The following is a 52,478-nucleotide window of genomic DNA, read 5'->3' on the forward strand; positions in this document are numbered from 1 at the left end:
TTCAACAGGCAAGGGGAAAGGGGTGGTTATCTATAGCAAGAGAGAGGTGTGCAGAAAAGATAGCTGATAGGAGCTGTGACAAAGGTACCACTGCAGGGAAGAAGCTGGGAAATAAATACCCCAAATCACTTTCCTCCCTCCCTCTGTTCTCTTATTGGTGCTTCCCATTGGCCATAACCCAAATGAAACTGGAAAGTAAAGAAACTCATTGATTCAGGTCAGCCTTCCTGAGCAGAAAGTAGAGCTAAAAGGTAGAGTGGATATCCAGCACACTAGCCTATCCAGAAGAGGTCTATAAATGCACTTAGGTGTCTACATGTTGAACATTGCACATAGGCTAATATGCATTAGAAATTATTCCAAGGATAAGGTATTCTCCATTTGGGTGGTTGGGGCAGTCAAACTCCTCAGGCAGTTTACATATCATTTGGACATGCTCCGATTCCCAAACTACTCCACTAGTGCGACTCAATAATCAACCGGCTCAACATGATGCTTTAAGTGTATAAATAAAGATGATTCACCACGGGAAGGGGCAACACATTTTGCACCGACCAAGAGTATAATAAGAACAAGTGCAAATGGATATAATAACAGCTGATTTCTGACATCAAGAAGAGTCCTTTTTTTGTACTTTTGTATTTTGGAGAGCATTGAGAGTGATCTTCCTATTGACAGAGGAGGTGTCTGGATCACCAAAGAAAAAGTATATTATGTTCTCTCTGATGTTAACATTTAGTAAAACGTCTACGGGCTTTACATTAGGATACATTATTAAATTTGAAAAAAAAAAAAATGACTGGCTGCAAAATATGTTATTTCCATATTAGAGGTGTTACTAAGATGAGTAAAGGCACAATCCCTGTCCCCCAAGATAAAAACAAATGGTTCTTTTCTGCTAACTAGGAAAGTAATACCCTAGACAGAGGTGGAGACATAACCACAGCCACACCCTTCCCCCTTTGCTGGCCCTGTCTGAATCCTTCTCCATTCAAACCTTCTTACTGCAGTTAAATAACATAATACATGTGTTTCATGCTTATTAGCATCCTGGCACAAAGTACATGCTCAATAAATGCCAGTAGTAAAAGTAGTAATAAAAATTTAAAAAAAATACCAAGAAAGTTCAGACAGCATTCAGAAGAAGAAAGCTCATTTGTAGTTAGAAAATCCAGAAAATGTATTAAGAAACTAACATTTGAGATGGCCTTAGAGAATGAGTAGATTCTAACAAGTGAAAAAGGGAATAAGATTGGCAAAGAGTATGGGGTCAACTGCATAGCATTTGCAAAGGTAGTAATGATGGTCATAAATGAGATTCAGTTACATTTGTCATAATCTTGGGCAACAGATTTTGCACTTACCATTGGAGAGCTAGTGAAAGAATTTGGGAGGGGATGGCAGTAATAATAATAAAAACAAGTAGCTAACACTTACTGAGCACTTCCTACGTATCAGGCACTGTTCTAAGTCCTATACATGTGTTCATTCACTCATTCATACAAACATTCTAAGAAATAGTTGATTTTACCCACTACACTGGGTTAGGTGCTATAGGTGATTTCAAGATTACAGATAATCTCTGAATTCATTTACACACTTGCTTAGCAGGGAGGGGAGAGGGAGTGTTTTCATTGAATTTTAGAATGTTAGAGTTGGGAATTGCCTTAAAGTTATTAATTCACTTACTCTTCACGATAATCCCATGAGATAGATCCTCTTCTTATATCAACTTACAGACAAGGAAACTGTAGCAGAGGGAGTTCAAGTAACTTGCCTGGATTCACACAACCAGCGAATACCAAAAGTATTTGATTTAAGATAGTTTAACTCCAGAGTCCTAACTCTTGACCACCACGATGCTACTCTCTCATACACAACAGATATCCCTTGTAAACCTGTTAGCGCTCCTTAACTGGGTTAAAACCAGGGGCTACAGAGATAGATGGGAAGTGGCTCCTATCTTCGAGGAAATCAGGGTTTCATGGAAAAGAGTCATAGCCATAGACAGTTTCAGTGATTATGTTAAAAGCTATGGTAGAGGCTCTCACCAGAGGACATGGGGACTCAGAAATGGGAGTTCACCCTCCAGAGGGTTCAAAGTAGGTTTCCCATGGGAGGTAGCCAATAACTAGGTCAGGAAGACTGTGTACTGGTTTGATAAGAGAAGAACTCATTTGGCAGGAAGCAACATTTACAAAGATAAACAGGCGTGAGAGGACATGGTGGGTCAGGAAATGGCTGGGGTTGGTTATGGAGATGAAGAACAGCTCAGAGGGTCTTAGAATTGGGTTGGTTAGAGGAGTATGTGAACAGGAGGATGGCAGGATTCTGGTCTGATGCTGTGGGGTGGAAAGCCGGGTAAGCCACAAGGGTAAGGTTGGAAGACATTAAGGTTTAGAAGAAGGAAGTGCAGAGGGAAGGCCAGTGAGGTGAGTTTCAGACATGCTTACTTGAGGGAGGTGTGGGACCTCCTGGTGGAGGTGTATGCAGTAGGCAATTGGAAGTAAGGGTCAAAAGGTAAGAAAGCTGACATCTACTGTGACTTCCAGTGTCTGGAATAGTTGCCTGGAATATATCATATCATTTAATCATCATGAAAGTTAGACAGTTCCACACCTAGAAGGTGTTTTGGGGATGTCCACGTAAAAAAGCCTTTGGAACTCCACCGTGGCATTTTCTCAGAAATACAACAAGAATTTTGGAATTTGGCCTTTTGAGGAGGGCTTTGCATTAGGGAACGATGAAGCAAATTACTCAGGATAAAATACTTTGGTTAAAAAAAAAGCAATTGTACCTCTAAAGGGAAGAAAACAGTATCTTTAATTATGGCCTGGTGCTGGCTCTGAAGGCAATTTAGAAAGACATCTCTTGTTTCCTTAAAAGGATATTTGCTAATAGGACTGCCAAATGTGGTAGATGACAGGTAGGCTTAGATGGAGAAGGGAGAAAATAAGTCGTGGTTTCATTTCCAAGCCAATCACATGCAAGATTCTGTGAAGAAAAACCAATCTGCAGTCCCAGGATGAGGGTGAGGCAAAAAGGTACTGAGAGACCCTGAGAGTGAGTGTCTCCTTAAATTCTGTGCCCCAGATGCCTCACTCCCACCTACGTGGCCCTGGCGATCTGATTGAGACTCATACAGAGGCTGATTAAGCAGCAGGTAGCATTGAGTCCAGGGGAGAAGAGAGCAGTGGGGCCAAGCCAACCTACCCACCGGTATTCCTGAAGCCCAGGGGTCACAAGATGAGGACCCAGCCAGTGGTTCTCAACCTTGCCTGAACATTGGAATCATCTGGTAACTTGTAAAGAAACCGGTGCCTGGATGCCCCCCTCCATAGGTTCTGATTTCACTGGTCTAGAGTGAGACTCAGACACCAGGTATTTTTCAACTTTCCCAGATAACTTTAATATTCAGAGAGGGTTGTGAAAGAAACCTAGAAATGAAGACAACTGTAGGCAGGGGGGATGAAGGAAAACATCAGATCCAGAAAAATGCCAAGTGTATGGCTGGAACCATCCAAATCTTTACTGGCAGTCATTGTAACCTATTAATAATATTATAATTCCCTTATAAGGCAATACCTGCTTCGTCCACCAACATAACCATCCAGGATGGGGGACTGGCACACTTAAAGAAAAAAAGGTATATCTATGAAAAACACAAAGCTACAAATTGTCCCTAGGAAGATAGGGAGTGCTGGATTAAATAAAATCAATTTCACAAAGCTGAGGAAGCTTCGTGAAGACTCTTGAATATGAATTGTCAGCAATGACTAGTACAGGGCAAAGGGGTTAACACGATGTAAGTGTAGATAAATGCAGATTGAAAAATGCTTATTAGAAACATGTGGGCAACCTTCAAAAGAATCCAGCTATTTCCATGAATCCAGCTCTTGGCTGTCAGTTATAGAATGAGGGAGAGAGTACTATTTTCAAGTAAGTACAGTTCAAAAGCAGAGAATTCCCACCCAAAATAAAAAGGAGAAACCCACCCTCCTTTACTTTCCATCTTCATGGAAAGTTTTATGCTTTTTTTTGCCCCCCTTCCTTCTCTCCTTGTCTCCTGACACCCTCTAATTAGCGCTCTCATCTCTGCCTCTGGCACCCATGCTTGTTGTAGGTGGCTGGCGTGACATCGGAAGCCTGCCCCTGCAGTGAGATTGGGCACCCTGCGGCGCACAAACAAAAAAACCAGAAAGCCTGACCCAACTATTTTCCTATGAATAGAACGTGCTTTCTTTAACAAGATAAAAGGTATTTGTGTGTGTCTATTTGTATAGAGATGCGCTATACATATAAGCATGAATATAGGGGATTTTGTGCATGTGTATTGCATGTGAGCTTCTAAGTCTATTTAAAAGTTTCAGGGTCAAATATTTTGGTCTGTCCTCAAATAGGATAGGAAACTCCTGAAACACTGAACATTTGTCCTTCATGACTGAAAGAATAAAAGAGCCTGAAAGTTTCTAAGAAGCAAGGCAGAGTTGAGTGAAACTTTGTTGATCTTGAGATTAAAGATCTCAAGAAATAGTTAACCCTCTCCTTCTTCCAACTTCTTTAATGACATCCTAAGGTGGAACGTTTTCCTGTACCTTGGAGACAGAAATCGGTGTCCCTGCACTTTCAGTCCCCTCCCACCTCCAGTGGAAGATGGAAAGAACTTATTTTCCACGGCCAGATATCCGATTAGTATTTATCAAGTGATTACCAAGGGCTGAACATTCTGCCTCTTTGACCAAAGGGCACTTCAGACCTCACTGAGGTTTATTTTCCAGAGAGCTATAACCACCCCACTGTGAGTACTGCGATGCTGAAAGATGATGATGGCAAATGATAATAATCAATGATGAGAAAATGGTGCTGCAGAGGAGGACTTGCAAGGGGACAGCCTTCATGGGGGTGGTGACATATTTTGGAAAGTCCCAGTACTAATACTAAAGGATTAGTGTCAAAACATGGTGACTAGCTAGACCCATAAAAGCCCACTCAACTCTCTAAGCGTTAATTACGAATGCGCTCTGCTACAGGCCTTACCCAATCCTGGAAGGTATGCTGTCCCCTTCTGCCCAATGTCTGTCAGATCCTACAGCTGGCCACTCTTTCATAGAGGCACTAACCCCAATCATGAGGGTTCCACCCTAACGGTCTAATCACCTCCCAAAGCCTCCACCTCCTAATACCACCACCTTTAGGGTTGGGATTTCAACAAATGAATTTTTGGGAACACAAATATTCAGGGCACAGCAGAAGATGTCAGCTCTAGTGCCTGGGGCAGAGCAGGCTAGCCGGTTAATAAATGTTCAGGAAGTAAATGAATGCATGTATCAACTATCCTAAGTGTGCTATGGGTTCAGAGAAGGGGAAATTGACAAGAGTTAACATAGAATGGATTTTTTTCTACTTTAGTAAAACAAATATTTATTCAAGCTGATTTTGAGTTTTCATTAAAAAAAAAAACAAGCAGATAAATAGTGCACAAGGCATTTGGTAGAATGGATTGTTTTCATGGATGAGATGGAAACCCTCATGGAAGAATGAGTTGGACTGAACAGATAGGGAGGATTTATGGGGGTGGGGACTGGGGAGCAGTATTCCATTTCAAAAGGACAGCGTGAGTGTAGGAGTTCAGACACAACAGGCTGACAGTTGACAGGAATGAGCGCTTCCTAAAAAAAATAGATGCAAGGGCTCATTTCCCCTGTAACCACCATATACAGTTTTGCCAACGGAAAAAAAAAATCAACTTTACTTTCCAATGTAAAGGAGTGACATAGTGAGTTTTAGGAACATCTCAGCTATGTAAGCTATTGCCTTTTTGAGCTCACAGTCTTTAGATGTGAGTACTCATGTGAGTTGATTCCCCACAAAGGGCCTGACATTTTAGATATAGCTCTGAACACATCTGAATTCTCTGAGGTGAGAGAAGAGAGTTTACTCTGACAATTCCAGATGAACATGAGGAACCAATGCCAAGCATGGACATGCTAACAAGCCAAGGGCCACAAACTAAATGCTTTCCGGGGCCAGGCAGGTAAGGTGTGAGTGAGGCTGACAAGGTCTAAAACAGTAAGAAAGGGTGTAGGCATGTGTCTTCTGGAGAGTGTGCAGCTCTTTTAAAGCATTCAAACTAACTTTTAAAATCCACTTAGCTAACCAAAGAAATTACCTCTGAGCTGAACTGAACCTCTGGTTTCCAGTTTGCAACTCACAGACCAACAAAATATCTATCTATATGCCATTGATATGTCCAAATAGACTAGAATACTTTAAAGTTTAACAGAATAAAAAGGTCTGTGAGGCAAGGGATCTCTGTTTATCCCCTGATGCATCCCAAGTGCCTGGACCAGATGCTGGTGCATGATAGGCACTCAACAAACGTTCATTGAATGAATGACTAGCCGACGTCCCAGAGACATTTCATATTCATCATCAGAAAAGACCTCAGTGGCCACGAGGTTAGGTGTCTGGGTAGATAAAAGGAAGACTGATCTGTTTTTCTCATGCTTCAAATTTAGCTGTGGCTTTATTGGTTGAGAACCTTTGAAACTTTGATAATTAAACAGATCCCAGTCCTCCCTTTCAGTGGGGAGAAACTGTCCGGGACTTGTACACTTTGACAGTCTCTCTTTGAGTTACATTCACAGCAGATGTACTCAAAACAAATCAGACTATGCAGGGAGATGTAAAGAGCCATTAAAACCATACAGACGAGGAACTTCCCTGGTGGTACAGTGGTTAAGAATCCTCCTGCCAATGCAAGGGGACATGGGTTCGACCCCTGATCGGGGAAGATCCCACATGCCGCAGGGCAATTAAGCCCGTGCGCCACAACTACTGAGCCTGCACTCTAGAGCCCATGAGCCACAACTACTGAGCCTGTGTGCCACAACTACTGAAGCCCATGCACCTAGAGCCCAATGAGAAGCCTGCACACGGAAGAGCAGCCCCACTCGCCACAACTAGAGGAAGCCCACGTGCAGCAACAAAGACCCAACGCAGCAAATAAATTTATTTAAAAAAAAAAAAAACAAACCACACAGACTCAAAAAATCCATGCTTTTATAACCCAAAAGGTGATGAGATCAAACCAAACCAAAGCTTGCTAAACCTTTTAAATATAATTTCTACATAGGGATTATTGCGCTTCACGAGGCGGGGAGGGGGCAGCTGGGGGCTGGCAATCATTTCCATCTATTTTCAGATGCTCTGACATCACAGTGGGGACAGGGGAGAGCAACTATACCCTAGACCCAAAAGTCACATTGTTTGCCTCAGTGTGGCTAGAAGAGTGAAGGATGGATTTCAGAATTCTAATTCTACGTCCACTACCAACCCATGTGACCTTGAGCAAACGGGTTAACCTCCAAAAAAGGTAAAGACCACACCCTGAAACTGGTCTCGGGAGCACAGCTTACACTTAAGAATTTGAAGCTTACTCAACTTTAGATATAAAAAATACTAAACTCTAACAAAAGAAATCACACAATTGCACGGTTTCGTTAATGAAATGAACAAAGAAAAACATGCATATGGAGGCATTTCCTGTGCATGCTATCAGCATCACAAAAGGAATCTATAGACTGTGCCTGAGAAGAGAGGCTGCTAGCTCACCTATCAAAACGGCACGCCACTCCACTCTTCTGTGTTTTAACAATGCACTTTATCATTTTCAGTGTTACTTCTCGGATACGTTTTGGAGTATTTTTTAGTCTACAACAACTCTACTTTGTGCACCTCACCAAAAGAAAGAAAACGAGGTAAAGAAAGTGAGGTAGAGTCTAATAAAGACCATTCATTTATCGCCTAAATTTTAAAGGAAACATTCTCCTAAAGTAAAAAATACGTTCTCAACAAATCTTTGTTTAATTCGAGATAATATAGGGAAATACCGAGCCCAGTGCCTGGAACATAAAAGTAACTTCGTGGTAGCCATGGTCACTATTATTTTAGAAAAACAAAGCACAGCGTATGGCTTTGCTTTTTTCAAGACAGGTCAAATACACTGCATCAGATAGTTCTCAAATGCATCTGTGCATAGAAAAGAATGTGATGAACATCTCTAAAACATGGATTCTCGGGCCCCACTAAGTCAGATTATCTGGGTATCTAAAACACCTGATTCTACATTTTAAGAAAGCTCCCCTGGTTATTCTGAGGCAGATGGTCCATGGACTCACATAAAGGAAGCACTGCCCTAGATTTTTCATTAAAGACTTGAAATTTTAAGAATCCATTAAAATTTATCAGAAAGAAAAAATATATATATAGTACTTTGTGTGTCTATATATGTATACATATACCTACATATACATTTTATGGGTATATAGACATATATATGCATATGTGTGTGTATATATTAACAAAGGTGCTTTGCTTGACCAAACTTTTGTCAGGCTCTTGAACCTCCTCCTAGGCCCATCTGTGCCCTTTCTTAGAAAAAACAGTTCTAGCTAAAACTAAGTCAGTTTAGTGACTTTTCCATCTTCCATATGTGATCACCCTTTATATCTGAGCAGGTTCCTCAGCCTCTATCATCCCCAAGTGATGTCTGATCCTCCTGGCCTGTCTTCAGCAAGAATCCTGTTAGGTCAGTTTAGCCAAAAATCCCCTTACCCCTATTTTCTCTTAGTAATTTCCATCCACTGACCCCCACCCTACCCCTTGGCTATAAATCCCCTTTGCCCACACTGTATTCGGAACTAAGCTTGGTTTTACACTGAGGTCTCTTTTTCTCTATTGCAATAGCCCTGAGTAAAATCTGTTTTTACCTCTTTAACTACTGTCCAGCTTTGTTTTTCTTTGACATGTACATGTGTATGTATGTGCTTATGTAAGTGTGTATACATAGAGCCACACTTTTAATTGCCAGTGTCTTCGTCTCAGGGAGAAAGACTTTTGCCTTATGAGCATTTAAAAATCACCACCTTGAACTAAAATGAGTGACTGAAGCCAATAAACCTCTTAAAAAATTTAGCAGGGAATCATCTACATAGGTGAAGTTTTAATGTCAATACTTAAGTGCATTCATTGACTTCTATAGTATGGAAAATATTAGATATAACATTTTTTAAAAACAGATCTGAAAACTTGCCTTCATGCTGAAAAAAAAGAGGGAAACTTTGAAAATATTATCAAAGAGTCAGAAAGTTTCTGAAATTTCCCAGGATGGGTTGCAATGTCTTTGTGTGCCTCCCACCTCCCTCCTTTACAGCCTTCCCTGCTGCAAACACGGTACTCAGAGCTTGACTGTATATAAATGTTTTGACCGTATCATTAAAGGGCTGGAGGGGAGGCCTGGGTACAAAGGAAAACTAGGATATCCCCCCTGTGACTGGGGAGGCCACTTGAGTTGGGGGAAATTAACTGACTTTTGACTGGGGCTGGGGATACTTGCTACATCCTAGGGAGAGACTTTTTTTTTTTTTTTTTACTGATGCTGCAGTCTGATCTGTACCTGTCTTCTTAAATTTCAATAATTTAGAGGAAAAATACTTCTCTTTCATTCTCTCCTTTGATTCACCATCTGCAGGGATGTTCTAACAGAAAAGCTGATCCCTCAAAACTTCAGAGACTTTAGGGGCTGAGGGGATGCTGGAACGATTCCCACCCTGCCCATGTGAGCAAGGATACAAATGGTGACATGCATTCTCTCTCTCTCTCCTGCTCCCCCCCTTTCAACCATAAGAAAAGAGGAACCAGCTGGGCCTGCTAACATTTTCCTGGACCCCATAGCTTTAAAGGACTAGCCCCAAGGTCTATGCCTAAGATTAGGATAGAATCACGAGATACTTGTTTCTTTTAAGAAATTGATAGGCCAAGGCAATGATAATTGTCAGAATTCATGAGTCTCATCCATCACTGACCAGCTAAATTAGGATGATGACAGTTTTAGTATAAGCAGCAAATGGACAGAGATTTCCATGTGACTTAGAGAAGAACATGATTGTCAGCAAACCACATGAGAAGAGAATTGAACACAATTTTACAGACACGACCCATGATATACTTGCAAACGGGTAAAGAAAACATCTCTGGCAGAAGCTTTGTGATAAGTGAAGAAAGCAGATACAAAATTGGATAAAACTATCCTGTTCACCAGTGTCTTCCGAGAAAGTATGTGCCCAGCATGGTGGCCTGGTACATAGATGCCACAAAAATTATTGACTAAACAAATAAACAAATGATTTGCTACAGAAAATGTATTGGGAAAAAAATACTGGAAGGAAAGGGCCCGTGTGTTAATAGTATTTTCCTGTCTCTTTTGACTTTTCTGTATTCTTTGTACAAATTTTCTACAGTAGGCATATATTACTTTCATAATTTGAAAAAATAAATACAAAAACAAGGTCTTTTTGTTTTCTAATTCTTCAGTTTTTCCCGTCTGAAAGCTTTGTGTCTGTTTTCCTATAGTTGGCAATTACTTTCGTATTTTACCCCATGAAGGAATATTTTTTTCCAATATTGAAAGCACAGCCCTAAGGGGGAAAAGATGCCCTTTTGCTAGGAAAGCTTAAGACCAACTAAGCAAGTTAAGGTAGAACATAACAGAAAACTACAACTGGGCTTGCTAACAATCTAATAGGAGCAAATCAGTAGACCAGGAAAATCTGTCCACAGAATAGGAAATGACAATATTTCATCAGGTTAGTGTGCTTCCCTGCCCATTCATTGCACTGTCTTTGTGGAGTAAAAGCAGGGAGAACTGATGAGAACTTTGCAGGCTGGCTGCGGTTTTCTGAGCATTAATTTGTATCCACTCTTTCCATCACTCCTGTTATTGCCACGTGCTTCTCAGTGACAGTGCCTTTCATGAGTCTGGTTGAGGTTCAGGTCAAACTTGTGGTAGATAAAAGACTCCTGAAGTTCTTCCAGTCTTAAAAGACTTTGCAAACTGGACTTTTACTTGAGAGAATTTCATCCATGACAAAACCGAAGGCTTTCAACAGCAGGGCTCTTGATCAGCTGAAATGCCCTTGGGGAGACCACAGGTAGCAACCTCAGCAGAGTCTGGAGATCAAGTCCATAATGAGAGGTGCTGGGGGAGAGAATCTTTCATTTGTATAACATGCTCTATTTACAACTGTATAGAAAATTTCAAAATCCTTTCACAGCCTTAATCACTTTAATCTCTGTAACTACCCTTTTGAGTAAATATGGCAAAGTGTATCACCCTCCTTTCACTGAGGAGTAGATTGAGGATCCCAGAGTTACAGTAACTTACAGACCTTTACACTGTTTGCTGAGAGGCAACTGAAGCAGGCCTGGAACTGGGTTCAATTCCCTTTCAACACGCCTCACTGCCTTTATATGCCCTGCAGGAATTGAAAGAGCGGAAATGCTCACACCTATGGCACTAAACATCATTGGCATTAGGTGAAGAGTTCCCGGTAACTGATCCAATTTGATGTGTACATGGGCAAGTAATTTTCTGTTAGACATCATCATCATTAGCATTCAACAATTAACATTCTCCTCCCTTTAGCCCAGAAAAGCTGATGGAGAAGCTGTTCAGGTAGTTCTGATCCAAATTTCACAGATCCAAGAGGCTTGGTTTTTCCAGCGAAGGTTCAGTAAAGCATATAAATAATTGGCCATGGAGTGGCACTGAATGGCTGGCCCTTTTGAGGTTTGCCGGCCACCACGGGTTGTTCTGTTCAGACGGCGGCCGCAGCTTTCAAGCAATTACCCGTGGCCACTTAGTGACAATATTAGGAAAGTTAACCTGGGATTGTTCCCAACTCCTGATTTACCTCTCCATAAAAATGGAAAGTTAAAAAGAAAACTAGCTTGGCTACAGCCTCTAAGTGTTTTTGAAAGACCCAGCTGGGGCAGAGGGGTATGAAGAAAGCCATCTGACCGAGAACTTGGATTAGCTGAAGATGCTGGGGGAGGACTTGGAGAGCCCCAGGAGCTCTTTTCAGGGGGCAAAGGAGCCAGGAGTTTTAAGAGGAGGAAGGGGACAATTTGTGCTTATCCAGAGGGTGCTTCTCTCTTACGGATGCTCAGACGAGACCCTGTGATCTCTACCCTTTTCAGGCATGTTTCCTTTCCTCTCCTTTGATAGTATATCCTAGATCCGGTGCCATCAGTGTAAATATTCAGGACTCTATTTTGTAGTGTCAGGGAATTCTTATTGCTACATGTGACCATTTCAGACACCCTAACTGAAAGTCAACTGTATCTTAATTTTGAATCCTGTCAGTTGTCTGAAAAATTATCTCTGATTCAAAGGACTTTATAAGAACTATAATCAAGGGACTTCCCTGGTGGCACAGTGGTTAAGAATCCACCTGCCAACGCAGGGAACATGGGTTCGAGCCCTGGTCTGGGAAGATCCCACATACCATGGAGCAACTAAGCCCCTGCACCACAACTACTGAGCCTAAGCTCTAGAGCCTGCGAACCACAACTGCTGAAGCCCATGCGCCTAGAGCCCGTGCTCCACAGCAAGAGAAGCCACTGCAATGAGAAGCCTGCACACTGCAACGAAGAGCAGCCCTCGTTCACTGCAACTAGAGAAACCCCCTCATGCAGCAAAGACCCAACGCAGCCAAAAACGAATAAATAATTTTTTAAAAAAAGAACTATAATCAAAAGAAAAAAAGGAAGTGAGGGGAGAAACCACCCACCATGGTACCACTCTAGTGTTCATTTTTCCTCCAATACATTCATTTCAGGGAATTTTTTAAAAGAAGTTTCCCACTAAAGATGCTGCATATTTCATGGGACTGGGCTTCAGCACGACAATCAGGATGAAGTGGCAGGCCTTGGGAGGGTGACTATTGTTTTAAACATGAGTGAATACGAGAAGGATCCCAGAAGTCCTCAGCTGGCAAATGTGCAGCCGCTTTCCCACCCTATAGCGCTGTATGTTCTCCCACCTCCCATGGCTCTGTTCCAAGAATTCTTGACATTGGAAATTAGCTCAGCTCCTTATAATTTAAGCAAGACTTAATTTAAACAAATGGTTCAGTTACCATCTGGGAAAGGCCTGGCAGAGAGCTAGGAAAAACCCTCTAAAATGTTTAGTCTGTTTTACTCTACATTTTCCTAATATTTTGCTTTATGTGTCTCTTTCTAGTTAGCAGCTATTACTGGGTCTTCATCTTTCTCCTTGCCCACTTTCACCTGTTCAGCTTGAATTTTTCTTTGTCTCCCTTCTCTCTCCAGTTTCCCCCTTTTGATTTGTTTCTTCCTTCCCTTTCTGATGGGCTCCTGACAAAGCACACAGCAGCACATCCTCACAGGCTTATTAAGAAAGGTTCCTACAGGAGGTGTTGCTTCTGTTTTTGTCCATCCTGGGCAGCAGCATCTTAACCGGCAGGCGGGGGAGGGACAAGAGTGATGACTTCGGTTGTGATTCCATTTCTCATCCTGTTCCTCATTTTTAAAAGCTAACAGGCACCAAAAGCAAAGGTAACAGAGCAAAAATAAACAAGTGGGACTACATCAAACTAAAAGGCTTCTGATAGCAAAGAAAATCATCAGCAAAATGAAAAGGCAACTTACCAAATAGGAGAAAATATTTAGCAAATCATATATCTAATAAGGGGTTAACAGCCATAATATATTAAGAACTCACACAACTCAACAGCAAAAAACCAAACAATGTGGCTAAAAAATGGGCAGAGGATTTGAATTGACATCTTTCCAAAGAAGACATGCAGATGGCCAATAGGCACATGGAAAGATACTCAGCACCACTCATCTTCAGGGGATACAAATCAAAACCATAATGAGATATCAGAATTGTTCTCATCAGAAAGACAAGAAATAATAAGTGTTGGAAGGAATATGCAGAAAGTGGAACGCTTGTGCTCTGTTGGTGGAAATGTAAATTGTTGCAGCCACTAAGGAAAAGAGTCTGAAGGTTCCTCAAAAAGTTAAAAATAGAACTATCATAGAATCCAGCAATTCCACTTCTGGGTATTTATCTAAAGAAAACAAAACCACTAACTGAAAAAGATACCTGCACCTACATGTTCATTGCAGCATTCTTGACAATAGCTAAGACACAGAGAAAACCTAAGTGTCCACTGATGGATGCATAAAGAAATACATACAATGGAATATTATTCAGCCATAAAAAAACAGAAATCTTGCCATCTGAAACAACACAGGTGGACCTTGAGGGCAGTATGCTAAGTGAAATAACTCAAAGATAATACCAGCTTCTCTGCCCGTGGACGCCGCCGAGTAAGCATCGTTGACGTCTCCCCTCTCCACTGACGTCATGTCTAAGTCAGAGTCTCCCAAAGAGCCCGAACAGCTGCGGAAGCTCTTCATCGGAGGTTTGAGCTTTGAAACAACCGATGAGAGTCTGAGGAGCCATTTTGAGCCATGGGGAACGCTCACAGACTGTGTGGTAATGAGGGATCCAAACACGAAGCGCTCCAGAGGCTTCGGGTGTGTCACCTGTGCCACTGTGGAGGAGGTGGATGCAGCCATGAATGCACGCCCACACGAGATGGATGGAAGAGTTGTGGAACCAAAGAGGGCCGTCTCAAGAGAAGATTCTCAAAGACCTGGTGCCCACTTACCTGTGAAAAAGATTTTTGTCGGTGGCATTAAAGAAGACACCGAGGAACATCACTTAAGAGATTATTTTGAACAGTATGGGAAAATTGAAGTGATTGAAATCATGACTGACCGAGGCAGTGGCAAAAAAAGAAGCTTTGCTTTCGTAACCTTTGATGACCATGACTCCGTAGACAAGACTGTCATTCAGAAATACCACACTGTGAATGGCCACAACCGTGAAGTAAGGAAAGCCCTATCTAAGCAAGAGATGGCTAGTGCTTCATCGAGTCAGAGAGGTCGAAGTGGTTCTGGAAACTTTGGTGGTGGTCGTGGAGGTGGTTTTGGTGGGAATGACAACTTTGGTCGTGGAGGAAACGTCAGTGGTCGAGGTGGCTTTGGTGGCAGCCGCGGTGGTGGTGGATATGGTGGCTGTGGGTATGGCTATAATGGACTTGGTAATGATGGTGGTTATGGAGGAGGCGGCCCTGGTTACTCTGGAGGAAGCAGAGGCTATGGAAGTGGTGGACAGGGTTACGGAAACCAGGGCAGTGGCTACGGCGGGAGTGGCAGCTATGACAGCTATAACAACGGAGGAGGCGGAGGCGGCCTTGGCGGTGGTAGTGGAAGCAATTTTGGAGGTGGTGGAAGCTACAATGATTTTGGCAATTACAACAATCAATCTTCAAATTTTGGACCCATGAAAGGAGGGAACTTTGGAGGCAGAAGTTCTGGCTCCTATGGCGGTGGAGGCTAATACTTTGCCAAACCACGAAACCAAGGTGGCTATGGTGGTTCCAGCAGCAGCAGTAGCTATGGCAGTGGCAGCAGGTTTTCATTACTGCCAGGAAACAAAGCTTAGCAGGAGAGGAGAGCCAGAGAAGTGACAGAGAAGCTACAGGTTACAACAGATTTCTGAACTCAGCCAAGCACAGTGGTGGCAGGGCCTAGCTGCTACAAAGAAGACATGTTTTAGACAATACTCATGTGTATGGGCAAAAAAAACTTGAGCACTGTATTTGTGACTAACTGTATAACACGTTATTTTAGTTTCTGTTCTGTGGAAAGTGTAAAGCATTCCAACAAAGGGTTTTAATGTAGATTTTTTTTTTTTTTGCACCCATGCTGTTGATTGCTAAATGTAATAGTCTGATCATGATGCTGAATAAATGTCTTTAAAAAAAAAAAAGATAATACCATATGATGTCAGAGCTGTAATCTTAAAAAAAAAAATGAACTCATAGATACAGAGAACAGATTGATGGTTGCCAGAGAAAGGGATTGGGGGCAGGTGGGTGAAATAGGTAAAGGGGATCAAAAGGTAAAAACTTCCAGTTAAAATATAAGTAAGTCCTGGGGATGTAATGTATAGGATGGGGACTATAGTTAATAATACTGTATTGTATACTTGAAAGTTGCTGAGAGAATACATCTTAAAGGTTCTCATCACAAGAAAAAGAAACATGTAATTAGGTGTGGTGATAACTGTTAACTAGGCTCGCTTGTGGTGATCATCTCACAATATATATAAATATCGAATCATTATGTTGTACACTTGAAACTAATATGTTATACGTCCACTGTATCTCAATAAAAAATTAAAAACTGACAAATATCACAAACACCACAAAATTCAGAGACACAGCATCACATAATTAGTAAAATAATAAATATACATAACGTATTAGTTGACTGACTAGTCCACCATTATTTTTTCCTACATTTTTGGTGGTGCACGTTTTACATAAAAATGATTTTTGTAATATCAAATAGAAGGAAGCAACTCACTCTTCTTAACGTCACATAAGTTTTTTGGATTGCTGTCAAATTTAGAAAAACTTCTGAGTTTTTGTTGGAAGAGTAAGTCAAGATTTTAAGGTAGTAGTAAGTGTATATACTATAAATGTAAGTCACTTATGAATCAGTTTGTCCTAGATGTCCTTGTTGTAGTGGCCCATTACAATTTTTTTCAAATGTTTGATCTCTGACAGGATAAAACCTCCACTTTGACCCAACAGCAATGAGAACTAAATCTTTTATTTACAATACTAAAGTTCTGATGATTGCACAAGCTTTATACAGACTAGCTTCTGACTTTGTGCATTTCAAACAAGTTTCTCCTTCGTTACAGGTATACCTTGGTGTTGGGCACCTATGTTTTACAATGCCAGGTAAGGAAGCATGGTAGACCATAAGGATATTCATAAAATCCCTTCCCACACGGGGACAATTAGCATAACTTATTTCTACAGGAAAAAATTTGGAACCAAATAAATATACCCCACGAAATCCAAACCAAATGTACGTGCAATTCGAGTTTCCTTTAGCTGGATCCCCAAAATCATGGTTGCTACCTCTGATGCCATCAGATGCAAAAAGTCATTAGAGGGCAAGTTGAAGCGGAAAAAGTGTTTTTAATGGATTACAGTTAAAATACCTTCTTTTTCCCAATTTTACAAGACATGTGAACACATTTCTGGTCATGCTCAGGGCCTTGGAAGAAGCCATACAAATGCATAACTCTGAACCTGCAGCTTTACTAGCTTCACTATGAATCTGCCTCTGTGATAGAAAAAGTTCAACTTGGGCTTTTTTAGAGATAGAAGAAAGCTTTAAGGACAACAGAAAACATTATGTAATGAGAACTAAATTCAGTTGCTTTTACATATTTCAGCAGATAAAAATCATAACTTGTACAGTGGCTGTCTGTACAGATGCAGCTATTGAGTAAAATTTCAGACCCATAGATTATGAGAGGCACACGGTGACAGTGAATGGAAGCGTGGCTTGCTGAACCAAAGAACTGGTGAAGCAGAACAATTGGGAATCACTTCAATTCAAACCCCAGGCAATCCTGGCCTTGCTTGGGGCCCCCAACGTTACCCAAGATATTGAGATAATCACCATCTCATCTTTGGCAAGCAACTTCTTTCAAAACTAAACCAACCAAACAACAATGAAAACATCAACATTTCTTCCTCTTCCATCTCACCCCAAAACCTCTTCTTTCCCTTGCCAAATCCTTAACCCAGCTGACAGGAGAAAGGAGAGTTCTTTTTGTTGTTGTTTGCTGGATGGGAAGCACCTTAACTCTGCTTTGGAGTCCACTTTTATTAGACACACCTCTCTATAATGAGCTCTGATGTCCATATTCTAGGTATCCACACTAAGAAACCAGTGAAAACCTCTTCCACAGCAGGTTAGGGAACATGCGCTGATCCAAGATGGATCTTCTTGATATGAAGAGTGGTGGGGAGGGATCTGCATTCCTTTGCTCAATGGGTGTATTCTTTCCATTTTGAAACTGTGCTCTTTGTATGTTTTGACCCTAGAGAGTACAAGGGAGAAGCTCAAAAAACTAGTGATGTGTAGAAGGGAAATGCAACATTGCTGAGCTGTTTTCCCCACAGCTATCTCCTACTCTAATTTCCCTAATGAAACAACATCCAAGAATCAAAAAACACAATTTACAAATTCATTCATAAAACTTCATTTACAAATATTTGTTAAACACCAGCACTGAATATTTCACAGTACACAGGGCAAAGTTCCTGTGCTCCTGGTCATGACATTCTAATGAGTGAGGCCCTAAGCTGGGAATGAGAGAAGAGAGCACGTAGTAGGCAGTGGAGGATGGTGGAAGATGAGGAGGGAGAAGTACCCTGGGTCACAGCCACTAGAGCTTCAAAGGCCACAGCGAGGGCTTCGGATTTTATTCTAATTCATTGGAAGGCTTGTGACATCATTTGGTTATTTTAAAAGGCCCCACTCTGGCTGTTGTACTGAGAATAGACTGTAGGGGTCGCGCAGAGGCAGGGAGCTCTATTTAGAGGCGGTTGGAATAAAAAGTGAAAGCTGAAGGTGGCTTGGTCTAGGAAGGTCACTGTGAATCTGCTTTTGTGTGTCAGTATAAAGAACTGAGAGCTCACTGGTACACAGCAATGACCAATGTTGGACCAAATCTGGACCCAAAGCCCCTGTGGAATTTGCAATGGCCTCTAAGTTAAATTTCCCACACATTTTCTGCATCTAACTGTGTTCTGAAGTCTGCAGAACTTTCATATCATATCAGGGGTTAGACTGACAGACCAAATACCCATGCTTCCCTTAGTCTTTTGCACAAACTGCACAGTGGATGACAAAGCTTTGGGGGCCAGACAGACCCGGGGTGGAGTCCATACTCTGATATGGACAGCAGAGCAACTCTGGGCAAATTCTTAACCTCAGAGTCCTCGTTTCCCAGGGTGGAAATGGAGAGACTGTTGTCATCAAGTTGTGGGGGGGGGATTAGAATTATGTAAGTAAGAGTTTAGCAGAGTGGAGGGCATTTGGTAGAAATCGGATCCAAAATACAGCCACATCAGTGTGAGAACGGTCACTTTCTGCCCTTTGGAGGTAAAATTACTTCTGCAATTTTCTAATTATCCTGTGAAACATCTTTTGAAATAGTACCCAGATTCCTGGCAAGTCTCCAGGAAACTGATTTATTCTGACTGACTCTCTTAATTAGCATATTTCCAAGTAGGGACTGCACCGATTGTGCCACTAGAGGGGCTTGTTAAAAATGCAGATTCCTGGGCAGCGTCGGGGGGGTGGGGTGGTGACGGCGCCTCCGCCTCCACCGTGGAGGCCGCAGGAGGCCCAGCCACTGACGGGAACAATTTTTCATCTTGGGGAATATTTCAGTCCTTTTGGGAATTTCCGTTCTTTACCTCCTGGTTTAGAGGCCCCGCCCGCAGCCCCCACCCCCACCCCACGTCAAGCAGGCAGCGCACAGCCTTCTTGCATCTTGCAGCCTCTCACTTTCCCGACCACAGCGCCACCTGCTGAGGCAACGAGGTATGTGCACGTGCGCCGCGGAGAAGCCGCCGCTGGAGCATCCCCGCAGCCGCGCAGGTCAGGGGGACCGCAAGCCTGTCGCCTGGCTAACGATCGCTGGGGCTGCTGCCCGAGAGGGCCCTGGGGCAGTTTCGGCGTGGGCCCCGCTGGCCCGTGAGATCTTGCTGGAGGGCCAACTGTCTTTTAGGAAATCGAAGGACCAGCGCCCTCCAGCCGATTAGTATTTCCTTCAGAGTTAAAAGAGCCTCACAGAAAGGGAAGGATGCGACCCTATGGTGCAAGAGGAAAAAAATGCTGCAGTCTGCTTGCCACTCCCTGCCAGCCGGACCCTGGAGCCACGGCTCCTACTACCACTCGGCCCTGTGTGTGTCTCTGCGCCCACCGCATCACCTTTCCCCAAGCGGTAACTCTGCAGGAGAACCTAAAAAATTAGGTAGAGTGCGGAGTTTTCCTGGGGAACAACTGCAGGGAGGCAGATAAAGAGGGGACAGACGGAGAGGAAAGGGAGAGAAATCAAGCAAGCTTTCTTAGAAAGGTTTCATCCGACAGGACGGCAGAAGTGATGAATGGGATCCTAGCCTATCACACTTCCCTCCCCACCTTCCACACCCACTCTTTCTCTCCTTTTTCCTGAGGGGTGCCCAGCGGGGCACTGCCTGGAGACACAGGACTTGACTTTGAAGTCTCCCTCACTTGGGTATCTTAGCTTGGGCTGCTGTAACAAATACAATAGTCACTAGGTGACTTAGAAATTTATCTCTCACAGTTCTGGAGGCTTGGGAGGTCAGAGATCAGGGTGACCAGCAGAGTCGGGTTCTGGTGAGACCGACTTCCTGGTTTGCAGACCGAGGTCTTCTTGCATGTCCTCACATAGTGGAGAGCAGAGGGAAGAATCTCTCTCTGTCTCTTCCTATGAGGGCACTAATCCCATTCACAAGGCTCCACCCTCATGACCTAATTGCTTTGCAAAGGCCAAATACTATCACTTTGAGGATTAGGGCTTCTGAAAATTTGGGGTGGGGGGAATGCAGTCCATAAAAAGGGTCCCTCAGGACATCTTGGGGATTCTGAAATGGAAATAACGTAGTCTGTCACATTAGATATTATCACCTTGTGTTCTTTCTGCTGTCAGCTCTATAAGGTATGAGACTTTGTACCCCTCTTGTACCCCAGTGCATATTGTAGCTGCTTAATATAGTTGTTCAATGAACAATTCTGAAACACACTGATTTGGAGTTTACTGTGTGCCAGGCAGGGTTATAAGATCCTCAGCTAAAATAACCCATTTATTCCTCACTACAACCATAGGAGGTGAGGTTTTCAGATAAGGAAAGCCAGTCATCCCATAAATAAGTACATGGGGTTACACTTTCAGTAAGTGCAGAAGCTGGGATCAGACCTGGGCCTCCTGGCTCCAGGGTCCTCACAGCTAACCAGGGCACTACACTGCCTCTTATGAGTGAATGCATGAACAAAAATGTCAGTTCTCTGGGAAAAAAATATAGGCTTTTGGGCTGCAAAAGGCCTTAGTAACGAGGAGAACCCCTCTGAATTAATGCTGGGGAAAGAACTAGAGCCCCGGGGTCTCTAGGCTCTTAGATGAATGTCTGGAACCTCATCCACAGCAACCAGCCACTGGGGCTCTTTCCCACGCCTGTGGCTGTGGCCATGGGTCTCAACTCTGTCTGTACAGTAGAGTCACCTGCAAGAGATTTTTTAAAAACCCAGTGGCTCAGGACACCGCCAAACACTAACTGAATCAGAATCTTTAAGGGTGAGCCCCAGCCATCAGTTCAGTATTTCTGAAAGTTTCCCAGGTGATCCCAATGTGCAGGTAAAGCTGAGAACCCTGGGAATCAGCCAGGAATAGGAAACTTGTTCTTCCTCAAAGTGTGGCCACTGATAACCGGTTCAGAATCACTGGGTTTGCTTGTCAACAGTACAGATTTCTGGGTCCCATCCAGGTTTATCAAATCAAAATCTCTTGGAGTGGGCCACAGGATCTGCTCAAAAGAAGAAACAAAAGTTCCCAGTGATTTTTATACACACTGGAGTCTTAGAACCACTAGGACAGTTGTTTTTAAAGTATAGCCCAGGACCAGCAGCTGCAGCATCACCTGGAACTTATCAGAAATACAAATGCATCAGCCCCACCCCTGACCTCCTGCACCAGAAACTGGAAATGGGCTCCAGCAGTCTGTGTTCAACGAGGTTCCAGGTGATCTTGGTGCCCATCACAGTTTGCAAACCACTTCTCTTAATAAAGTGCCTCTGGTTTGAATCAGGGACCAGCTTGGTCACTCACCAGCCATGTGACCCTGGGAAGCTTATTTAACTCCTCTATGCTCCAGTTTCTTCATCTGTTGGGTAGAGAGGTATTATTGGTTGAATTATGTCCCCCCAAATATATACGTTGAAGCCCTCATTCCGAATACCTCAAAATGTGACCTTATTTGGAAATAGGGTCACTGCAGATGTAACTAGTTAAGATGAAGTCCTAGTGGAGTGGTGTGGATTCCTAATCCGATATGACTGGTGTCCTTATTAAATGGGGAAATTTGGAGGCAGACAAGCCCACAGGGAGAATTTCCCATGGAGAATGGTATTCTATTTCCATAAGCCAAGGAGCTACCAGAAACTGAGAGAGACCAGGAATAAATCTTTCCCTAGTGCCATAGAGGGAACAGAGCTCTGCCTACACCTTGGCTTGGGACTCCTGGTCCCAAAGAACTGTGAGACAACAAATTTCTGTTTAAGCCACTCCATCTGTGGTACTTTGTGATAGCCGTGTTAGCAAACTAACTGGGGGGCATTTAGGATTTAGACACATAGCACAATACCTGCTACTAGTGGTTTCCCAACAAACGTTAGATTTTGTTATTAAAAAAGAAGGGGGAGGGCTTCCTAGGTGGCGCAGTGGTTAAGAATCTGCCTGCCAATGCAGGGGACACGGGTTCAATCCCTGCTCCAGAAAGATCCCACATGCCGCAGAGCAACTAAGCCCGTGTGCCACAACTATTGAGCCTGCGCTTTAGAGCCCGTGAGCCACAACTATTGAGCCCACGTGCTGCAACTACTGAAGCCCACATGCCTAGAGCCTGTGCTCCGCAACAAGAGAAGCCACAGCAATGAGGAGCCCGCACACCACAACAAAAAGTAGCCCCCACTCACCGTAACTAAAGCAAGCCCACACACAGCAAAAAGAGACCCAACACGGCCAATAAAATAAGTATATAAATTTATATAAAAAAAAGAAGCGGGAAAAGTGATTCTGTACACTGCCTCCTTAAGTAGGGGTTAAACTGGAGAAGCAGAAAAATAAAGCAGGACATTCCACCCAGTGGACAGAGGCTGGGGTGGGCGGCAGTGGTGGTGTGTGCCAAGCCTCCTCGGCCCTGGCTGGAGGCTAAGAAACAGTGGACAGATGGTCACCATTTCTGGTCACTCCTGATCTGGATAAGAACCAAATGAGGGATCCAGAGGCAATGGTGTGTTCAGCTGATGTAGCTGTCCTCATCTCTAAAGCTCTCTGTGGAGGCCTCAGTTGCCTTCCATAAATTGTCCCAGCCCTTCCCGGTCAAAAGCATCCCCATCCTGGGGACCAGAGTCCATTACCAGTCCCCTGATCTACTCAGACCCTCCAAAACTGCCTGTGTGTGTGTGTGTGTGTGTGTCAGAGAGAGAGAGGTTCATCGAATCACCTGAAACGCATATTAATGAAGCAGAATAAAATTCCCCTCATCACTCTCACAGCATAGTTATCTGGCTGCTGGTTAGACAGAGCCCAGCCTCTGTAAAAGAGTGACTTCTTTCACTTCTATTTGTCTGCCAGAGAGAAGGAAGGAGCCAGATTGCTTCCGACTTCCTTCTGTGGATGTTACCTGAGCAATAGGGTATCCACTTCTTTCCTGCCTGGCAATCCTACACCATGCCTGGCACTAGGGATTGGAGCCCATTTTGTTAAGAGTTTGTCCCAAGGCAGCTGGCAAGCCAGGTTTATCAAGGGAGTGGGGTCCTATGCAATCTCCAAGGCACTTTGCATTTTAAAGCCTGCACCACTTCTTCCAAATCAGCGAGGAGGTAGAGATCACCTGAGGGATACAGTGTTCTGCAGCAGCAGCTGCTCAGTGCCAGAGGGGATCATCCCAGCAGGCTGGGCTGACTTCCACTGCTGCCCAAGGACCTGTGCAATTTCATGGCAAGTTGGGGGAATTAATCAGGCTCCAATCACACCACAGCACCCTAAGTGTGACCCTCAGGCCCGCTGTTAGCTGACTTCAGTAGTTAACAGTGAGGGGCCTTCTGTTCCCAACTGCAGAGTTTAAATTAAAACTCCCTACCAACATCCCACTCCGTTCTTGAATATCCTCCTTTCCCTCCAGGCAGTAAGGGAAATAAGGGGCACTAGTCTTGAGTTAGTAAAAGACTCCGCTGTGTGAGCTTGTGCAATTATGCAACCTCTCTGAATTTCAGGGCTTTGGATTTTCTCTTTTAAAATGGATTTAATACCTCTTTGGCTTTTCTCATAAGGTTGTTAAATTCCAGGAGATTGTGTATGTAAACAATAAAGAGCGATACACGTGTGAACACTGGATGGTAGGGAAATTGATCATGGTGTTATAAACATATCCTGCCTGTAGTCAGGGTTCACTGACCTTTGCATATGTCTTTAAATAAGGCAGATGAAATTCAACAGGAAAGTAGCAGATTGAATAAGGGCAAAGTGAAGTGAACTAACATCTATGGGCATTATCTCATTTAATTCACTCAAAAATCAAGTGAAAGTTCCCTGGTTCGTTCCCGGGTTTTGGCACCAAAAAAAAAAAAAAAAAAAAAAAATCAAGTGAAAGAGAAGTTGTAACTGAGTAGAACCCTATGGGGCCTTTCAAGGACAGACCCTCCTCATGTCCTCCCCCTGCCTCTTGTTTGTAGAGAAACTTGAGCCTTCTAGGCATTCCCCAGGTTCTAAACAATACATTTAATCAGAGAAGCGAGAAAATGTAGAAAGCAAGGAAACCAGTCAAGCAAAAAAAGATCAGTTTAGCCATTAAACAAAGTCAAGGACCTTTAGTTCCTCCTCAAAGGCTATAGATAATATCCTGAGACATCCTTTGAGCTGTTTTGTAGCTACTGAGACCCCCACCAGGTGGAAGAAGTTAACTGAATGCTGCCCACAAGCACGTAGATCCCAGACCGGCCGGAACCAGAAGGTTGGTGATGCTGACTCCCGATTCCCTCACCACGAGCTGATCACGCACTCTCAACCCCTTCCCTCACCCTGTCTTTAAAAACCTTTCCCTGAAAGCCAACAAAGCTGGTTTTTAGGCACTAGCTGCCTGGACTCCTTGCTTGGTGCCCTACCATAAACCTGCACTTGCCTTCACCACAACCCAGTGTCAGCAGATTGGCTTTACCTTGCACAGGTGAGCAGACCTGTTGGGTTCGGTTACAAAGTAATTAACTAAATATTAAACCAGAGGTTCCCAAACTTTCTCAGTTCACGGTCCTCTCAGTGTGTCAGCATCCCTAGGAAAGGAAACACCTAACAGTTCTATTTATTATGAAGTCAGGTTCAAACAATTTAACCCAATATGATACTCTAACAACATAGCACCTGTTAGGCTCCGTATAGCTTCATAGATATTGGAATCAGAACTGCCACCTCATTTCTCATTCCACATTGCCTTTCACACAGTGCTAGTATTTTATCACAGCTGAAATGTTCACTTGTCATCAGTATGACATCAACAGAAGGAACATAGTGATTTAAGGTTGAAAATGAACTATCTTAAGCTAGTGGTTCACATAGCATCAGACCAATGTTGCTGTGTTTCCCAAGAAAATGTAAAAATATCCCAGAGATCCCCCTGCGAATTCACTGTGGTACCCTAGGGTGCCTCAGTGCGCAGTTTTGGAATTAACATAAAAAACTAAGGCTCAGAAGTGCAAAGTAACTTCCAGTCAGAGCTTTTCAAATGTGAACTTGCACAGGGATCCCCTGGGGGTCTTGTTACACCGTGGGTTCTGATCCAGCAGGTCTGGGATGGAGCCCGGGAGGCAGCTTTTCTAACAAGCTCCTGAGTTTGGAGGGCAGGGCCAGTTCACAGACCACGCTCTGAGCGGTGAGGCTTTAAGTGAAGCAGCCAGGGGAGGGGGGGCAGCTGGTGAAGAGTCCAGGTCTCCAAAGCCATGCCCTTTTCCACAACCATACTGCTTCCCATGTAGTTACAACTGCAGGAACACTCAATAGTATTACAGTTTTCGTTTCTAGCTCTGCCCATAAGGAAGCTTGGAAGTTCTCTCTCCCAGCCACACAATAACCAAAAGGGACCTACACAAAATCAGCGCCTCCTCCTAGATCCATCAGAGAATTGAGGTCACAGGACGCACCACTGCCCCCAAAACTGGAGAGACCAACAGGAAGACGCAGAGAATCACAACTTACCAGAGCAGACACGTCCGTGGAAACCAATGCCTGGGTAGGAAAGGCTGAAGTGTAATTGACGTGTTGCGGGAGGCCTGGTGGGGACAAGTTTGAGTTAAACCTCCAGGGAGGCGCCCACACTTCTGTGAGCGTTACCTGCAGGATCCCTGCTAGGTTCTCACAGTGAGGATCAGGGGAAAAGTCCCTCCTACTTCTGAGCGGGGGAGGGGGAAATAGCCTTTCTTAAATACACCCAGAGAATTCCATTCTTCTTAACAAGGCCTGCCCTCAAGAGAAACTAATTTACCAGAGCCTAACCTGCGGAGGCTTTACCAGATCCTAAACAACCTGAGGGAATGGAAATAGCCAACTCAGCCCTATCTAGCCTCCCTGTCTCACTAAATAAACAAAACTGAGAAGCTCAGTGACCTAATCCTGGGACCATAGATGCTTTTCCTCCATATCACCTTCCACATCACTAGGGCTCCAGTGTAACAGCAGGGGGCTACACCTGGGAGAACTGTGCCTCTCAGAAGAGTTAAGCCTCTGGGGAAATCCAAAGACAATAGGGGAGGCAAGAACAAGACACTGGAGGAAAGGTTAGCCTCTAACACCTACAGCTACAGCAAACAGAAAATACAGCCCAACCCCAAGCCAGATAAATACAAAACCCCACACTAATGACCTGTTCCCCTCAGTTCCCTGTACCCAGTGCTTCCTGTACGGCGCACGACAAAAAATTATAAGGCACACTAAAGACAAAAACCACAATTTGAAGAGCTTGCAAACCCTTGGCCCATGCTTCACTGTCCCAGCAGACTTCACTTACAAAACACAAATTCAAAACTAAAAGTATTCAGAATTTCAGGAAGGAAGCCACAGAGCACTACAGCCCAAGGAGGCCACACATCTGTGAAGCCAGCCTGCGTGCCCATCACAGCCTGGTCAGCATGTGTGACTCCGGTTATTCACAGCTGAACTCTGCCTGCTTCAGATCCTGTCCAGGAACTAAGTTCTGAAAAGGACAGAGTTTTAAGCCGTTGGTCTTACTCCATCAACTGTGTTTTCCTTCAAATCATAGTACAGGCAGACCTCAGAGATACAGTGGATTCGGTGTCAGGCCACCCCACAGAGTGAATGTCACAAGAAAGCAAGTCACAAATCTTTAGGTTTCCCAGTGCATATAAAAGTATGTTTACACTATAGTGTAGTCTATTAAGTGTGCAATAACATTATGTCTAAAAAATAATGTACATGCCTCAATTTTAAAACACCGTAATGCTAAAAAACGCTAACCATCATCTGAGCCTTCAGCAAGTCATAGTCGTAACATCAAAGATCACTGATCACAAATCATGACAACAAATACAACAGTAATGAAAAAGTCTGAAATATTTTGAGAATTCCCCAAATGTGACACAGAGACGCAAAGTTGTTGAAAAAGTGGCGCTGAGAGACTTGCTCCACGCAGGGTTGTCACAAACCTTCAATTCTGTAAGATATCTGCAAAGCACAGTAAAGCAACGTACAATAAAATGAGGTCTGCCTGTACTGTGCCTGGGACCACGTCTAGCTCAGCAGGCCTGCGGTAGCCCATGTCCTTTCTCACTAGACACATGCCCTGGCCCTGAGAGCAAACCCTCTGTCCTGCCTGCAGGAGACAGAGCCCCCACCTCTGTGTGTGTGTATGATGGAGTGTACACACTCCATCACACAAGGCAGGGATGTCTCCTCAAGGCAGGCACACTTAGCTGTTTTTGGATGGAACCCATATGTATGAAACTCTGCATATCATCTGCAAGAGCAATTCAACCGAACGACACTCTCATAAGATATTTACTTAAAGCAAATCAAAGCTATTCAGTAAGACAAGCAATAAGATATGGGCGAAATCACCTTACTGCAAAGAGGATTACCTCAGCATCGCTGACAGACACTCATGGCTCTCAGAACATAGTAAAAACTCAACAAAGCCCTAGTCCCAGCGGGTCTTCTGCTGCCCATCAGGATTTAGGCACCAAACCACAGATCATGCATCATGTGGGAAGCAGTGGAGGGTCAATTGAAAAGGAGTCATGCATGGTTTATGACGAATAATGCAACAGTGATTGTAACACAGAGAAATAAATTGCCATCTATAATCACAAGTGCCATTTTGAGGGTGGATCCTGGAAAAATGGAAGGCTCTTTCATTCTGCCCAGTTCCTAAATGGGTTTGGGTTTGCAGAGTTTGGCCTGGAGCTAAACTTTGGTGGTGGGGACAGAAAGGAGCTGAAATTGGAAGAATCTGGTTTTGCTGCTGAGAGTGAGGCAGTAGAGGAACTGGGTGGAAGCTGGAGCTTGCATTATGGAAAAATGGCCGAGGGATATTTTTTTCAAACAGAGATGTCTTGAATTCAATGTTAAATTGTGTGTGTTGCTATAGTAATGGGATGGTTTGAAATGCTGACTGAGATGCATTTCTGACTCCAGAGGTTACAAAGTGGTGCTGTGATAACAACAGATACAGGGCAGTGTAGAGAACCAAGTCCCCAGAGTCTCCAGGTCCACACGGCTGCCAGTATTTATACAGGATCTATGTAGACGATAAGTCAGACCTGCAAGGGGGACCAACTCCTGCTCTCAGCAGTCACATAGAGGTAGACCAGGGCGCAGTAAAGGGTTAACCTTGCCGAAAGAAAGGTTGGACCCAGGCTCAGCTCCTAGGAGGTAACCTCTGAGCAAAGGAACAAATGTTCCTTCTGCATAGGGCAGTCATTTTCAACCCAGACTGCACTTTAGAATCATCTAAGGCACCTGGGCGTTATCGCCAGTGACTAATTAGGCTGGTCTGGAGCCTTGACGTTAATAATTTTATTTAATTAGCTTTACTGAGAAATAATTTACAAATGATAAAATTACCAATTTCAAATGCACAATTTGTTGAGATTTGAGAAACATCTATACTAAAAACATCGTGGTGAAGCATATTTCCATCTCCCCAAAATGTTCCTGTCTTAGTCTGTTTAGGCTGCTATAACAAAATACTACAGAGTGGGTAGCTTGTAAAGAACACACATTTCTCCCTCCCAGTTCTGGAGCTGGGAAATCCAAGATCAAGGCGCCAGCATGGTCAAGTTCTGGCAAAGGCCTGCTTCCTGATTCATAGCTGGCACCTTCCCTCTGTAACCTCACATAGTGGAAGGGGATAGGTGTCTCTCTGGAGCCTCCTTTATAAAGCACAAAGCCCATTCATGAGGGCTCTGCCCTCACGACCTAATCACCTCCCAAAGGCCCTACCTCCTGAGACCATCAACTTTGAGAGTTAAGATTCAACATATGAATCTGGGGGGGGGCACATTCAGACCATAGGGACAGTTCTGTGCATGCACACAGTCAATACATTCCTCTAATCACTGGTCCCTGACAGTGATCTAGTTTTTGTCTCTAGAACTGTACCTTTTCTAGAATGCATATAAATTGAATCATATAGCATGCAGTCATTGGGTCTAATTTCTTTCACTTAGCCTTATGCTTTGAGGTTCATCCATGTTGTCCTTATCAGTAGTTTGTCCCTTTTTATTGCTGAATTGTTTTCTAATCCATATATGTATTGTAATTTGTTTATTCATTTACCAGTTGGTAGATATTTGGGTGGCTTCAGTTTTTGGCTCTTATGACGAAGTCGGCTATAAACATTTAAGGACAAGTCTTTGTCTGGATATATTCTTTTACTTCTCTTATGTAAATATCTGTGAGTGGCAGTGCTGAATTCAGTGGTAAGGATCTGTTAAACTTTACAAGAAACTGCCAAACTGTTTTCCAAACTGGCTATGCTGTGTTGCATTCCGACCAGCAATGTGTGGGAGTTCCAGTTACTCCACATTCTTGTCAGTACTGATTTTATCTTATAGTTCCTCTGTTTTCAGAGTTTGATGATTCTTTATTTTAAATTTCCCATTTAACCTCCTGTGTGGTTTTAAGCTCCAGACTGGATGCAGGCAAACTGATACAAATTTTAAAGTATGAGTTCAAATCCTTCATTGATATAGGACTACAAGTTATCTCTTTCGTCTTTTCTTTCTTTCTCTCTTTCTCTCTCTCTCTTTCTTTCTTTCCTTCCTTCCTTCTTTCTTTTTTATGTGGACCATTTTTAAAGTCTTTATTGAATTTGTTATAATATTGCTTATGTTTTATGTTTTTTGTTTTTTGGCCAAGAGGCATGTGGGATCTTAGCTCTCTGACCAGGGATCCAACCCTCACCCCTGTATTGGAAAGCAAAGTCTTAACCACTGGACTGCCAAGGAAGTCCCTATCTGTTTCTTCTTGTGTAAGCTGTGTTAGTTTGTGTTTTTAAAGGTATCTGTCAGAAAGTGACATCATCAAAATGGCAAAATGGAAGTTTTCTACTGTCTTCCCCCTAAAGAACACCAATTTGACAATCACCCACAGATCACAGAAACTTTGCAGAAGTCCAAGAGTCCAGCAAAGAAGTTCCAGGACATCATTAGAGAAAAAAAAAATCTGAGATTGGACACATCAAAGAAGGTCAGAGGAAAAGCTGACTTTACCTGCATCGTGCCTCCCCCAGGTAGCTCAGCTCAGGGCCAAGAGAGTCTTTCTTGGCCTGTGATTTCTCCTGGTGGGGGGAAGTGAGACTGTGTGAGTGAGCGCCTGGATTCCTCAGCTGTGTGGATGCTGCCAAAGAGGCTCGTTTCTCTCTTGCTCCATCCAGAGTTCTGAGTCAGGAGCTGCACACATGGACAAACCTTCAGCTAGACTAACTAAGAAAAAAAGAGAAGATGCAAATAAATAAAATTAGAAACGAAAGAGGAGATACTACAACTAATTTGCCACAGAAATACCAAGGATGAGAGATAATGGTGAATAATTATATGCCAACAAATTTGATAACCTAGAAGAAATGGGTCAATTCCTAGAAACTTACAACCTACCAAGACTGAATTATGAAGAAATAGAAAATATGAACAGACCAATAATGAGTAAGGAGATTGAATCAGTAACCAAAAATCTCCTAACAAAGTAAAGTCCAGGATGAGATGATTTCACTAGTGAATTCTACTAGTTTAAAGAAGAATTAACACAAATCATTCTCAAACTCTTCCAAAAGACTGAAAAAGAGCAAACACTCCCAGGTTCATTTTATGAGGCCAGTATTACTTTGGCCAGATAAGGACACTACAAGTTAAGAAAATTACACGCTAAAATCCCCAAGGAATATAGATGCAAAATTGTCAATAGCATATTAGCAAACCTAATGCAAAAGCACATTAAAAGGATCATATACCATGATCAAGTGGGATTTATCCCTGGGATGCAAGGATGGTTCAACATCTGCAAATCAGTAAATGTGATACACCACATTAATATACACATAGACCAAAGCAACTGTCAAAGTATTATAAGAGCTTACTGAAGTTGCAATGGAAATATGAAAGATGGGCACATGGTCCAAGTGGATGGGGAGGGAGGGAGCAAGGGGAGAGGGATCAGATCAGATATAGATTGCAGAGGAAGTGAAATCTAAGAGGAAATGTAAAGGATGGATACAGGCCAGATAGATGAAGAGAAATGAAAGAATCCTCTATGCCAATAGTTCTCAACCTGGCTACACCTTTTTTTTTTTTTTTTTTAACAATATACATAATTTTGAGGTCTGTGAGTCAAAAATCTATTCCTCTCTCCTTGGCTTGTAAATGGCTGTTTTCTCCCTGTGTCTTCATGCCATCTTCCCTCTATGAATTGAGGTACAAAAAAATGAGATAAGTGTTGTCCCAATTTCCCCATCTTATAAGAGTATCAGTCATATTGAGTTAGGGGTCCCATCCTGCTGCAACATGACCGACCTCATCTTAATGAATTACATTGTCAATGACCCTATTTCCAAAATAGATCATATTCTGAGGTACTGGATGTTAGGACTTCAACATATGCATTTGTGGGGGTAACAGTCCAGCTTATGAAAATGTGTATGGTAGCAATTATTAATTTACAATTACATGTCTTTGAGAAGAAAACCTCCCAAATCCTCGCTTTGGGAAGCAGATGACATTACCCCAGTGGTTGCTGGCCAGTGTGCACCACATTCTGTACCACAGGGTGCACAGCTAAGCCTCCTCTGAAGCCTTTCTCTGCCTTTCCCTGAAGATGTACCCACTCTGGTGACATGTCAGATAAAGTGCTCAGTTGAGCGACTCTCAAGTTGCAGCACAGAACAGGCGACAGTCTGTATGAAGTCATCTCAAGTTGGCTACAAAGAAGCACTGGCCACTTACTAAGTACGGGATAACTTTGCATAGTAGATACAGAAGGAATCCCAGTGGAGAACAAAGTGAGAAATACTGAGATAATATTGCAAAGCTGATTTTTTTTAAACTAGCATTTTAAAACTTGCTTTCTAAACTGGTGTCCACTTATACTCCCATTCAATGTATTGCCTCAAGCACAAAAATGTTGAAAACTACTACTGCATTAAATAACTTAGATGAAAAGATTAAACTGTTGGCTCTTAGCTGATTTGGGGGCACTACTGTGCTCTTGCTGCACTCTTGAGGTCTCGCTTTGGCTACCTGCCAATCAAACAGCCTCAAAACCCAGCACCCAGGGCAGTTTGGAGATGAGTAAGAGGGACTGGGTCTGATCTGGGATGCTGAGATTAATTTATTTCCACAGGGCAGAAGCAGCTCAGCTGCCTTGCAAGCATATGAGCCACTAGATGGCGCTCCATGCTCATACTGAACCTGCCCGAATCCAGCATCACCTGTCTGGCAGTTTTCAGAGTTGGCTTGTCTTTTGGCACCAGAGGCACAGTACCTAAGGCCTACCACACCTTTAGAAACCCATGAAAATATTTTAATTTCTTCTAAAATCAGGGGGGAAAAGGAATATACTACTCCTTGATTTTATTCATCTCTATACAATGCAGCTGTAAAATATACTTTCACATATATAAATACTTATTTATATATAACTATTATTATTATTATTATTTCTAATGGAGGAAGGGGTCCATGAAGGCAACGTTTCTAGGGCCCACAAAAGTCATAATACGGCCCTGATTGTTTCTCTGTGTCACATCTGGAATATGGATCAAAAAAGTCACTGAAATTGAATGTAGTTCTAGGGCGCACCTCTCCTTGTGGACATGTTTCAAGATGCATGCATTCAGAAACTTATTTAACTCAACAGATTCATTCTCAGTCACATGCCCTCTTGATTTTACCTCCTAAATCCCTCCCCAGTCTGTCACCTTCCCTGCACACCTATGCTACCACCTTAATCAGGGGCACTGGAACCTTCTCTTGGACTTTGACAATAGCCTCCTACTGGCCTCTCTGCCTCCAGGCCCTTCTCTAAGGGTCATTTTCCAAAAATCAAATCTGATCACGTCAAGTGTTTTGCTTTCGTCTAAAATCTGCCATGATTCTCCACTGCCTAAAGTAGCGGTCTCTCCCATGGGGTGTGCGTACTTGATGAAGCAGGCAAGATAACTCATTGGAGCACAGGCTTCCTAAACAGAACTACTACTTATGTTTACCTTTTATCTGCTTCTTTAAATATATCTTGTTTTTTTGTATTCTTTATTTACACAATACATGTGCGTTATTTATACATAACTATATATGTATTGGGAAAGGTGTTGGTTTTTGACCTTGTTTCCACCAGAAGGATGCATCATTTGAAGTGTTTGGAAACTTTCAAAATGATGTCCAAGCCTTTTAGAATCGCACACAGGGCCTTTTTGAGGTGAGTCAAACCTACCTTTAGGATCTTCCCTGCTTGTTCTAGCCACACAGAACACCCCTTAAGAGCTTGAAGCTGTTAAGCTTTCCTGCGTTTACAAATATTTCAAGTATAGCTGCACCTCCCTAGCCAGCACCCTCACCTAACCAAATCCACCTCCCCCTTTAGCACCCAGCCCCTAGCTCCTCTGCAGCCTCCTCTCCTGGCTCCTCTCAGCAGGGCTGCTCTCCCATGTGCCGCCTTAGCTGTAGCATATTTATTTGTTTACATTTTTCTTTTCCTTTATCTTGTGATGAGTTGTGTGGGTGGGTGTCTGGCTGTGTGCGCACATATCCACAAAAGACTTGTGCTGATAAAGCAGCTGTTAGATGCTGGGCCCTGGGCTAGGCCCTACTTATGTGTCCTCTCAATTCAGCTCTCATGTAGGTGACCAAATCCTCCCAGTTTGCCTGGAACTTCCTATGGTTTAGCTCTGAAAGTCCTGTGTCCTATGGAACTCCTCAGTTTCAGGCAAAATGGGATGGTTGGTCACCCTATACAATAACCCCATTACGCCAATGAGTAAACTAAAGCTCAGAGAAGTTATCAAAACTAAGCTCATAAAGCTAATTAGCACTGGGACCTGGCTGTGTCCTTCAGAAAATCAGCACTCTTTCCACCATAGCATGTTGCCTGTTCATGGGCCAGGACCATGTCTTATTCAACTTTGCATCTTCATGCCTGTCATGACTCCTGCATATGTTAAATAGTTGATGGATGATTGAGGGAGTGGATGAATGAACGAATGATCTCTCCAACAGAGGATCAAAACAGCTGTGACATGGTGGCACCGCAAACTAACCATGTCTCCTCCCTCCCTGTGATTCTGCTTCATCACGGAATGTGAGAAAATTGGGCTCAGAGAGGATAAATGGCTTTCCCAAGGTCACAGTTCCTGCAAGAAGGCGGGGAAGGGGCCAGAACTCAGGTTTCCTGACTCACATTCCAGGGATCTTCCTACTGGAACACTGAGTGAAATAAACCAAAAGACAGAGGAAATAGTGGGAGAAAACTGGGCTCTTTTCTCATATCTAACTCAAGATGCCAAGCAGCTCTGAATTGCCAGGATTTGCACCATTTAAAAAAAAAACCCTAAGATGGACAACATTTCTCAAAAGAAAAGAAAAATAATGCTGTCAAAAAAGAGTACATCCAAATGAACTTATACATGAAGCAGAAACAGACTCACAGATACAGGGAAAAGATTTGTGGTTGCCAAGGGGCCGGGTGGGGTGGGGGTGGGTTGGATAGGGGAGGGATGGATGAGGAGTTTGAGATTCGCGAATGCAAACTATTACATATAGAATGGATAAACAACAAGGTCTTACTGTACAGCACAGGGAACTATATATAATATCCTGTGATAAACCATAGTGGAAAAGAATATGAGAAAGAATATATATATGTATAACGGAATCACTCTGTTGTATAGCAGAAATTAACACAATGTTGTAAATCAACTATACGTCAATAAAATAAATTCTAAAACAAACAAACAAAAAAACCAAAAAGAGTACCTCCACGTCAGGAGGGCTAAGTACCAGAGCATGAGATACAGGAAGGGCCATATCTGTCACCCAGAGGGAGCCTTTGTTTTTGTGAATCCTCCCTACTGTGACCCAGAAACAGTCAAGCCTTGAGTCCAAAACAACCTGGCATCTCCAAAACTGAAGGACTGTTTGGAGACCCAGAGGCCAGGCACTGCCAGCCAGAGAAGCCGCAATGCACCACGCCCACCGCCTGAGCCGCTCTGAAATACCTATTTATCGCCGTCTCTGTGGGCGTCTTCTGGCTTCCAGGCCTTGTTTGTACTTTGTCTCCAGCCTTTATTGACCTCTTTGATTCTGAGGGGAAGCTCAGCCCCGGGCAAATGGGAATTTCAATGCACAGTGGAAAACACGGGTTCCTCTAGGACCGCTAGCTGATCTCGGCATCTTGACTCTGGCCTTTCCAGGGACGTTGTGGTCCCAACCCCGCCTGTGCCAAAGAACAAAAGAAGCCCAGTGGTGACCACTAGGGCCAATGCAAGTGACTGAGGGGACTTGTCCTTCTTTTCCTTTTGGATCTGCCCTCAAGGCTTTCTCATGGGAAAGCGGAGGAGGGAAGGAAACGGAGCTTTGCATTCTGTCCCCCCCACCCCTACCCCTATCTAGGGCAGCAGGCTGCCCACCGAAGCCTCACCTGGGATGTTCCAGCCACTCATAAATGGCTGTGGAAGCAGAGCTGCTCAGCCACCGTGAGAGTCAGGGAAATTCTTAGCCCTCATGGGATCTGAGAGTGGCCAAAGTTTAGCCCTGGCAGGATTGTTGGGGTGACCGTGTGGGGTGGGTGTGAAAGTTGAGCAGAGAACAAGAATTCTCCGCACGCCTATCAGTGACAGTGTCATTCCTGAACAGGGCTCAGCTAAGGCCTCCCACGGTCTCCGCTGAACTGTGGACAGCGTTCCGAGCCTGGAGGAAGAATGTGACAATGGTGGCCCTGGGGCCCCTGGACTGATTGCTGCTGGCGCAGACCTCAGCCGTGGCTTACCTGGAACCTGCCCTGGGAAAGGGGGCTTGGATTTATCTTCACAATAAGCGTTCAGGAATGTGCTCCACCGACAGGCAAACACCACAACACTGGGAGGTGCCAAAAGCGACCTCGCCCTCTCCAGCTGCAGGAGATCGTTAGCCATCCCCCGTCACCCATGGGGGCTTGGAGCCGGCAGAGCTTGCCGCGTGAAGCTGAGAATCCCGCAGATGTTGCAGCATCACTGGGCAGTGAACTGCATCCTTCACCTGGGCCTGTGACACTTACCTGCGGGGTAAACCTGGGGCGTCGGAGGCACCCACTGGAGGGGAATTCACGCAGGCCGGAGGGGCCGGGCCAGCTTCCCTGAAAGCGCCGCGACTGGGGCAGCCGGGGAGTCGCTTAGTGAGGAGCAGAGAGGAGCTGCCGACGGGCGGCCTCATCCAGGGCACCAAGCCCCGTGTGCGGAGCCAACATGCATCTAGGTCACAGATGCAGTCCAGAACGGGGCACAGCACTTCCTAGTGCCCTGAGTGCCCGCTCGCTAATCGGTGGTTGAATGAATGGTTCTCAGGCTTGGGAGCCGGGTGCCTGAAAGGTTGAGTTCGGCTGGAGTGGAGCGAACGTGTCTCGCGGGGAGTGGGGTAGGGCTGGGGAGCAGTACCCAGAGGAGAGGCTGGAGAAGGAAGCAGGGCTCAGATCCGGAGGTGCTTTTAGGCTTATTTGGGACTTTTCACTTTGTCTTGAGGGTCAACGGCAGGGAGCTCGGAGGCGTGAGGACCTGCCTCATCCATCCCATCCTGGCCCTCACCCTCCTCATCTTAGAAGACTGCAGATGACAGTGCCTTCCTGACCCCTTCAAGTGTCAATATTTACAGCTCTGCCCCTTTCTCATTCCCTTGATTTTTGTATTATTAAAAAAAAAAAAAAGACTCTGCATTGATTGTAAAAACAGAAAACAAGAACCTACCGGACCGTGGCCCAGTAAGGCAGAGCAGCCAAACCATTGGCTCTCACTCACAACGGTGCCTCACTGTGTCCTTTGATTTAACCAGGGCTTCAAGGACACGCATTTACAGTTGACTCAAATGCTGCGCAGGATCACCACATGCCCACCAGATGGCGCTAATATCTCACATTTTGGTCCCAACAACGTCAGAGGCCGTCAGTCAACAGTCATTAAGCGTTAAATGCGCACTGTGTGCTGAGCTGAGTACTTTGTACATAAAAATTCCTTTCTCACAACATTGTCCTGAAGGCAGAAGGTATTTCCCATAAAGGATAAAGTTTTTCTCTGGCTACACAATGGAAAATTTGAATCGAAAGTCTGGGACCACCTTAAAAAGTCTGTGTGGAGGGCCTGTTAATATAATACCTGTATTTGAGGCAAACTGCCTTTCACTTTGGCTAACTGCAGCCTCCAGAATCTGTGTTAACAAAACTGCAACTCATTTTTCTGCATTTTTTCTGGGAAGGAAAGCCTGATGAGAAGGCAGCCTGAAGGACTCTGCGAGGTGCAAGTTGAGGTGTCGTTGACAGAGGAAGAACTTCAAAGCCTCCGTGGGTGGCCCCACGCAGTGACCTGGTTCCCTGCTGGGTGGTGCTGTTTGGTGGACCTTGCAGGGGTTCTGTGCTTCTATGTCATTCTGCGCGGCTGTGCTGGGAACACCTGGAGTGGGTACCAGGAGGGCTGAAAGCCACCACGGCACTGCCACCGCCCGGCGGAAATCACCCTGGTATCGTGCTCAGATTCTCCCCGTAGCTTCCTAAGTACTTGCCTTGCCCCTCCTTGGTCAGCTGAAAACTCAGCAGCCAAAGTGACCTCGTCAAAAAACAAGGCATTTCGTTCTCTGCTTGAAACCTTCCACTGGTTTCTCCTCTGAGATGGAGGAAACATCTAGGCTCTGTGTGCTCTGGCCCTGTTATCCTGGCCTCCTCTGCTTCTCTCCCCTCGCTGACGGGCTCCAGCCACACATCCTGCTGGTCCTTAAACTCCAGGTGCACCTTCAGGACCTTTGCACCTGCTGTTTCCTTTGCCTGGGCTGCCGCTCCCCTCAGGTGTTCACATGGTTGACGTCCCCCCTTTCCAGGTCTTCTCAGCAAGGCTGTGTTAGTGTCCTGGGGCAGCTATGACAAAGTCCCACAAACTGGGCACCTAAAACAACAGAAGTGTCCGTCTCACAGTTCTGGAGGCTGCAACATGTTGGCAGGGCTGGTTCCTTCTGAGGGTTCTGAGGGAAGGGTCTGTTCCAGGCCTCTCCCTTGCCTTGGAGACGGGCCGTCTCCATGTTTGCATGGCATTCTCCCTGTGTGCGTCTCCAAATTCACCATTCTTATAAGGACACTGGTCCAACCTGATGGCTCCCACCATAAGGACTTCATTTTTACTTGATAACCTCTGTAAAGGCCCTGTCTCCAAATAAAGTCACAGCCTGAGATCCTGGAGGTTAGGACCTTAACACGAGTCTCGAGGGGACCCAATTCGACCCATAACAAAGGCTTTCCTGGCTACCCTATCGGATGCTTCACCCTCTTTCAGGCATTCAGCAGTCCCCTTCCCTGCTTTAGCTTTTTTCTTTAGGAACTTCTTATCATCTGATGTACTACTACATATTTTTCTTATCCATCTTGTTGATTGTCTCTCTCCGACTAGATCGAAACTCCATGAAGGCAGGGATCTTTGTTATGTTTGTGGCTGTTTACGCATCACCTAGAATAGTACCTGGCACATAGTAGGTGCTCACAACATACACATTAGAGTTGATGAAGTTTGTTGCAGATTAATAGGTTACTAATGAACGAGAGGGGGTCACTGACTGATTTAAGGAAGTGAAACTGGCAAGTATAACCTCAGGTCCAGGGTGAGCTGTTCCTCCTTCTCTTGACCTCCCCTGCTTTTCTGCCTCACAAAGGGGACTTCATCTCCGCGCATGGCTCAGAATCCAGGCTCAGCCCTTTCGTGCTCACATCAACTGACTCTAAATGAAACCAGAGAAAGTTTGCCCAACTGCAGAGAACGCAAATACAGAACAGTAAGCACTGGTCCTTCTGAGTCTCATGTCAGAATTAGGATGCTTCTGTGTTGCTGCCAGGAAGCCCGAAGCTTGTGAGGGGAGCTGCCGTCCTGGAGTCCCCTGGCCTGGGGTCCGAGCAGAGGGACAACAGGGAAAAGGTGGAGTGGGGCCAAGGAAAGGCCCTCCTGGGAGCTTCATGGAGGCCGCAGAGAGGTCGTGGCCCTGGATCAGATGTGAACAGGCCCCAGGTCTCGTCAGCCTTTTTTCTTCCTGGGTCAGCATGTTAATGACGATGTTAAGACTAACAACAGCATTACCCCCGTCCTGCAGGCTGTAGCAGATGTCTTCGTTCGCATCAATCAGCGAGCGTTTAGGGAGTCGTTGCTTTGTCCCAGAGCTGTGCAAAGCACATGGGGACTCAGGAGGCAATCTCACACTGGCAGCTCACGTCAGCGCACGCCGAGGGCTCCCACACGCATCGTCCGTTTCACTGGCACAGCTGCCTGGTGGCGAAGATGTTGCTCATTAACTTGTTGGACAGTTAGAGAGCTGAGGATGGAAGTCATGGGCCCACAGCAGAGCAGAAATGTGGGTGCAGATCTCGTGGCACACACCCAGGATCCATCACCAGCATCAGATAATGTTCACTGAGTGTCTGCTACGCACCAGGCATTGTACTCAGCACTTTACGTCCATTTCCTCATTTTATTTCTCAGACAACCTTGTGAGGGAAGAGGCATGTGAACCCCCATTTTCTAAGGTGCAGAAACAGCAGCTGAGAGCAAGGTGGAAACTTTCACCAGTTCTCCCAACTCTTAAATGCCTGAGCCTGATTTGAACCTGGCAGTCTGGCCTCAGAGGCTACACTGTGAATCCTTTTCCTCACCCTCGAGGCAGCCCACGTAGGATGGGCAGAGAGATGGTGCAGGGTGGTTCCCCAAAGAGTCACAGGTGGGGCTGTTGCTGTAATAACGGCTGCTCTGTGCACGGAGGCCAAACAGAAATATGGAGGCAGAGATTTTGGAGGAAGAAAGAGATGGCTGTATTTTTCTGCCAGGCAGAAGGGAAGACACAGAAGGCTAGCGCCTCAAGAACTGTGCCCCCTGCTCCTCGGGAGTCGGGGAAGATTTTATATGTGGGGCTCGCAGTCCAGGTAAATGATGAGTCCAGGTGGTGAGGATCTTGCATTCTTTTCTTCTGCAAATTCATAGCCAAAGCTGGCATCAGGCAGCGCAGCAACCGGGTCTGGTGTCCCTGAAGTTATCGGCCCACGACCTTCTTTCTGAAATGAAGAGTGCTACAAAGGAGGGTGGGGAGGGGGAAGAAATGCCAGGTGAAGGTGTAATTTGTATGGAGTCAGAGAGTGACCAGATTTGTGTAGGACAAGTTTAGCTACAAGGGTTTGTTAGGAGTAACAGCTAAAGAATAACAAAGATTGTTTAACTCTTTCAGGCACCGTTATCTTTCTCCTCTAGCCTGCTTGATGTTCTCTTTGTTTTCCTTGCTCTCAAGAGGAAAAAGAACAATCACTTCTATTTGTATTGCAACAATTTCCTCCACTGCTAGTTTATTCCCTCCATATCTATGCAGAAACTCACTTCTCTTTGTATTGCAACAAGACCTGCTATAGGAATTCAGACAAAGGAAAGGGGGTTCAGTGGGGGATGGAGTCATCCATGTGGGCTTGGGGGTAGATGAGCGTTCCTTGGGGGGCAGGGAGGGGGCACAACGTGTGGGAGGTGGAAGAGAGAAGAGCCTGGCCAGACTTGCATGCCAGGTCCAGGCTGGGTGCCTGGGAGAGAAGGCAGGGTGGGGCCAGATGGCAGGAGCCCAGAATATAGTGACAACGGAAAGGAGGCAGTTCATCATTACTGCGGAGCCTCCTTACCCCTCGGGAGGCAGCAGCTGGCTTAGTACTTGGAAGCAGGCCCTGCTGTGTTGATTCCAGGGCTTTATTTGGCTGTTTATTGCAGTCCTTAATCTCTGATAGCCCTATGGTGTCAGCACCGGGCACAGGCCAGGAAAGGGGCGAGGCGCTCCCTTCCGCCCTCTTCCCACTGCCTTTCCCTTCCAGCTGCGGCCCAGCCCAGGTCAACGGAATACAAACGACTGTGAACAGTTCTTACTTCCCACATCAGCCAAGTCACTTCCTGAAACCAAACCAAGCCAAACCAATTACCTCTAGCAATCACAGACCTGCACTAGTTTTCTTAACAGCCAGGGGCTGGAAGGGATCTCAAAGGTCCTCTCCCAGAGCCCTCAACTGATGACTGAGTGGCTAGTTGGTTTTAGGTCTGTTTGCACATCTCTGGTAGGGAAGAGCTCACGAACCTATAGGCAATTCTGATGTGAGCTATAAAGGAGAACAAAAGTAATTCATTGTGATTCTTGACTCTTCCTCAGGAGAAGGGGACTTGAGCAGTTAGGCAAAGAAAGAAATGGAATAACACAGCTGAGTAGAGCACGCAGGCTGTCTGAACATTTGCTCAGAGGGGATCCCACTGGGGAGACTTTCAGTTCCAGGTCATTTGGAGGGTACGGAGAAGCCGAAATTCCAAGCGGACAGGGTCGTGTGATGCCAGCAATGTGTCTGGGAGGAGTACAGGTAAATCAGATTAGAACGGGGAGCTCGGTTGATGTGATTTCTTCTGACTGTTTTCAACACAGGACTAATATTTCTGAACCCTTGATAGGTGGCATGGCCATCGTGAGGGTCTGTGATGAAGGCACAGTGTGGGTCCTGTCTGGTCCAACCACAATCATAGCATTAAAAGCCAAGATTAGGATTTGGACCTGAGATAAGTCTTGAGAAAAGGTGAATTCAATGTGTGGCCTTCTCCTTGTAAAAAAGACTAGACATGAATTTTAAAGTCAGGATCTTGCAGGATCTTACCTTCCTTTTGGTGTTGCAAAGCTTCTTTTAAATATTTTCTCTTTTAACCCATGCTGCACTTCCCCAAGTTTAACATCGCAAATTTCACACATGTAGAAAGTCACGTAGATGAATTATTTTACCTTTGCCTGCACCTACAGCAGGTGGGAGAATACCAGCTTTCATGAAGGAAACAGAAAGAGGACACTATATAGTTAGCATGTAAATCTGCATAAAAACACTTCTTAAAATGCGAAAGCATTCAAGAAGAATGGAGTGTAACACATCAGGTGTAGGGGACAAAGGTATGTTTTTGTCCCCAGTCAAATCCCCACATTACTTAAAGTGCTTCATTCATACTTACCTATTATGTTTGTAAGAAGGCTTAGGAGATTTCAAACCAATTTGGGGGTAGAAATTTCAATTTCTTATGCTATGGAAGATAACCAAACAAATAATCCTTAAGTGATTCTGCAATTTAGAGACACACAAAATCTTTTACAATGTTTTTGATCGTTGATCACTATACTTCTAGTTCTATGGGTTGTATACATACACATCTTACCTTCATCCACAGTTGTTATTTCTTCCTCCGTTATTTGACTTCCTGATCCTGCTGCTGTTTGTGCATAAAAATAACACGTACACTGAGTGCTGAAATTTAAATTTTTTAAAGTCCAATGGGTCTTGTTGGCAGGAATTTTGAAATCTACCAGAGGGCCTAACTCATGCATGCTGTTAACAAAACAAAATAATAAAATAAATGGACAATCCAAACAAAATTAAACACACTGATACAGAGAACAGAGCAGTGATCTGTTCTTAGAAGGGAAGAGGCATGGGGGGAGGTTGAAATGGGTAAAGGGGTCAACTGTATAGAGACGGATGGAAACCAGACTTTTAGTGGTGAGCACACTGTAGTATATACAGAAGTCAAAATACAGTGCTGTACACATGAAACTTACATAATGTGAAAAACCAATGGTACCACCATTAAAAAAAAAAGAACAAAGTGCATTCCCCATTCATTGCTCTAGGAATAATACTACCTTAAATAAATGTGTCAACCAAAAATATGAAACCTGGATTACACTGATTTTTGTAATCTTATTCTCCCTTTGTCCAACATATTTGATAACCTTACAGAGCCCTATAAGTGGGAGATTGGAATTGACATATAACCACAACTATGTATAAAATAGATAACTAACGAGGACCTACTGTATAGCACAGGGAACTCTACTCAAAACTCTACAGTGGCCTATATGGGAAAAGAATCTAAAAACAGAGTGGATATATGTGTATGCATAACTGATTCACTTTGCTGTACACCTGAAACTAACACAACATTATAAATCAACTACACTTCAACAGAATTTTACAAAAAGATAGTGATCTCAAGGTACATGCTGTGGTTATAATACAAATGCATATGTATATGTACATATATACACAGATATTTAATTTTGTTTTTGCATGCCTTTTATTATTTTTTATTTTTTTAGTTTATATTAGGATTTATTCTTGACATTGACTTTTTAAATTTCTTAGACCTTTTTTGGAATTGCATTAGTATTTTTTTTAAAAGAGCTTCTATGGTATTGCATTTTAAAAACAATTTTGTTTCCACCAGGGGAGGGCTTCAGGAGGCAAGAGCAGTTTTTCAAACCTTTCCCCTCATACAAAAGTATTCTGTGAGTTCTTTGGATATGTAGTACAGATGTCACATGCCTCCCATTGCTCCCAGGATGACAAACAGTTATGAAGAGAATAACAACAACAACAACAAGGTATAATCGGCTTCCTCTGAGCCATGTGCTCTTATACATGAGCCAGGCATTTTTACACTTTCATACATGAGGAAACTGAGGTCCAGAGAAGTTAAGTTACTGGTCCAAAGGTCACGCAATTAAGAAGGGCAAAACCTTAAGAAACGAAGGAGTGGAAATTTTTCAGTGTGTTTGTTTGTTTGTTTTTTAATTCTGCTTTCAACAACCTGCATATAAGCAGTTCTGAGAGTGCAGGCTTCCTTCCACAAATACTTATTGAAACCCTACCATGAGCCATTCAAAGAAGGATGGCAAGATCAGAGTTCCTAAGCTGTGACTTCGGCACTGGATAGAGGCATGCAAGGTCATAAGAAGGTCCTTGCAATGTGAAAACATCTCTTTCCTATTTAACGGCAAACTCTTCCCATTTCCGTTCATAGGAGGAGGTGGCCCCCACGACACCTGACACCTATTGTCTATTCTTCTTCATCCACTCACCCTTGGGCTTCTCCTCCCATGCCGTGAAATGTTGCCCCAGGTGAACGGTGCTCTCCTAAAGGTCAGGCCTCCTGAGCACAGAGATTCCTTATCTTGCACCTCTTCTCTGTGGCATTTGGCACTCTTACCAACTTTCTCTTCCTTGAAACTCCCTTTTCTTGAAACTCTAGTGACTGCCCCAAACCACCCTTTTCCCATTCACCTTCCATTCCTCTGATGTTCTTTCTTGATCTCTTTTATTATAAGTAATCTCCAAACTTGGAACTTTAAAGGTGTTTTGTGCCTAATTAACTCACAATGGTTTTAATGAACTAAAAATGTCAACATCATGCCAAGGGGTGGGGGTGGGAAAACTTCACGAGGAAAGCCCACAGTAGCCCCTGGCTTTGCTCACCGACCCCATGAGAAGCTGGGTTCCAGCTCCAGCACAGCGATGAGCTTGGCTGTGTCTCTTCCAGGCACTTGCTGTCAACCTTCAAAGCCACAGCAGCTCATTGTTTGCTAGGAACTCTATTTAGGAAAGACAAAGGCTGCTGGCTGTGGAAAGACTGCAGGTGTGGACAGAGGGCCAGGCTTAAAGGCCTAGATCTGTGAATAGCACTTACTTTGTTGGGTGCTGATTTTATTTATTTTTTTTCATCTTTATTGGAGTATAATTGCTTTACAATGTTGTGTTAGTTTCTGCTGCACAACAAAGTGAATCAGCTATATGTATACATATATCCCCAGATCCCCTCCCTCCTGAGACTCCCTCCCACCCTCCCTATCCCACCCTCTATGTTGTCACAAAGTATCGAGCTGATCTCCCTGTGCTATGCAGCAGCTTTCCACTGGCTATCTATTTTACATTTGGTAGTGTGTATATGTCAATGCTACTCTCTCACTTTGTCCCAGCTTCCCCTCCCCCACCCCCGAGTCCTGAAGTCCATTTCTACGTCTGTGTCTCTATTCCTGCCCTGCCACTAGGTTCATCAGTTCCATTTATCTAGATTCCATATATATGTGTTAGCATATGGTATTTGTTTTTCTCTTTCTGACTTACTTCACTCTGTATGACAGACTCTAGGTCCATCCACCTCCCTACAAATAACTCAATTTCGTTCTTTTTATAGCTGAGTAATATTCCATTGTGTATATGTGCCACGTCTTCTTTATCCATTCATCTGTTGATGGACATTCAGGTTGCTTCCACGTCCTGGCTATTGTAAATAGTGCTGCCATGAACATTGTAGTACATGTATCTTTTTGAATTATGATTTTCTCATGACATATGCCCAGTAGTGGGATTGCTAGGTCATATGGTAGTTCTATTTTTAGTTTTTCAAGGAACCTCCATACTGTTTTGCATAGTGGCTGTATCAATTTACATTCCCACCAACAGTGCAAGAGGGTTCCCTTTTCTCCACATCCTCTCCAGCATTTATTGTTTCTAGATTTTTTGTGTTTTTTGATGATGGCTATTCTGACTGGTGTGAGGTGATACCTCATTGTGGTTTTTGATTTGCATTTCCCTAATGATTAGTGATGTTGAGTATCTTCTCATGTTTGTTGGCAATCTGTATGTCTTCCTTGGAGAAATGTCTATTTAGGTCTTCCGCCCATTTTTGGATTGGGTTGTTTGGTTTTTTGATATTGAGCTGTATGAGTTACTTCTCTGTTTTGGAGATTAATCCTTTGTCAGTTGCTTCATTTACAAATATTTTCTCCCATTCTGAGGGTTGTCTTTTTGTCATGTTTATGTTTCCTTTGCTGTGCAAAAGCTTTAAGTTTCATTCGATTTTTTATTTTTGTTTTTATTTCCATTATTCTGGGAGGTGGGTCAAAAAGGATCTTGCTATGGTTTATGTCAAAGAGTGTTCTGCCTATGTTTTCCTCTAAGAGTTTTATAGTGTCCAGTCTTACACTTAGGTCCTTAATCCATTTTGAGTTTATTTTTGTGTATGGTGTTAGGTATGTTCTAATTTCATTCTTTTACATGTAGCTGTCCAGTTTTCCCAGCACCACTTATTGAAGACGCTGTCTTTTCTCCATCATATGTTCTTGCCTCCTTTGTCATAAATTAGATGACCATGTGTGCCTGGGTTTATCTCTGGGCTTTCTATCCTGTACCACTAATCTGTATTTCTGTTTTTGTGCCACTACAAAACTGTCTTGATTACTGTAGCTTTGTAGTATAGTCTGAAGTCAGGGAGCCTGATTCCTCCAGCTCCATTTTTGTTTCTCAAGATTGCTTTGGCTATTCGGGGTCTAGTGTTTTTCCATACAACTTGTAAAATTTTTTGTTTTAATTCTGTGAAGAATGTCATTGGTAATTTGATAGGGATTGCATTGAATCTATAGATTGCTTTGGTTAGTACAGTCATTTTCACAATATTGATTCTTCCAACCCAGCAACATGGTATATTTCTCCATCTGTTTATGTCATCTTTGATTTCTTTCATCAGCGTTTTATAGTTTTCTCAGTACAAGTCTTTTGTCTCCTTAGTTAGGTTTATTCCTAGGTATTTTATTCTTTTTGTTATGATGGTAAATGGGATTGTTTCCTTAATTTCTCTTTCTGATTTTTCATTGTTAGTGTATAGGAGTGCAAGAGATTTCTGTGCATTACTTTTGTATCTTGCAACCTGAACAAATTCATTGATAAGCTTTAGGAGTTTTCTGGTGGCATCTTTGGGATTTTCTATGTATAGAATTATGTCACCTGCAAACAGTGACCATTTTACTTCTTCTTTTCCAATTTGGATTTCTTTTATTTCTTTTTCTTCTTTTTGCCATGGATAGAACTTCCAAAACTGTGTTGAATAACAGAAGCGAAAGTGGGCATCCTTGTCTTGTTCCTGATCTTAGAGTAAATGTCAGCCTACAGCTAAAACATGCCTGGGATATCCAGGAAGATGAACTGTCTGAGCAGGAAGAGATTTGAAAAGTCACCTAAGTACCATGTCTCCTGGTGGTGGGGTTCCACCTTCAGGCTCTTTCCTTAGAGTCTCAACACCTAGGGAAAACAGCACTCTCAACAACCAGCTTTGCACAGCTTGGTATTTGTCTGGGGCATGAAGGGGAAACAGGAAAGGAAATGAGACACAAGCCCTAGGGTGTTTGGACAGGCACAGGCTACAGTAATTTCTAATCAGGACTTTTCCTGAGGCTCAGGTTGCCCCAGTAACCAGAGTGGGTCTTGAAGCAATTCTGCTGCCTTGTGGCCAGTTCCTGAAACATTAAGTTGAAAACTGGGTCTCAAGGTCACTGCAATTCACAAGAACTGCAGGGTAGTAAAGAACACCTGCCCTTGAAAAATGTCCTGCGGTAAGTCATTAAAAAGCTCTTTAAGGCAGAGCAGAATTGCAAGAACCGGATTTCAAGAGGTAGATTTGACTTGCCATTTAAAACATATGAAAAGCTGCTCAACATAACATCTTAGGGAGAAACAGGAACTCCCTTTTTGGCCAACCAAATATACGGGAAATGCAAATCAACACTACAAAGAGGTATCACCTCCAACCAGTCAGAATGGCCACCGTCACAAAGTCAAAAAACAAGAAATGCTGGAGAGGGCGTAAAGAAATGAAAACCCTGCTACCCTGATGGTGGGGATGTAAATTGCTAACAACCGCTTTGGAGAACACTATGGAGTTTCCTAAAATATCTAAACAATAGAGCTACAGAGGATAAGACACGTCCACTCCTGGGCTTGTATCTCTGGAGGACCATAAATCGGCAAGACAAGGCACCCCAACATTTTGTGCAGCTCTGCTTACGAGAGACTAGACTTGGAAGTAATCTTTAATGTCCTTGGAAGGAAAAAAATTGATAAAGAAGATGTGATACAAATGTATAATGGAATATTACTCAGCCATGTAATGAATGAAGTCAGGCAAGTTGTAGCAACTCGGATGTCCCTAGAATTGTACTGCCTGATTCCCACTACACAGGTCCCAAATCTCCAGGTGCAGGAGTGACAACCTATAGCTGAAACATGCCTGGGACACCCAAAGGATGGTGGACCCTCTTGGCAGGAAGAGATTTGAAATGTCACCTAATCTCCACATCTCCCCCCTCCAGCCTCTTTCCTTAGAGGCTCCCCACAGGGGGAAGACAGCACCCTCAAAAGCTGGTTTTACACAGCTTAGAATTTCTCCAGGGGATGATGGGGAAGAGGAGGGAGGAATGAGACACAGGGCCTGGGGTGTTTGGACATTAATAGGCCACTCTAATTTCCAATAAGCTGAGGTCTTACTCGAAGGCTCAGGTTGCCTCAGGAACTGGAGTGGGGCTTCAGGCAATGCTGCTGCTTTGTGGCCAGTTCCTGAAACAACAAGTTGAAAACAGGTGCTCAGGGGCACTGCAATTCACAAGGCCTGCAGGGTTGTAAATGACACCCACTGTTGAAAAATGTATTGGGATAACTCATTGAGAAGCACTTGAAAACAATTCAGAATTGCAGGAACTGTATTTCAAGAGGTACATTTCAGTTGCCATTAAAGCCCATGAAAACCTGCTCAGCATCGCAATGATTGGTTTGGACAAAAAGGGCGTTGGGGTTTTTCCATAAGATATTATGGGAAAACCCAAATGCCCTTTCTGGCCAACAAAATAGGCAGGAAATGCAAATCAACAGTACAAGGGCGTATTACCTTCCACCAGTCAGAATGGCCATCGTCACAAAGTCGAAAAACAAGAAATGCTGGAGAGGGCATGGAGGAAAGAAGACCCTGCTACTCTGGTGGTGTGAATGTAAATTGCTAACAGCCACTCTGGAGAACAGTATGGAGTCTCCTAAAATATCTAAACAATAGAGTTACAGAGGATAGGGCACATCCTCTCCTGGGTGTTTATCTCAGGAGAACCATAACTCGGCAAGACTAGGCACCCCAAAGTTTAGACCAGCTCTGTTTACAAGAGACTAGACATGGGAGCAACCTGAATGCCTGTGGGAAAAAAAGGTGGATAAAGAAGATGTGGTACATATGTACAATGGCATGTTACTCAGCTATGAAATGAATAAAATCAGGCAAGTTGCTGAAATTTGGATGTCCCTGTAGTTGTACTGCCTGATCCCCACTACATAGGTCCCAAATCTCCAGGTTCAGGGGAGCCAACTTACAGCTGAAACATGCCTGGGACACCCAAAGGATGGTGGGCCCTCTGGGCTGGAAGAGATTTGAAATGTCACCTAATCTCCACATCTCCCCCCTCCAGCCTCTTTCCCTAGAGGCTCTCCAAAAGGGGAAGATAGCACCATTAAAGGCCAGTTTGGGGCTTCCTAGGTGGTGCAGTGGTTAAGAATCCACCTGCCAATGCAGGGGACACAGGTTTGATCCCTGCTCCAGGAAGATCCCACATGCCACGGAGCAACTAAGCCCATGTGCCAAAAAAACAAAACAAACAAACAAAAGCCAGTTTTGCCTGGTATGAAAATTTTCCAGGGGATGAACTGGAAGCAGGGGAAGGAATGAGACACAAGCCTTAGTGTTTTGGGACAGGAACAGGCCACTCTAATTTCCAGTTAAGTGGAGGACTTACCCAAAGGCTACGGTTGTCCCAGGAACTGGAGTGGGGCTTCAAGCAATGCTGCCACCATGTGGCTGGTTCTGGAAATGTCAAGTTAAAAATCAGTGCTCGAGGGCATGGCAATTCACAAGGCCTGCAGGGATGTAAATGACAGGTATCTTCGAAAGGTGTCTTGGGATAAGTCAGCGAAACCCACTTGGAAAACAAGGCAGAATTGCAGGAACCAGATTTCAAGAGAAAGATTTAACTCACCATTGAAGCCCATGGAAAGCTGCTCAACATGGCCAAGGATTGGTTTGGCCAAAAAGGGCATTCGGGGTTTTCCATGACATGCTGGAAATGCAAATCAACACGACAAAGAGGCCTCACCTCCTCCCAGCCCAAATGGCCAGCGGGACAGTTAAAAAACAAGAAATGCTGAGGAGGGAGAGGAGAAAAGGGATCCCTGCTACTCTGATGCTGAAAATGTACATTTCTCACGGCCACTCTGGAGAACAGTAGGGAGTTTCCTAAAAACTTTCAACAAGGGAGCTACAGAGGATACGGCACGTCCACTCCTCGGTGGAGATCTTGGGAGAAGAGTTCCTCGACGAGACAAAGGGACCCCAAAGTTTAGTGCAGCTTTGTTTACAAGAGCCTAGAACTGGAAGCAACCTAAATGCCCTTGGAAGGTAAAAATGGATAAAGAGGGTGTGCTCCATATGGAAAATGGAATAGTACTCAGTCACGCAATGAATGAAGTCAGGCCAGTTGCAGCAACAGGGAAGGACCTAGAGAGGGACTTCCTCATCCCCACTACCCAGGTTCCAAATCTACAGGGGCAGAAGAGCCAACACACAGCTCAAACATGCCTGGGACACGCAAAAGATGCGGGAACTGCTTGGGAAAGTCACCTCATCTCCACATCTCCCCCCTCCAGGCTCTTTCCTCAGAGTCTCCCCACAGGGGTAAGATAACACCCTCAGAAGCCGGTGTGCGTGGCTTTAAATTCCTCCGGGGGATGAACGGGAAGCTGGGATAGGAAAGAGACACAAGCCTTTATGTGTATGGACTGAAAGAGGCCACCCTCCTTCCCAAAATGCCGAGGACTTACCCAAAGGCTCAGGGGACCGCAAAACCAGAGTGGGGCTGAAAGCAATGCTGCCGCCTTGTGGCCGCTTTCCAAAACAGCAAGTTGATAGACCAGGGCTCAGGGGCATGGCAATTCCCAAGGCCCGCAGGGTTGCAAATGACACCTGCCCTCAAAAAAGGTCTTGTGGGTAAGTCATGGAAAGGCACTCAAACCAGGGCAGCATTGCAGGAACCAGATTTCAAGAGGTAGACTGGACTTGCCACTAAAGTACAGGAAGAGCTGCTCAACATCACCAGCGACCGGTCTGGCCAAAAGGGGTGTATCTTTTTGGTCAGAGAAACATACCTGAAATGCAAATCAACATGACAAAGAGGAATCCTTTCGCCCCAACCCAAATGTACCTAAGCACAAAGTTGAAAAACAAGAAATGCAGGAGACGGCTAGGAAAAAGGGATCCCAGCAACTCTGATGGTGGGAAAGTACATTGTTCACGGCCACTCTGGAGAACAGTAGAGAGTTCCAAGAAAGTCTCAAGAATAGAGCTATAGAGGATACAGCACATCCACGCCTGGGCGGAGATCTCGAGAGAATCAAATGTCGACGAGACACAGGCAACCCAACATTTAGGGCAGCTGTGCTTACAGGAATCTAGACCAAGAAGCAACCCAAATGCCCTTGGAAGGAAAAAATGGATCCAAAAGATGTGCTACATGTGGACAATGGAATCTTACTCAGCCACGCAATGAACGAAATCAGGCCAGTCAGTGGCAGCAACAGGGATGGCCCTAGAACTGGAATCCCTGCTCTCCACTAAAAAGGTTCAAAATCCCTGGGCGAAGTGGAGCTAACCTACTGTGCAAACATGCCTGGGACACTCAAATAATGGTGGACCCTCTGAGAGGGAGAGCCTGAAAAAGTCATCTCATCTCCTCAGCTCCCGCATACAGCAACTTAACTCAGCGTCTACCCACAGCGAGAAGACAGCACCTTCAGAAGCCGGTTCTGCATGGCTTGGAATTTCCAGGGGGTGAATGGGAAGCAGCGGAAGGAAAGAGACACAAGCCCTGGTGTGTTTAGACAGGAAGAGGTCTCCCTCCTTCCCAAACTGCGGACAACTTACCCGAAGGCTCAGGTGGCATTGGTAACCAGAGCGGGGTTTGAAGCAATGCTGCTGCCTTGTGGTCGCTTCACAAAACAGCAAGTTGAAAACCGGGGCTCAGGGGCAAGGCAATTCCCAAGGCCCGCAGGGTTGCAAATGACACCTGCCCTCGAAAAATGTCTTGGGGGTAAGTCATCGAAAAGACTTGAAAAGAAGGCAGAACTGCAGGAACAAGATTTCAAGAGGTAGACTGGACTCGCCACTGACGCACAGGAATTGCTGCTCCACATCGCCAGTGACTGGTCTGGCCAAAAAGGGCGTAAGGTTTTCTCCATAAGATATTATGGAAAACCCCAACGCCCTTTTTCACCAGCCAAACATGCCTGAAATACAAATCAAGAAGACAAAGAGGCAACACCTCGCCCCCAATGTGAACGGCTATCAGCACAGAGTCGCAAAACAAGAGATGCTTGAGAGGGCTAGGAGAAAAGGGAACCCTGCAACTCTGATGGCTGAATGTACATTGTTCACGGCCACTGTGGAGAACAGTAGGGATTTCCTAAAGAACAC

General features: G+C 44.3%; 1 protein-coding gene and 1 long non-coding RNA gene across 2 annotated transcripts; one reads left to right on the forward strand and one right to left on the reverse strand.

Annotated features, from left to right (window-relative positions):
* The first annotated feature begins 14,236 nt into the window (after nt 1–14,236).
* On the forward strand, nt 14,237–15,313 carry LOC130852514 (heterogeneous nuclear ribonucleoprotein A1-like). The gene has a single exon (XM_057733587.1). The coding sequence runs from the start codon at nt 14,237–14,239 to the stop codon at nt 15,275–15,277; it is 1,041 nt and encodes a 346-aa protein (XP_057589570.1). The 3' UTR covers nt 15,278–15,313.
* A 27,010-nt stretch (nt 15,314–42,323) lies between these two features.
* LOC130850947 (uncharacterized) lies at nt 42,324–48,533 on the reverse strand. The gene is made up of 3 exons (XR_009053078.1): nt 48,464–48,533; nt 42,525–42,578; nt 42,324–42,392 (listed from the first exon to the last, which is right to left on the reverse strand). It is a non-coding gene; the product is annotated as an uncharacterized LOC130850947 (long non-coding RNA).
* Nucleotides 48,534–52,478: the final 3,945 nt, after the last annotated feature.

The sequence above is a fragment of the Hippopotamus amphibius genome, chromosome 4 (genome assembly GCF_030028045.1).
Source record: "Hippopotamus amphibius kiboko isolate mHipAmp2 chromosome 4, mHipAmp2.hap2, whole genome shotgun sequence".
Taxonomy (NCBI): Eukaryota; Metazoa; Chordata; class Mammalia; order Artiodactyla; family Hippopotamidae; genus Hippopotamus; species Hippopotamus amphibius.

Excerpts from the sequence above, each read along its gene's own strand:
- LOC130852514 (XM_057733587.1), top strand. The coding sequence starts at position 14,237 with ATGTCTAAGTCAGAGTCTCCCAAAGAGCCCGAACAGCTGCGGAAGCTC.